Genomic DNA, 72,089 nt, shown 5'->3' on the forward strand with positions numbered 1-72,089 from the left:
AGATGAAAAGTAGTAGTATATTGAATAATTTATTATTCCAATATAACAATCATTATCATCATCATGGTTTAAGGGTGTTTAATGACCAGATTCCCAAGCATTTATGTTTTACAAATTGCTGAAAGGCTCTATCATCATCAAGGCTGCCACCAGAATTTGCAGTACAAACGTAACAGGCAGGAACCCTCCTTCCTTCATTTTCTCACCCCACTCTCATGTTTAAATTGTTCACTATCCAACATTTGCCTTCTACCCATTCTCTATAGTCACCCCTTCTCCATCCCTGTTTCCATCTCACCCCTGCAGTAGTTTACTTACCTCTCTGTGTCTTCTTGCTGTCTCCATTCGGCTCCTCTCTAATGACAGCTCTGTGACGCTATTAATTACATAACATCAGCGATGCTACAAGGAGCCTCTCTGCCTTGTCACGACACTCTGCAAATGAGCACCTGGGGGACTGGAGGTGGAGCAAATGACGGCAGCTGTGGGGCCCCGACATATTGAGAGCGGAGGCAGAGGTCTCTCCCCACACCACCTCTCAAATCTCAGGTGCAGCTGCTACCAAAAAATGGTGCCCACTACCTCCCTTAATTCACTGCGGAGACTCCCTCCCCTAAAAAATATGTTTGGGCCAAGAGCTGGTGGGACCCCACTATGCTGTTGGGCCCCATACTGCTGTACTCCCTGTACCCCCCTGAAGACAGCCCTGATCATCATTATCTATGTGTAAAGTTTTGCCCTATATAAAGCCCACCTACTTTCAGCTTTTTCTTGTATAAGCATTCTCTCTATTTTTATACTTTAGTTAACTTGCTTAAACTCTTTCATTGCTATTCTTTTCCTGTTCTCGTGCATACTGTTCTGTCACTACATTTACCTCCCTAAATCTATCATGTTGCTATTTGGTCTCTATTTATTCCTACTATAACTTACAACCTGAAGTAGATACAGCTTATTTTCAAGATAAGTGTACAACAGGTATCCTAGTAATGACATAGCTATTGGTATTCGGATACTGATAAAGCTGGATACTGTGTAGTGATAGTGTGTGTGGTAGAGAATTGCCTAATATTGTGGTATCTCTTGAGTTTCATTTAGTTTTCCATATTATTTGTCCTAATTATTTGTTACCTAAGAGTACAAAAACCAGAGGGTTCTGCAAGGCCACACTCTTTTTCAGCACAAGTAAAGGCTGCAACAAGAAAATGGGGTCACATTAATCAGCCTAGGTTGCTTAGCACTGAATTGCAAGGACAGACATACAAGTAATTTTTTGCTGTTTTAACTGCAACGGTAAATTGCAGCAAGTACTTTCCATTATTTTATATGTTCTGTTATTCACTGTCTTATTGATTTAATGATTGTGTGATATAGAACAAAGAACCAAGGTAGTAATGTCAAAGAACGGGAAAACTAGCTATAACTAACAATCACTAAATAGCCCAATAGTGATTACTGTAAGCAAGCAGAGTTTCCTGTATACCTCATAATATTTTCATCTATGGAATCACTCTCAGGTAGGGTAGTGGTCATGTCAAAATGGAGGTCATGGCGCAGCGGAGATGGGGTGTGCCACATCCCCTGGGGAATGACCAGCATTTCTGAAGCTCTAGTCCACCCCTAAACACCCCTAACTACCTGTCCCTAAAAGGCCTGGAAATTCCACATACAGTAGCGGCTGGTGTGTGTGTGGCATCCATTCGTCAACACTTTGCAGCACAAATCTGTGTAAGCAGCACATACCTCCCAGCAATCAGAATCAAATTTCTGACTGTCGCCTAAAATCTGATCTGTCCCATCTAAATCTAGGGGTATGTCTTAAATCCCCCATAATTTGCCTCTGTTCTCTCTCCTTGCCCCTGCAAGCAATTGGATCTGATATGTCTAAATTTGCTGAATCAATTTGCTCATCTCTAAAATCATACAAATAAGGAACCTTTATTTAGCAACATTGCTAGTCACTTGTGTTAGTGATGTGTCAGAGATGAGACTTGTTATAACAGACAATTTAGGTTTCTGTTTGTTTTTTATGTGGTTATTCACAACAGGGTTTCTCTAAATCAATTACATAATAAGCATATTGTTAGGTTTTCACACAATTGAATAATGTCATGTCAGTGTTTTTACAGATGCCATCTTAACAATGTATCAACTAAACAGATTGTTTAATAAATGCTCCTGTCTGTGGAAAACAAAACTAATAAAAAGAAATATAATGTAACCAGGGCCACATCATATACATAGGGCTGGTGTTGTTGAGGGCTTTGAATTGGATTGTGAAGGACATGGAGAACCAGTGTAGAGCTTTGCAAAGTGGTGCTGCAGATGTGGAGTGCAAGAGAGGAAGTTCCGTCTTGCTGCAGCATTTAAGAAGGATTAAAGTGAGGATATATGGTTGAGGTGATTGCAAGATAGAAAGAGGTTGCAGTAGTCAAGGAGGGAGATGATGAGAGAGTGAATAAGAATTTTAGTAGCATCTTTGGAATGAAAAGGCATGGTGTTATTGACAATGAGGGAAAGTTCAGGGCAGGTATTGATATTGGGAGGAGGAATATGATAAGCTCTGTTATGGACATATTTGGCAGATGATTAGTTTCATGATATAGTACAGAGGCGTTCATGGGAGTAGAGTTAGATTTAGGTGTCATCAAAATAGAGATAGTAATGTATGCCAAATGAGCAAATTGAAAAAGACATAGAGTGAGAAAAGCAGAGGGACAGGAATAGAGCCTTGTGGGACCCCAATAGATAGTATTAGTTTCACTTAAGAAGAAGTTCGATAAGTAGGAAGTGAACCAGAAAATAATTGTGCCCTAAAGGCCAATGGAATGAAGGGTGTGCAAGAAAAGAAGGTCATCATCAGTGTTGAAAGCAGCATAGAGGTCAAGCAGGATGGGTATGGAGAAGTGATCCTTAGACTTTGCTGTAAGTATATCATTGATTTGATTTGTGAGTACAGTCTCAGTGGAATGCTGGAGGCAGAGTCTAAATGCAAATAGTCAAGAATGGAATGAAAGTAGAGAAAGTGAGATATGCGTTTGTACGCAAGTCACTCATGTAGTTTGGAGTCACAGGGGAGAATGAGATAGGGCAGTAATGGATAGAGAGGCTGGGTTGAGAGATTGTTTCTTTAGGATTGGTGAGATGAGTTTGGGCTTAAGTGGAAATTTGCCAGTGGAGCGAGACAAGTTAAAGAGGTAAGCTAGAGGTGGGCATACAATTGGGAGCAGAGAAGTTGGGAGGGAATAGGGTTAGATGATGATGATTTCCGAGACTGTCTTTGATTACTGGAGAGAATGTACTGAGGTTGGATAGGGGAGTGCAGAAGAATGTAGGTGGGGTGTGGGGGATTTGGCATGAGGAAATATCTTGTTAAATGGTGTCAATATTGTCTTTGAATTAGGTGGCAAAATCATGGACTGTGAGAGAAGGGGTGAAGGAACTGATGGACAGGAAATTGAGCTGAAGGCTGGCTGGATATTAGAGATGTGCAGTATGTTTGCTTTGCAAGTAAAAGGACATCGTGTAAGATGAAATAATGAATTTATAGTGGAGGAAGTTGGCATTTGGGTAAAGATTTGACATTGGCGCTCAGATGCCAGAGCATTTTTGTAGGTAGTGGGTCTGTTTGTTGCTCCATGGTTGAGGTTTGGGTGGACAGAGCTGAATTTCCTTGGGCTGAAGTGAGTGTTTTAATTCCGAAAATAGAGATTCAGGGAAGGTTTTAAATGCGACACCATGAATATAACTTTGTTTTACTGGCTAGGGTCTCAGATACAGGAGATGCCTTGATGCGGCAGGTGAGCTTATACCCCAATATAGCTTTATTGTGTACAAAGTTCATGTATGTGCTGACACACAGGGATTTATATATTGTTTGTTTCTGAGCACCAGACATTTTTCTTTTGGATGCACATTGGTCTCAGGTGTCCTTGGCTGCTGTCTCAAATGACTGTATTCACTTGTACACATTTTATTATTTTAAAGATGTGCGACTTTCCTCTTTCACTATAATTTAGTTTGTTTGGGAGTTGACCACTTCCTCCAGGTGCAGCATTCTTTACAAAATGGAGATTCAGGGAAGGTTGTAAATGGGACACTCTGAATATAAATTTGTATCACTAGCTTAGGGACTACAGGAGATGCCTTGACGCTGGCAGGTGAGCTATATTTCAATATAGCTATATTGTGCACAAAATTCTCCTTTATGTATATGCTGACACATAGTGATTTACAAATGGTGTGTTTTTGAGCACCAGACAATATTTTTCTTTCATTTAGAAAGAGGCAGCCTTATCAAGGCAAGACAGTTTAGTCATTGGAGAGAGTAGTGTATTTAGTGAAAATGAGAAGTGGATCGGGATGAGAGTATTTATGTGTTGATGTGTGCATATGGAATATAGTGCAGGGAGGAAGCATGAGGTAAGATGAGGCTAAAGGAAAGGAGGTTGTGGTTAGAAGGTCAGAGAGAGAGAGAGGGAAGGCCAAGTTGGAGAAACTAGAGATGGAGCAAAATCAGGAGAAGACAAGGTACTGTCCATCACAATGGGAGGGTGAAGAAGTCCATTGGGAGAGACCAAAGGTGGATGCAAGTGAAAGAAGTTTTGTGACAGAGACAGGGGTTTTGTCAATGGAAATAACCAAAGAAAGTGATAAACACCTGAGCGCTCTTTAATGCTGCTGCCTGGGAGAAGTATCTGGATTGTCACTCACTTACAATCCTTCAAATAACAAATATGCAATACAATATGATACCTATTACCCTTGGCACTGCAAATAATTCTCAAATCATACACATTATGGCACTATGAGTCCCAAAAAAGTCCACATTAAAAAGGTAAAATTTTCTTGCAAATGTCCTTTTTTTCACTTTCCACACAAATAGAGGTATATTCAATGTGTTATTTCTCATTCATATGAGTTGAACCACCTGTGGTTCAACCAGTACCATGCCAAATAAGAGAGAAAAAAAATCCATAGTGTATTACCATGGATAACAGGATTTATTACACCACATCAAAAAGTAAAAACATAGATATATTGTAATATAAAATCTGCATATATTATAATAAAAAAATCCTCCATAAAGAAAGTAATGGCCGCCTACCAGAATGAACTGTTGTTCTGAGTGTATCAAGATATTATGCTGTGGATTCCTCCAGATTACTGCGGGCTCCCAGCGTTGATATCACACATCGAATCTCAGTGGGGGACAGCAAATCAGGCTGATTTGCTACCCCCACTGTGAATCGATGTCCCATCATTTTACGTTCCCCCTAACCTTCTTTCCCAATCAGCATACACACCTTTTCAATGCATTTATAAGACTACCCCTCCCAGTAATCTGTGGCAGAGCATTATTGTCTTGCCTGCTGCTGCTGATTCCTCGACTTCGCTGCTTATCTTCTGACCCAGACCCAGGCTCTGTGCTTGACTACACTCAAGCTTATTCCCTGGTACCTTTGTTGCTCTCCTAGCTTTTGACCCTTTGGCTTGTTTGACCCTCCTCTATTCAGACACCCATGGATCGATCCAGTGCCTCATGCCTCCCAGCAAAAACCTTGAGTCCTGTCTACTGTGCCTCATGCCTCCTGAGTAAACCAGCTATCCTGCCACCTGTGGTTCAACCAGTACCTCTTGCCTTGTGCTTCCTGAGTAAACCAGGTATCCCAACACAGTGGTTCATCCCGTATCTTCAGCCTTCTCTGCTTCTCCAGCCTCTAAGCTAGGTCTAGTAAAGGGCTACTTCGTTCTGGCCCTATGAACTTCTCCACCATTTGTGACTTCCTGAGTTATTCAAGCTATATCATCAGTACTGCTGTTTGTCTCTGCTGCCTTGAACTATGCTGCCATTTATAGCACCATTTTTGTCCTTGTGAATCTTGCCACTGTTGATTTTTACATTACCAATCTCAGATTCTTGACGACTAGCTATTATAGCTAATAAGAGAGTGGGGAGGAACAATTGATCCAATTTGTGCAGGGCAATGGAAGAGGTAGAGGCTCCTTTACCGAGCCATGACGGTAAAATATATTGCTTAGTATTAACCTGAGATTCCACAACAGCTATTTAAAAAGTAAAGTAGAACCTTAAAAAGCCATTCTGAAAGATAAAACTCCTACCACATCTTTAGGACAGTGTCCTAATCTGGGCCTTAACAATTGGGCTACAGGGCCCATAGATAAGGGGATCCAGCAGGTCCCACCCTTTCCAAAGCCCCACAGCCCATCAGGAGGCACCTATAACACCCTCTGATTTCCCTTCACTACTCTGAAAACGAGTCAATGGGGTATATTTACTAAACTGCGGGTTTGAAAAAGTGGAGATGTTGCCTACAGCAACCAGATTCTAGCTTTTATTTTGTAGAATGTGCTAAATAAATGACAACTAGAATCTGATTGGTTGCTAAAGGCAACATCTCCACTTTTTCAAACCCGCAGTTTAGTAAATATACCCCAATGTCTGGTTCTTACCCAAGTTTTTCTATGGGGCCCAGCAATGCACTGTTTCACCTCTGGTCCTAATGGATTCTGATACAGGTTAAAAAAAACTGAGACTATAGTCATTTGAGGTATTGCAAAACGCTATGGAATTTACTGGCGCTATATAAATAAATGTTGATTGTAACACCAATGGCCTTGCTCCTGTGTATGAATACATTAACCCACACAGTGCATTTCTGCAAAGCAACTCATTCACTCATTGTCAGGCATGTTCGAGAAATACCTACTACAAGTGAGAGAAAGATTGTGATGGAAATATTTAGTTGTAGCTTAGTATATTAATCCGTTCATTGCTAGATAACTTTTGATATATAATAAATTATTGAAATGGTGACTTTTCCTTTACATTAACCACTTAAAAAGATTTAGGGGTATATTTACTGAAGTGCGAGTTTGAAAATGGAGACGTTGCCGATAGAAACTAATCAGATCTTAGCTGTCATTTTGTAGAATGTACTAAATAAATGATAACTAGAATCTGATTGAATGCTATAAACATCTCCGCTTTTTCAAACTCAGTTTAGTAAATATACCCCTATGTTTTTATTGTATGTTCCATGGAGTTGAATCTACAGATATTGTCCTGAGACAGATCCTTAGCTGTTTCTCACATTTTTATCTTAATATTGGATAATTGTGAAATAGAAGTAACCACTTTTCCTCACAAGCTATTTTTCTGTTCTTTCTATCCTGAACAAAACTGGTATTTTTAACACAGAGTTTTAAGATAGCCTTGGGCTCTAACATGCTTAGAATCTTATTTACCCATGTTAGTATGTTATTTTTTTTGTATATAGTGTAATTGTGACCCTCCTATGTCTCATTTTTATTTTTGTTACCTTTTTCCATTTCTCTTCATAAACTCATTGCACTATTTAAATATTTTTATTTGCTTTTACAAAACAATAAAATATAACATAATAATTGACAATGTGAGACAATGGAACACAGTAATTTACAGACAACACTGATCAAATTTAGAAAAATAATATGCAGCTGCAGTGTGAATATAGCATCTGTATATTAATCTCCTCTCCTAAAACTTTCAAGACTAGTAAACATAAATCAAAATAAAACATAAGAAAGTAAAGCAGAACAAAACAAAATAATTTGCTAAAACTTCATAAATAGGTCAAATTAGATAGATCCAATTCAACAATACATGGTAAGGCATACAGTATATACACATGAATATGTGTGTGCCACGCAGCTAGATATGGTGAGAAGATCATTTATGGCCACAAAATAAGGTAGTAACATGAACATACTCAGCATTTCTTTGCAGTGTTTGTCGGGAAACGGGCACAATTTAACATACTTCACAAAGACAGAGAATGCCATTTGTTTTTCTTCACTGAGTTTTTGTATATAATCCAATTAGTGGATTTGAATACCTTTATAATACTGTCCTGTGTTTTACTGTACCCCATCAAAATTGGGCAATGCCACTATTCTTTCAAAGAAAAGTATTTCTAAGTAATCTAGCCTCACTTCGCTTGGAAAGAGAGGCGAAGATGTTCATTTCTGTAAGAATGGTTTTTTTGATAACCGTTAGTAAATGTAGACTTAACCTCATGTGTCAAACTCCCATTGTCCAATAGATTGTAAGCTTGCGAGCAGGGCCTTCTCACCTCTTTGTCTGTTTTACCCAGTTTGTTTACTAGTTTACTATGTTTGTCCCCAATTGTAAAGCGCTACGGAATATGTTGGCACTATATAAATAAATGATGAACTGTCAAGACTAGTTTTATATTATGAGAAGGCAGCCTATCGTTCCATGATTGCAGGCGAGCATCAGGATTGGATCCTTACATAATGTAGTCTTAAACGTTATGCTCAAAAAAGCCAACACTTTTTACCAAAATCAAGATGCATTCCCAGAAATTGTGCTAAAAGTTGGAGGTTTCTTTCTGACACTTTGGACAGATACCTGGTTCATCATCTACAAAATGCTTCCTCTGAGCTTGTGATTTGTACGCTCTATTAAGCGTTTTTATATGTACCTCTTGGAAGTTTGCTGAGGCAATTGTTTTAATACCCGATCCTAATATGTTAACAAAATATTTCAAACTGTCAATAGTAGGGATATCAGTTCAGCAGTTTTAAAAGCTGCCTCAGCCGATTGTCTGTTTGTATCAAATATTTATATTTGAATCAAATTCTAAATGTCTAGGTTTTCAAGAAATGCAACACATTGTCTAAAGCATCCAGTGATGCCCATTTTGCTTTATTTTGTGTAGCTTCATTATAATCTGGAAATGAAGTTAGGGGTTTTATTATATGATGAACAATGGTGAGTTATAATATACTGATTTCTTATGGAGATTTTTTATATGCAAGGCAATTGAAAGGTGTTTTTTATATGGTGGATGGTTGAGAGTACTTGTAAATGATGGCAATGGATGGAGAGTTGCAAGCTTTGGAATATGCCTGACATGGTTTTATTTCACTACTATTACTATACTGCTTACTCTACTATTGACTTTATTTTTTGATGGACAATGTTTTTAACACGTTGGAAGATTGTTGAAATTACTACATCTAGAAAAATTGGATGGATTTATCATGTATTGGACACTTGAGGGTTTCCATGTATATAAACAAAAAAGTATGGGTGTGTAATATATATATATATATATATATATAGTGGCAAGAGCCCGCTACTGCTGAAGCACACGCGTACAACTTCTTTTTATGCAGCTTTATTGTCAGGATGGTTAAAAATGTATTTGACACCTTATGACTTTCACAGCAATTATGGAGACCCTAAACGCTAGCTAGACATTGACCAGCTCTCAAGACCAGCCACCTTCCCCAGCGTTGGTCTCAGTGAACAAATGACACAAGCAAGCTTTTATACATGATACTCCTCCCCCAGCCTTAGCTTGATGGGCAGGTGACACACCCACCTTCCCTTTAAGAGGAAACGCCCATCACTGGCTCTGTTTGCACTAACAGACACCCTGTCTGTTTGCTGAGAGGAAGGAGCTTTCAAATCATGTAAGTTAACCAAACTTTAAACTACACATAAGTCTTTACCTGGTTTAACCTCAATCTAGGTGCATAACTGCGCCAATGTCTTACTCTGCTTGTATGCTCTCTCTGCATCTTGTCAGATAAATGCCTCCCTTTGTATATATATATATATATATATATATAATCTGCTAGACTACTGGGAGTTATATTTTCTGCTAGACAATTATGGATGCTGTTATTAGATGTTAGTTAGATGTATTGGGACTGGAGATTGATACAGAAGCCTATGTCAGGGCCTATGTATTGAGTAAGCTCTTACATTTTTTCGTGTGCTCTGTCTCTGTTATGTTCTACCCGCTTTCTGCTGCTTGCTTTGTCATCTCAGCCACACAAAATTGATTTGATCAGCTTGACACATTTGAAATAAAATTAATTGAAAACAATAGCTTTCTTTAACAATGACATGTTGCTAAACTACTGCTTTATTTTATTTTTCCTAATGGTAGTGTGAGATACCTTAGAACTTTGTGCATAATTTAAAAAAATATATTTACATTTTTGCATTATGAAAACATATTGTGACAGAAATGCTGGCAAATTCATTGATGGGCTGTATGTAAGTCCCAGGTTTCTGACCTATGTGATTAGAGACCTATTTTGTTGTTTAATTTTGTTTTTCCTCTTCAATAAAACTAGCTGAGGCTAGTTATACCATAACATTAGAATGCTGTCATATTTTTATGGCTGCTGTGTGGAAAAGTACTTTGTGTACCCCAGGAAACAGCATCTGTACACTGATCTCTTGACATATCATCATCACCATTTATTTATATAGCACCACTAATTCCGCAGCGCTGTACAGAAAACACACTCACATCAATCCTTGCCCATTGGGGCTTACAGTCTAAATTCCCTAACACACACACACACAGACTAGGGTCTTTATTAGCAGCTAATTAACCTACCAGTATGTTTTTGGAGGGTGGGAGAAAACCAGAGCACCTGGAGGAAACCCATGCAAACACAGGGAGAACATACAAACTCCTCACAGATAAAGCCATGGTAGGGAATTGAACTCATGACCCCAGTGCTGTAATGCAGAAGTGTTAACCACTATGCCACCATGCTGCCCATTGAAGAATGTGAACAGTGCACTAAAAATTGCGGCCATAATAGTTACATGAAAAATTTAAAGGACCGGATACCCATTCATTTGTATTGGTAAAATACTGTGTTACAGTACCCTAATATGGAGGAAGTAGTTAAGGCCTTACTACAGACTACAACTGCACAGCTAGAGGCCACCAGGATGCAGCAAATGGCCATCAACCACTATCCAAGAACAAGACAGAGACCTTGACAGAGGTTATGCAGTAGCTGACAACGGTGGCTGGAAATGTTTTAACTGGCACCATGAGTAGCTCATACTCTGTCCGGGCTAGTGAATTTTTGCAAAAGATGGGCCTGAGTCATTAAGGAGAGTAAAGCATAAAAAAGGAGTAACTTTGTATCTGGGCAAAACCATGTTGCATTGGAGGGGGAGATAAATGTAAAATGTGGGGACAGATTTATAGTTGGGGTAGGTCATGTCATAGATCAACTTTAAATTTCAGTGTACAAATAAAGCCATTAAGTATTTATGTGCTAGATGAAAAAACAGTCAGTATTTAACTTATGTGCAAAATAATAAACTAATTTGCACCCCTTGTTTTGTAACATGGTTTGTCCCAGAGAATATTTACTCCTTTTGTTGCCTTACTTTCCTTAATGTCTCAGGCCCGACGTCTTTAACGGATAATGTTGAGGCTCAACTTACTACCTTGAAGAGAACAGCCAAGCGAAAGTGCTGGCCTAAAGAACAGTGGGCAAGCCTGTTGGTACCTTCCCTTACTACAGGATCCCCATAAATCTTATTTGGATTTTTGGGGATGCTCAGGACAATAACAAAATAAAAACAGATCCTGGTGTAACCCTATCCTTTAAAGCACAAAATGTTACACTGCTTGGTGTATCTGCTGGACAAGCCTCCCTCTTCCCAGATACATGACCTCATCTACCTCACCAAGAAGTGGAATGGACTTAAAAACAGAAAGAATATAGGCACCGGATCTGGAGACTTGTCAGTTATGACAGGAAGGTCCCCACCTCATAAACAGCTTGGTAAACACATGATAAAAGGTTTCAGGTGTTGTGTGTTAGGACATGTTGATAATTGTCCAGTCACTGATGAACCCCTACAATGTGATGCTGCTTATGTAAATTGCAGAGTGTCTATTTTTGCCTGGCTAGCCTGTACTGCAGTGTAAAAGTCCAAGCAAGACAAACATATCTGGGCAGTTACTGTGTAGGACAAATGTGTAGAGGCCTCGTTAGACTCAGCCAGCCTGGTGAAAACAGGGTGGTGAACCCCTGAAAATACCAGGGGAAAACTATTGTTGTAACTTGTATACAAGGGTACACCCAGCAATATGTTACAGGTAAAGTGGATATAGAAACCCCCTGTAGTTCAACTGTTATTATGGGACTTTTCCCTTTCTTAATGCATGATGCTTTCGTAGAGACATATTTTCCCACTTCTGGAAGTTGTGGGAAACCAATATAGACACAGGGTTGAATAGCACAGATCCATTGAGAGTACTGTTGACACAGTGGCAGTGGGTGTGTCCTCTGAATCCCTTGAACCATTTCGTTTTGCATTTATGGATGGAGAAACAGAAAACAGTGAGGCCACAAGCGTAGCTAACATTGATGTACTCCCTCCTAAACAAATAGATGTTGGTGAACAGGTTGAGTGTATGTCTGAGCTTTTTTCCACAGAACAGTTAAAAGTCCCTACTTTAGTAAAACATGATGAAAATGTAAAAAAAATTAATGGGGAGCCAGTAGAACCAGACAATATTTCATACCCTCACATGGCAATATGCTATGCTTTGCCAGGTTAAAAAAGAGGGGAAGATCTTGTGGAACAACTGTTCCTGTTCCTCAACCATAAAGGGGAATGGTGCTAGACCTGTCTCATGGTCATATAGCCGCAGGGGCAGAGAAAACCACTGGGAGAAATTTGCAGCAGTTTTTGCGGCCAGGGGTCCATAAAGACATATCTGAGTGTTGTGTTTCCTGTCCAGGCGCCACAAGAGTTCCGCAGGGAGGAAGGTCGTTACAGTGAAGGGGGGCTGCACGGGAGAAGTCTTGGATTCTGGAGTGGGATGATGTGACGGTCATTGGCCGAGTGCAGGGAGCGGGCAGGAGTGTGAATGGAGAAGAGGTTGGAGATATAGGGGGGAGTAGACTGAGAGAGTGCCTTGTACATGGTGGTTAGAAGTTTGAAAAAGATTCTGTTGGGGATGGGGAGCCAGTGAAGGGCAAGGCAGAGATGGGATGCAGAGTAGGAGCGGCGAGAGAGGAAGATGAGTCTTGCAGCCACATTGAGAATGGAGCGGAGGGGGACAAGTTATGAAAAGGGGGAGACTGGTAAGCAGGAGGTTGCAGTAGTCGAGGCGGAAGTTAATGAGTGTGTGGATGATAGTTTTGGTGGCATCCTGAGAGAAGAAGGGCCGGATGCGGGCAATGTTGCGAAGTTGGAAGCAACAGGCTTGGGCAAGGGATTGAATGTGGGGGGCAAAAGAGAAAGAGGAGTCGAAGGTAACACCCAGGCAGCGAAGTTGGGCGACAGAAGAGATGGTGGTGTTGTTAACAGTGATGGAGAGGTCATGGTGGGAGGGGAGCCTTGGGGGAGGAAAGACAATGAGTTCAGTTTCAGCGATGTTAATTTTGAGAAAGCGCAGGGACATCCAGGAGGAGATGGAAGAGAGGCAGTCGGATACATGAGAGGAGGGTGGTGGAAAGATCGGGCGAGGAGATGTAGAGTTGGATGTCGTCAGCATAAAGGTGATACTGCAGGCCGACGGAGGAGATGAGAGCACCAAGGGCGGAGGTATAGAGTGAAAAGAGTAGAGGGCCGACAACAGAGCCCTGAGGGAAGGGGGTGGAGGAAGAGCCAGACGTGGATACAGAAAAGGAGCAGTTAGCGAGGTATGAGGTGAACTAGGCGAGGACAGAAACAGATAGGCCAAGAGAGGGAAGAGTTTGTAGCAGGAGTGGGTGGTCAACGGTGTCGAAGGCCGCAGAGAGGTCAAGGAGGATGAGTAGGGAGAAGTGACCCTTGGATTTGACTAATAGGAGATCAATGGTAACTTTGGCCAGGGCAGTTTCGGCGGAGTGGAGGGGGCGGAAGCCTGATTGGAGAGGGTCGAGGAGGGAGCAGTCTGAGAGGTGTCTGGTGAGGCGGCTGCAGACAATCCTCAAGTAATTTGGAGGCATAGGGGAGAAGTGAGATAGGGCGATAGTTAGCAGGAGAGGTGTGGTCAAGATTAGGTATTTTTGAGGATGGGAGAGATAAGAGCGTGTTTAAATGAGGAGGGGACAATGTCAGAGGAGAGTGGAAGGTTGAAGAGGTGAGCGAGGTAAGAGCAGGCAGTGGAAGAGAGAGCGAAGGAGGCTAGAGGGGATAGGATCGAGAGGACAGGTAGAGGGTGGAGAGGATAGAATAAGTGAGCGAATTTCTTTGCCTTAGGTGGGGCAGAAGGAGCACCAGAGTTTGTTGTTGGGGGGAGGTGAAGGGAAAGTGGAGAAGGAGGGGGATGGATGGAGGAGATGTTCAGTCTGATTGCCTCAATTTTGGAAGAGAAAAAGGTGGTGAAGTCAGAGGCAGAGAGGGAAGGTGGGACGTGAGGGGGGGTGGAGAGAGGAGGGAGTTGAAGTTGGCAAAGAGGTGGCAGGGATTGGAGGACTGAGAAGAAATGAGGGACTTAAAGAAGGATTGTTTAGCAAGGGAGAGGGCAGAGCAGAATGAGGTGAGGATAAATTTAAAGTGAAGGATGTCGGCCAGGGAGCGAGATTTCCTCCAGAGGCTTTCAGCAGTGCGAGAGCACTTTTGGAGGAAGTGGGTGAGTTTGGAGTGCCAAGGTTGGAGAATGAGGCAGCGCTGGCGGCCAGGGCTACAGCATCCAGGGCAGTAGTGAGGGAGAGGTTGTAGAGAGGACGCCTTGTCAGGGCAGGCCAGGGAGGGAAGAGGTGAGAGGAGAGTTTCGAGAGAGGAGGAGAAAGTGGTAGGGTCAATAGCCTCAAGGTTATGCCTAGTGAAGGTTTGGGCAAGGTGGGAGCCTGGGAGGTTGACAGAGTGAAGGAGAGGAGATTGTGGTCAGATAGTGGGAAGGTTGAATTGGAGAAGTCAGAGAGGTTGCAGAGATGAGGGAAGATGAGGTCCAAGGCGTGACCAAGACAGTGGGTGGGTGGGGGGGGGGGGAAGAGGTCCACTGGGTGAGGCCTAGGGAGGTGGAAAGGGCGAGAAGTTGGTGGCAGGGTCAGAGCAGTTGTAAATGGGGATGTTAAAGTAGCCAAGTATGATGGAGGGAAGGTCGAAGGAAAGGCAGTGAGGGAGCTAGGCAGCAAAGTTGGAAGAGGAAGGAAGAGGAAGGTGGGGCCAAGGGGACGATAGATGACAGAGACGTGGAGGTGGATGGGGAGAAGAGATGGATGGAGTGTACTTCAAAGGAGGAGAAAGAGAGGGAAGGTATAGTGGGAATGACCCAAAAGGTGCAGCTAGGGGATAGGAGGAGGCCCACTCCACCTCCTGGAGGCCCATCAGGTCTGGTGGAGTGGGTGAAAGAGAGACCCCCATAAAAGAAAGCAGCAGATGAGACGGTGTCAGAAGAGGAAAGCCAGGTTTCAGTGATGGCTAGGAGGTTAAGAGAGTTGGAGATGAAGAGGTCATGGATGGAGGGGAGTTTGTTACGGATGGACCTGGAGTTCCAGAGGGCACATGAGAAGGGGAGGGAGGGAAGAGGGGAGATTCGGATAAGATTGTCAGGGTTGATGGAGCGAGGGGGAGGGTGAGAGATGGGCCAGTGAGAGTTAGGGCAAGAAGGTGGTGAGGGGAGAGGATGGATATAGGAGCCAAGCGGGGCAGCATTGTGAGAGACAGGAGAACAGGGAGCAACACAGGACAGGGTGTAGAGACAGAACCAAGGAACAACAGAAGCACCCAGAAAGAATGCAAGTGTACAGGTTACTACAAAACAAGGATAAAACAGTAGATGGGGACAATAATAACTAGTTAAAGTAATAAGATACAGCAATAGTGAGTGTTGAGCAAGGCACAGCAAATAGGATAATCAGAAAATAAAATGGTAAATGCAGAAGAAAAAAAAAAAAAAAACAGTCAGGTAAAGCTAGATATAATACAAAACAGTCAGTGTAGATATCAATCAGGAAAAGCAGAGTGATCACAAATACATCTGGAGCATGAGCGTTCACGTGGGCATGATGTCCAGGAAGGGTGTCCACGGGAGCAGGAGGACTGGGATGAGACTCTACAGGAGTAGAGGAGGCCAGCGGTGGGTGGATGGACGGATCTCAGGGGTGCACCGGGCAGGAACAGAGATCAAAAGCAGGAGAACGTGGAACCAGGCAGGACCGGAGGAGCGGGAAAGGTTAACAGAGATGTTTAAAGGTTTACACTGCCAGGTACTCAGCAGAAATCTCATTTCGCAATAATTTATCCAATAATATAACTACGAAGCTAGTCCATGTCTTTGGCAGAGTAGGGATACCTAAATAAATCCTAACTGAACAAGGTGTCCCCTTTATATCAAGAAAGAATTGTACAGATTATTTAAGGTTACTCACATAGGAACCTTAGTTTACCATCCTCAGACTAAGGTTTTGTTGAACCTCTACTAAACCATCAAACAGCATGCTAAAAAGGTTGTAGAATAAGATTGGAAAAATCAGTATTATCTGTTACCATATTTGCTGGTGACCTTTAGACATCCTAGAAGTTTTACTGCATATTACAAAGGAGACATGGGAGGGACAACCAAAATCCAAATAGAAGTGTTATAGTGCAAGTTTCTCAGATGCAGGAAAGAATTGCTGTCATAGTACCAATAGTGAGGGAGCATGTGCAGCAGGTCCAACAAGCTTAACAGAGAGTTTACAACCATAATACCCAAGTACACACTTTTCCCCTTTTTCTAGTTCCTACTGTGAAGAGTGGCAGATACCAATTGAGAAGGTAAGTGAGTGTGTACCAGCCAAGGAAAAGGAAAAGTGTACGAATCTATCATGTAAATCTGATAAAACCCTGGAACCCTGCTAGCTACTGCCTTCCCTCCACAAACCTCACTACCTTTAGTCCCTGAAGTTTAAAACTTTAAAAACCCTGTCATCTAAGCAAAAAATAGAAAGGTGTTTTCACAACTACCTAACTGAACATTAATAATTAAACATGACTTTGTCACTGAACCAGGGGTTACAATTAATATAAAGCCGTACAGAATACCAGAAACCAGAGAAGAGGCCATCTCTGAGGAAATTAAAAAATGTTGGAGTTAGACATAAGCGAGGAATCACACAGTGGATGGTAAAGCCCCATTGTACTAATTCTGAAACCAGATTAGAGCTTACACTTCTGTAATGACTTCCATAAACTGGACACAGATTCCAAGTATGATATTTGCCCTATGCCCTGTGTGGATGAGCTTATTGAAAGGCTGGGAACAGCTCAATATCTCACCACATTAGACTTAACAAAAGGGTTCTGGCACCTGTCATTAACTAACAGGGTGAAAGAAAAAACAGCCTTGTCTGTTTCAGAAGGACTGTTTTAATACAATGTTTTATCTTGTGGGTTATATGGGGGTCCCAGCTACATTTCAACAGATGATGGATAGAATATTAAGACCTCACAGGCATTATGCTGCTGCCTGTGTAGAATATAAAGTCCCAGGGCAGAAAAAGCTTTTCAGGCTTTAAAAGTGGTGTTGCACTCAGCCAATCTTGGTGACAACAGACTTTAAAGAAGACTTTATGGTAAAAACAGATGCCTCAGATGTAGGAAAATGTTTTCCCGGAATGAAGATGGGGAAGAACAGTATCTGAGTAGGAACCTTAAAGTACTTGAAAGAAACTATGCCATAGTCGAAAAGGAAGCATTGACAATTAAATGGGCAATAGACACACACAGGAATTACCCTTTAGAGAGACGATTTAAACTGCTTACTGACCATGACTCATTAAAATAATGGATGTGTGAGAATAAAGATAAGAATGGGCGATTTATCAGATGGTTCTTAGACTTACACAATTTTACACATTTTCAGTTGAAAAAAGGCCAAGAAGCTAGCGGGCAAATTCCAATGCTCTGCCCCATATCTTCTGTATAGGGCTACAAGTGTTCCATTCCCTAGGTCAAAACAGGTGGAGGGGATATGTGACAGAAGCAATGACGAAATCACTGATGGACTGTATCTAGCTATCATTTTGTAGAATGTACTAATAAATAATAGCTAGAATCTGATTGGTTGCCATAGGCAACATCTCCACTTTTCAAACCCACTGGAAACTTGTGACTCAATACATTTACCCCAAGAAGTCAGTGGTGAAAAAATTAGGAAAATAGCAGAACCCATGCTAGTTATTCTCAAGCAAATATCTCCCAAATGCACTTGTTTTCCCTATCGATAAGAACTTTGTTTTCAAGGTATATCATAAAAAATATTGCTTAGATATACTATCTAGTATTGTTCCTAATGTTACCTGCATGGGAAGAATTATCTTTATTTACTGGGATGGGCAGCATGGTGGCTTAGTGGTTAGAACTTCTGCCTCACACCACTGAGGTCATTTCAATTCCTGCCCATGGCCTTATCTGTGCGGAGTTTGTATGTTTGCTCTGGGCCTGAGTCATTAAGGAAAGCAAAGCATGAAAAAGGAGTAACATTTGCACCTGGGCAAAACCATGTTGCATTGGAGGGGGAAGTAAATTTAAAGTGTGGGAACAGATTTATAGTTGGGGTAGGGCATGTCCTAGATCAACTTTAAATTTCAGTGTAATAATAAAGCTATCAAGTATTTGTGTGCTAGATGAAAAAACAGCCAGTATTTAACATATGTGCAAAATAATAAGCTAATATGCACCCCTTGCATTGTAACGTGGTTTGTTCCAGAGAATATTTACACCTTTTTTGCCTTAATGACTCAGGCCCTCTGTGTTTGTGTGGGTTTCCTCCCCCACTCCAAAAACATACTGGAGGGTTATTTGGCTGCTATCAAATTGACCCTAGTGTGTGTGTTAGAGAATTTAGACTATAAGCTCCAATACGGCAGCAGCTGATGTGAGTGATTTCTCTGTACAGCACTGCGGATTTAGTGGCGCTACATAAATAAATGATGATGCTGTCCCCTGTGCACACCAACTCCTATTACCCAATGGTAATAGGAGTTTTGAAAGCTGCAGAATAATAAGTTATTTGCCCTGGTGCTTTGAAAACCATTGAATGTTGTGGCAGTGTGATCTTAGAATATTCTGGGAACTGCATAAACTCTTTCCAGTAAATACAAGCAATTCTTTATATGCAGGTACCTTTAGGTACACCTTGTAGCCAGATACAGTTTTGCTAACTATTAGCAAAACAGATAGCACTGTTTTCTCTTTGTGCAAAGTTAACCTTTTGGTTTTAGAAGAGTCCTTTTTGGTTAACTGAAAGCTATTTAAATTTTGTATAGACAGGGTGATTAGTATATTATTCAAAATATTTTATATGCTAATTAGCCCAACTAGCATGCGGATTCAACTTCTCTATGTCACTGCTCTAGGCCAGAAAGGAGTGCTTATATAGAGCAGAGGTCCAGTGGGGCATTCTTTTTTTGCCCCTTATTCTTTGAAGAGATTATATTTAATAATAAGAGGACCAGTATCAAAAGTGTCAGGTCCACTCTACCTATAATGGAGGAATTTGTTTTAGGCAAAAAATTCTAAGCTTGCTAAATATTAACACAGATATCTTCACTGATGAAAATATTGTTTAAAAGAAAAGGAGAATAGTGACTTTGCAGATACATGTTACAAAATGCATCCCATTATATTTCTTTATGAATTTCATTATAAGTTATTTGAGTATGATCATAGCTTGCCCTACTTAGTGTTATGAATCCCAGTGCATTCACAAAGAGCAACGGAAGTGTAAAGCAAAGTGTCTTTATTCAGGTAAATACACAAAGATAACTCAGATCCTCTGATAAGAACAGGTTCCTAATGAGACTGTATAGTAAAAATGGCAGGAACAGGTATTATAAGTATTACCCCAGTCCAGAAGGTACAAGGCTGTCCAGGAAAGCAGAGTCCAGGGATCAAGCAGAGATCAGACACACAAATCCAAATAGCCAGGCAGAGATCAAGCAAATAGGCAAGGTCCAGAAGTCAGGCCAAAAGGTATGAGCAACAGGCAAAACAGCGTGGTCCAAGGCACAGGCAAACGAATCAGGGTCACAGGCAAGATCCAAGGTACAGGCAGGGGTCATACACAGAAGTTCAATCCAGAAGGTATATACCAAACAGCACAGGAGCATTTTCGCAGCAGCCAGGAACAAACAGGAATAACTGCACAGAGCACAACTTGAGGCAGGTATTTGAAGCAGTGCGACAGGTGCAGTTCTAATTAGCATCATACAAGGAATTTAACTCCTTCAGGTATGTTGCAGAGTTCCGGAGCAGGACAGCAGCACCTCTGATGGATTATAGGTACTGCTGCCAGATACAAAAAACAAAGGCAGACATAACACTTAGTCTGTCTTTACCAAGTTAATTTGTTGAAAAGCACCAAGTGTTAAGCATCGATATGCCACAGTCTTTTTGCATGCAAGTCAAGGGCAAAATTTTTGTTATGTGACAAAATCACCATGTCAAACTCTTGGGTATTAAACTCACTACAAACATTCAGTCTATACACCATCACCACACCAATTAATCCCTGCTTATGAGACAGGTGGTCTTGACTTGACTAGGTAAACACCTATAAAAGGGGTCATGCTGGCACTGTGGAAAAAAATGTGGTCTCCTAAACTTATCTTTATGGATCATCATCATCAGCTATTTATATAGCACCACTAATTCTGCAGCGCTGTGCAGAGAACTCACATCAGACCCTGCCCCATTGGATCTTACAGTATAAATGAACTAACATACACACAGATCTGGAGAGACTATAGACAATTTAATTGCAGCCAATTAGCCTACTAGCATGTTTTTGGAGTGTGGAAGGAAACCAACACAAACACAAGGAGTACACACAAACTCCACACAGATAAGGCCACAGCCGATAATCAAACTCATGACTCCAGTAATGTGAGGCAGAAGTGCTAACCACTAATTCACCGTGCTGCCCATTTATGGATGCAGAAAGATAACGAGACCTTGAAAATGTACAATCTAACAGCACAGGGAAAGTATATATAATCACTTTGAATGGGTCCTACTGCAGAACACAATATATTATTAGATGAGGAATACAAATTTAACTGTCTAGTGTCTCTTTATGAGCGATTGTTCTGCTCTGTTCACCCCTTATTTCATTTCATGATTTTTGTGTTGGTTCTGCATACTGAAAACAAGGTATCACGATTGTAATATAGTGGCTTGATGTATCTATCATTGCTCTCTCAACTTAAAGTACAAATTTGATTATGATATAAAGAATTGAAAAAAAATAAGATTGATAGGGGAGCCCTTGGAAAATAGATAATTGGATTATTGGACATAAATAAAACAATTACTGTATAGCCAAGCTATATTCTATAAGCCAATTTCTACCACTTTCACATTGCCGCCCCTGCAATATTCTCGGTTTTTCAAGCCAGGTTTTTACCGTGTGACAGAGCATCCCTGCTCAGATACTCCGTTCACACTGCACCTTGGACCCGGGATCTTCCCGGGTCGACCCCGTTCATAGTGAACCCAGGTCTTCCCTGGAAATAAGTGTCAGTCTTCACAAGAGGTAACAGACAATATCCCACCACAGGATTTAGGTTCGGCGCTAATAGGGATAAACAAATAATTAAATATAAATTAAAAATGGATAACATAAAATAAATGGTAATGCAATATTCAAATAATCATAAAAATACTAAACGATAGCCCTTATGTTAATACTTGGTGTTATCGACTCCCCTGCTGCTCATTAAGGGTCTATTGATACCCTAAAAGTACTGAAATAAATTGAAAAATAATGGTGCTGGAGAGTAATAACTTTCCAAGTATACTGATGTAAAAATAAATATAGATTTAATATATCACATATGACAAATGCAGAAGATAAAAAACATGTCAACACAAATCAAGTAATTAGAATGATACAGTTCCTCACTAATACTGGTGCCTTTGGAATAATGGATGAAATATAGCCATATAATTCGGATCCAGATAATAACAATGTAGAGACAGTCCAGAAAGACAAACATGCAAAACCAAATCCCAATCAAGGGAAATGAGGACAATAATCTTGAAGAGTTGAATATAGGCAATTCCTATTGAGCAGATAGCAAATATGAAGTGAAGCTTGTCCGCACAGTAGGTATAAATAATCAAAAGTTCCTCCGGCAGAAGAGAATAAATAATACGGCTCCTTACCAGGTGTGTTGAACGTCCTGGAATCCCTCTCAGGTGGGAGGATAAATATATCCACTGGGTGTGAGTAGATGGACGGAATATATCCGCTAAATAAACAAATTACACTCACTAATCCCCTCCGTAGAAACTTCACTTTAGCCGTATGTCCGCGCAGGTGCACTTGCTATTCCTGTCGGGTCGGAACAGTGTATGGCAAGAAAGGTTCCTACTATCAGCGGGTTCCCGGCTTCACTGTCAATTGAGATCCGGACACTAGTGCTACATCGTTAGATTGACACGTTTTGTCTTCTAGGCGGGACTTTTTCAAAGTCTTCACAAGAGGAGCTTTAATTGGCTGAAAAATGGTGAGGTCATTTGAAGGGAACTTTTTTTTTTTGCACACAAAGTTGAGGCCAAAGTAAGTGGTGACTGTTCACAGCATTGCTTGAAGAGTCACTATTGTGTAGCCAGGCGTTTCTGTTTTATTGCGTCTTTTGGCTGTTTTATAAAGCAAAAGAGAGCTTGACGCAGCTGCTAAAACTGTGCTACCTTGAAAAGTGTCATTTCAGGAGGAGAAATTAGCAATTTATAGCAGGGAGGGAGAATACTTGACGTCTTTAATTGCGCAAGAGGAGAGCTTTTGTCAGATCCAACATTTCCTCCATATTGAGATTCAGTGCGGTAACTAATCAAAAATGTGGGCCAGAGAACACGGTCATGGAGAAGCTTTATTGTTCTACTGTGGAAGTTTTTGAGGACGAGCAGTAGATAGAACACTTTCGTATGTCACGTGGGACATTTCAGTATGTACTGGACCTTATCAACCCAGCACTTTCTAGACAGACCATAAACTTCACAAAACCCATTGCACCAACTATGAGACTAGCAATTGTGTTGTGGTGGAATGCTACCCCTGGCGAATACCGCACAATCTCCTGCTTGTTTGGAGTAAGGATATACACAGTTTGCACTCTAGTTACCTCTCTGTCTGTATGTATTACCCAGTATTGTTTTATCAATGTTTGTTCCTAATTGTAAAGCGCTACGGAATTTGCTGGCGCTATATAAATAAATGTTGTTGATGATGATGCATAAAGTCACCAAGGCATTGCTGGAAGACCTATACCATAACTTCATCTCCTTGCCTCAAGGACAGTGACTAGATGACACCACCACTGGATTCCTGTGACGTGGATATCCACAGCGTGCAGGAACCATAGACGGGACACACATCCCTATCGTTGCCCCCACAGGGAACCCTGCAGATTACTACAACCGCAAAGGCTGACATTCCATCATTTTGCAGGCTGTAGTTGACCATAACTATCGGTAAGCATTATTTTTTAATTTAATGTGACTGTGTCTTATGATGTGTATTGTAAAACAAAGCTAAATATATTATAATTTAGTTTCACAGACGTGTTTATTGGTTGGCCTGGATGCTCCCATGACGCCAGAGTTCTGGCCAATTCGGATCTGTACCAGATTGCAGAGGAGCAGCAAGATGGCTGGTTGTTCCCTAAAGAGGTAAATATCTATATTTATTTTATGATGTTTTCTTTAGCTAGCAAATACATTCATGTATTTTTTGCTATTTGTTTACTGTCCCTGTCCATCTGTAGATGTTCCGCTTTCCAAATACAATTAAAACATACAGTATACCAGCAGGTGTATTGTCTTCTGTAATCAACATTTGGGTAGCGTGTATATGTTTGTTGATTTTTGGAAATAGACATTATAGATTGCAAGATCTATAGGTGTAGTGATTGCTGTCAAAGTTAGAATATTGTAAAGCACTACAAAAATTTAATCTGTTGTATTTCTTTACAGAAATCCAAGATCCCAGTACACATCATCAGAGATGCAGCTTACCCTTTGCGGTAATGGTTGATGAAGAGCTTCACACAGCAACATCAACTTACTGCACAACAAATTAGATTCATCCATACCCTCAGTTCTGCTCGGATGGTGGTAGAAAATGCCTTTGGACTACTGAAAGGACATTGGTGGTGTTTATTGAAGCGCAATGACATTGATACCAAATTTGTGCCCCATGTAGTTACTTCTTGCTGTATTTTACACAATATTTGGAAAATACAGAATGAGTACCAGAGTGGACCCTACAGGACTCTGAACTATATGTGCTGTCTGTGGATTCTACTACTTATAAGAGAGAATGTACAAATACCTCTGCAGAACTCATTCATAACCACCATCACCGCCAATCTGTCATCAATAATCGAGTAGAGCGGACAAAGGGATACCTGAACAAAATATTTTTATTCAAATTGTAAAATACTTTTGTAAAGGGTCCATATTACGTCATATGTACCAATAAAAATCAAAAAGTGTGTGTGTTTTCACTAGAGATGCTCACTGACTCCCGTGTTTTGGTTTTGGTTTTGGTTTTGGATCTGGATTACCGTCGTGCTTTGGTTTTGGTTTTGTTTGGTTTTGTTTTGCTATTTTGTTTAAAAATCAATGTTTTTGGGCCTAAAATAACCAAATTTAGTGCTCCACCTGTTTCTTGGATAATTGTAAAGTAATGTAATTGTAAAGCTAATAAATGATCCAAAAAACAGTTTAATTCCTGGTAGGCCTTCATTAATTCTACACACAAACCAGATTGTCTTCCTCTCCATCTATAAATATTGGCAATGCAGCCATTGTCTTTGGATGTATATTACACCCTACACTTATACTTAAATATGTAAAGAAATGGACAAAGGCAGTTTGGTTTCTGTCTCTCTAGGCCCCCCTCCAGTTGTAGAAAATACAAAAAAATTCAGCCATTATAGACTGTACAATATTAATAGAAATGGACAAAGGCAGTTTGGTTTCTGCCTCTATAGGCCCCCCTAAAGTTGTAGAAAATACAAAAAAATTCAGCCGTTATAGACTGTACAATATTAATAGAAATGGACAAAGGCAATTTGGTTTCTGTCTCTCTAGGCCCCCCTCAACTTGTCGAAAATACAAAAAAATCAGCCGTTATAGACTGTACATTATTAATTGAAATGGAGAAAGCCAGTTTGGTTTCTGTCTCTCTAGGCCCCCTTCCATTTGTATAAAATACCAAAAAATTCAGCCGTTATAGACTGTACAATATTAAGAGAAGTGGACAAAGACAGTTTGGGGTCACTCTGTGTATGACACCCTACCCTTAAGGAGAAATTGCCCAAACAGCAGCCTTTCAAGACGGTACGTGATATGGAATAGCCCTAAGTCCCTTTCCTCTTTTAGGGTAGATTGCACCCTACACTTACATAGAAAGTTTTAAAAAGATGTTATCATCATCATCTTCAGCTTCATCCTCACCCTCATCAGTGTGTACGTCATCATCACAGACTATCAATTCATCGTCGCTTGAATCCGCCATTAGAGAACAGTCAGTGCTTGGATGTCTTGGATGGTGAAGGCCTTAATCATGGAAGATGTAGTTCATTTTTATAAACATCATTTTCTCAACATTTTTGGGAAGTAACCTTCTATGGCGATCACTGACTAAGTTCCCTGCTGTGCTGAACACTCGTTCAGAGTACACACTAGAGGGTGGGCAGCTTAAGTATTGCAAAGCAAGTTTGTACATGGGTTTCCAAATCGCCTGCTTTTCTTCCCAGTAAGGAAAGGGACTGTCTGACATTTCCATATCAATCACCTCTTGAAAATAATCCTCCACCATCCTTTGCATGTTAATACTCTTATTGAATGGAGTTATGGGCAAGGTCCACATTTTTTTGAAAAATCCTTCAAACCATCCCAGACGTTAAACTGTTCTGGTCTGTCCTCTGCGTCCTCCCTGCTTCTTTTTTGAAAATTCCATTTTTTTACGAGCAGCAGCTGCTTGAGAAACTGAAGGAGGACACGTCGTCAAGCCAATGCCCAGTTCAGCGGACAACTTGCTGAGCAATAACTCCTTGCAAAAGTTCACATCTCGTTCATTTTGAAGCAAAGACTCAATGTAGGTCTTAAACCTTGGATCAAGCACAGAGCCAAAACGTACTGATCCGAGTTCAAGATCTTAATAACTCGAGGATCATTGTGAAGCGAATTAAGTACTTGATCGACAAGGCCAACATACTTTGCGGAATTGCTTGCTTTCATCTCCTCCTTCAGTTTCTCAAGCTGCTTTTCCAATAGTCTAATTAAAGGAATGTCTCAAAATAGCAGAATCTGCACTCACTTCACACGTCACAACTTCAAATGGTTTTAGCACCATGCACAGCACTGAAAGGATTGCCCACTGTACAAGAGTGAAATACATGCCCCCAGTGGCGCACGCAGGGGGGGTTTCTTGGTCTTCAGAAACCCCCCCCCTCCGCTAAGTAAGTGGCCACCATAGCGGCACTGTACTATACAGCATTGTATACAGCACAGCCGCGGATGCTTTTTTGACAGCGCCGCGGCTGCTGTATAGGACAGTGCTGCCGCAGCAGCTCTCTCGCGTTTTTGTTTTTTTTGTTTTTTTTCTGCAGCATGTACAGGGTGGAATTCCACCTAGTTGCCACCTCTTGCTTAAGTTGGTGGCAGGGCAAGTTAAACTGCTCTTGGAGCTGCTGCAATCTCCTACATGCTGTGGCTGAATGCCTGAAATGGCCTGAAATCTAATGGGCCACCGAAAGCATCTCCTGCACCTCACGGTTATTTCGTAGGAAGCTCTGCACCACCAAGTTGATGGTGTGAGCAAAACAGGGAATGTGCTGGAAATCACCCAGCTGTAATGCTCGCACTATATTGTCGGCGTTATCAGAAATGACATATCCTGGAGAGAGTCCAAGTGGTATAAGTCATGTATCAATAACATCTCTTAGTTTGCGTAACAATTGTCAGCTGTATGCCTGTTAGTGAAGCCGGTGATACAAAGAGTGGCCTGCCTGTGACAAATGTTACGTAGTGGTGTACATGCTGCTGCTGTTCCTGCTGGTGAAGGTGAATGACCAACCCAGTGGGCTGTCACAGTCATGTAGTCTTTGGCTTGGCCACTTCCACTTGTCCACATATCTGTGGTTAAGTGGAGAGTGGGCAGAATGTCATTTTTCAGCGCAACTCTACATTTGTACACACTTTTTGTGGAATAGATTTACGGGAAAAATGGTGTCGCGATGGAATTCTGTAACGCGGACACAAAACCTCAATTAACTGTGAAAAACCAGCTGCATTTATTGTGGATATTGGATGCAGATCTAACACTAACATGGCAGCCATGGCGTCTGTGATTCGCTTGGCGACTGTTGTCATATTTGCTTTCCCTAGCAAATGATTTTTTCACAGTTAATTGTTGAAATGTAGGACTGTTCTTTTTCTTGGCCTTCCTCTGGGCTGACGATTCACCCCCAGCAGCAGCAACAGCAGCAGCAGTGGGACTAGCGCTTTCTTCAGAGGAATCAATAATAGTGCAGGAGTCATCCAGCCTTAATAAGAGGGATGCTGGTGTGGAGATGGTGCCCGAGAAGCGGGCGAAGGTGCCCGCCATTGCTATGCCCCTGGAGGGGCTGAAGATGTGCCTGGTGCCCGGGAAGGGGGTGAAGAGTCCCCTGGTAGCTGAGCCCTGCAAGTGGGTGAAGAAAGAAGAGAAGAACTTACCCGTCCATCGATCCAGCGGCGGTGAGTATGACAGGTTCCTGCAGGTCCCGTGCGCGGGGGAAGGATGAGCCAATCAGGGCTCATCTTTCCCCGCTGGCCAATCAGCGGCCGGATGCACGAGCCAATCGCGGCTCGTGCCCGGCCATTCAAAAGATTGGCACCGACGCGAGCCAATCAGCGCTCGCGCCGGCTAATGACGTCACGCCGGCGACTATATAAGTCGCCGGGTGGCGCCATTTTGTCAGAAGTCCGTCGGCGGAGAAGAGGGAGGACGTCTCTTCAAGACGTCCAGCAACAGGATCAGCGGGAGCGGCGGCAGGGGGTCCTTGTAAGGGCCGTGAGCTACCCTGCCGCCCGAAGACTACAATCAAGCAGTGATCGCCGGCGGGGAGCCCTTGTCAGGGCTGAGAGCGCCCCTGCCCCAGCAGCAATAGGAGATCCAGCGCCGAAGAGGAGAAGAGGCGCCGCCGGCTGGAGGGTCTGGAAGACCCGGAAAAAGAAGCGGAAGACGGCGTGGCAAGTTGAGTATCCTGCGCAGAGCAGGTAAGTATACTCAGCGTTAATTCGGGCACAAGGCCCGTGGGCACAATAAATTAGGGGCACAAGGCCCAGGGACCTGGGCACTAGGCCCCTTACTATTTAGTGGGCTAGTAGGCCATAACTTTGGTAAAGGGGACAAGCCCCTGTTAGTTAGGCAGGGGGCGTGAGAGCCCCAGGTGTACAAGGGCACAAGGCCCTTAGGCAGTTAGTGGCTTAGAGGCCATAGGGAGGCCACAGGGCCTGGTTAGGGGCTGGTAGCCCATAGGCTATAAATGGCACAAGACCCCAGTATATAGCTAGGGAGGCCACAGGCCTCGGTAGGCAGGGGCTAGGACCCCTAGGTAGCAGGGCACAAGGCCCTAGTTAGTGGGCTCAGAGCCCTGAGGTAGAGAGGGGGCTGAAGCCCATTAATCAGAGCACAAGGCACTGTGTATCTGGGCAGAGGCCCATGGTGTGAAGGGCAGAAGGCCCTGGTGGTGATGAGGTAGAGGCGTGGGAGCCTCGTGAGTGTAGGCGCGGTCCTGTGTGAGGTGAGCACACGTGGTTAGGAGGTACAGTAGAGCGGAGGCTCCTGTGGTGCTGTAGCAACCGACTGGTTGGCTAACAGCGGTGTGCTCTGGTAAGTAGCTTACAAAGTACTGTATATTGTATTCTGTCTGTGCAGCGGGTATTGTTGAATTACAGTATTTTGGGTGTGCTACATAGTTGTGTCCAGGGGCAAGACGTCAGGCCCCCATTAAAGGTAGGCTCTTGTTCCTGTTGGTTTTCCTGTGCTAACCCGTGCTGTAGGGACAAGTGTAGTTACCAGCATACACATAGTCAGGGGAGAACACACGTAGTTTTCCTGTCCCTTAGGTCCCCGGGGTCACACTGGTACCCAGAGGGGGTGGCTGAGTGAGTTGGTGGCAGTGCAGCACACCTTGAGGCAGTTCCAGGGGCGGCTGTGGTTCTGATCAAGGGTCCTCAAGGCCGGTTCCGTGCAGGTGGACCTGTGGTTCCGGACGTAGGGACACGTGTGAGATACCCGAGTACAGGCAGTCGGGCGGTTCAGTTCGATCGGCTGTTCCGTGCGGCAGTCGGCCCGCGGGTTAGTGTGCTGTTCTAGTGAGCCTCAGCCGGGCTTAAAGAACCGGTCCTTAGGGTCTGTGGGTGACCCCATAGCAAGAAGGCAGCTTCTTGGTACGACCTGGGTGAGGGGGTTAGGAACCGCCCTCCGGTTTAGTCCGTGAACACCGGCTGGTGTTCCCCGTAGTGTGTAAGTGAGCAGTTCCGTTAGTGCACCACACCTAGTTAGTCATAGTGGTTTGACTTAGTTGCATTGCCGAACATTAGAACGTTGTTAGGGTCGGGTCGCTGTTGTAGTCAGTCCAGTTTTGTGGGTGCCATCTTAGTCTCACTGAGAGGGTAGAGGGAGGCTGTGTGTTCTTGTCATCCGCAGGAGTCGGGAAGGCGCAGAGGAACCGGATCGGAAGTGGGAGTGTCCCGGTGAGTATCACGCTCGATTCCCCCTTTCGGTTAGGCCCTCACCGGCAGGTGTGTGAGGTACTTGAGGCGGGATTAGTCCTCGGACTAGTCTTGGTCTTAAGTGCCTGTAGTCCCCCGCGTCTTGGCAAGAACAAAGTGAGAAGGCGGCAAGTGAGCTTGGACTGACCGTGTCCTTGTTCTTTGCCGTAGTCTCGGACAGCCCTTACCTGGTAGGCACGGCCGTAATCTCTGTCTCTTCCGTAGAGGGACGTGATTGGAGGTGACGGGTTGCGGCTGCAGATCTGCTGGGATTGGATCGCAGCTGGGATATCGGAGGCGGACTGGAGGTGACCATCGTTTACAAGATAAGTTCTTTTGTGTTGCGTCTGTCCCTGTCTTTCCCCGCAGGGGGCGTTACACTGGGTTAACTCCGAGCGCTACTGAGGATATTGATGAGGATTGTGTCGTTGGTGTATATTGTAGTCGTCGGGATGTCGGTGAGCGGAGGGTCTTAGCTGATGATGGAGTGCTTGTAATTTTTTGGGAAGAACTTTCAGCTTTTCCCAACACTTTGCCATGAACCTTTGTCAAATGGCGTAACATAGACGAGGTTCCAAGATGGTTAAGGTCCCTCCCTCGACTGACTGTGGCTTGACATACACTACAAATGGCTATACAGTTGTTGTCTGGATTGGGGTAGAAATAATTCCACACATAAGAAGTGGATTTTTTTGTTTTATGGCCTTGCATGACAATGGCCTTTTTCTTGTCACGTGCCAGAACTGCCACTGGTGCAGGACTTACACAAACAACCTCATCCTCATCAACATCCTCATTAGCATCCTCAATTTGTGTATCACCGGCTACACTCGGGCTGTTCAGGCACACATCAGCAGAACTGCTGAAAGGGTCAGTCTTTATGGGTACACTAACAGAATGCTCACGATTAGACATCCCACTGTTGGATGGACTCTCCACAGGGATTGGTGTCATTTGTGATTCAGAGCAAACATTATCCTCTATTGCCTTACTGTTATCTTGCAGCTCAGCTTTGACGCGTAACAGTAGTTGTGCACCACTTGTAGGCTCTGTACCATTTTTTGATCTGCCACTAATAGAGAAAGGTGAAGGCCTCATTCTCTCTTTGCCACTGCATGTGTAGAATGGCATGTTGGCAATTTTTTTTTATTGGCACTAAACTTTTCCTCAGTTACACTTCTTTTTTGCTTCAACACCGTAAAGTTTTTTTTGATGTGTGTTTTTTTGACTGATTTCAAAAGACTGTGTAGTTTGACATCGCCTTTCCCAGATGACGTACTAGGAACACTACCATCAGGACTGGTGACAGAACCTGGTTGCTCATTCTGCTCATATGTGGACTGCTTTGAATCCATTATGAGCCCAAAGCACTTGAAGTGCTACAAATTGTTTTAGATACTGCTGACAAATATGACTTTTCACAGCCAGAAAAATTTATGTAAAAGAATTGGGGACACCCCAAAAGCACTTGGAGTTCTAAATATTATTTTTTTAGACTGCTGAGAAACAGGACTTTTGACAGCCAGAAAAAGTAATGCAAAAGAATGGGGGACACCCCAAAAGCACTTGGAGTGCTAAAAATTATTTTTTTAGACTGCTGACAAACAGGACTTTTGACAGCCAGAAAAATTAAAGCAAAATAATGGGGAACACCCCAAAAGCACTTGGGAGTGCTAAATATATTTTTTTGACACTGCTGCCAAATAGGACTTTTGACAGACAGAAAAATTAATGCAAAAGAATGGGGGACACCCCAAAAGCACTTAGAGTGCCAAATATTATTTTTTTAGACTGCTGACAAATAGGACTTTTGACAGCGAGAAAAATTAAAGCACGATAATGGGGAACACCCCAAAATCACTTGGGAGTGCTAAATATATTTTTTTGACCCTGCTGCCAAATAGGACTTTTGACAGCCAGAAAAATTAATGCAAAAGAATGCGGAACACCCCAAAAGCACTTGGGAGTGCTAAATATAATTTTTTGACACTGCTGCCAAATAGGACTTTTGACAGCCAGAAAAATGAATGCAAAAGAATGGGGGACACTCCAAAAGCACTTGGAGTGCTAAATATTATTTTTTTGACACTGCTGCCAAATAGGATTTTTGACAGCCGAAAAAAATAATGCAAAAGAATGGGGGACACCCCAAAAGCACTTGGAGTGCTAAATATAATTTTTTTAGACTGCTGACAAATAGGACTTTTGACAGCCAGAAAAATTAAAGCAAAATAATGGGGAACACCCCAAAAGCACTTGGGAGTGCTAAATATATTTTTTTGACACTGCTGCCAAATAGGACTTTTGACAGACAGAAAAATTAATGCAAAAGAATGGGGGACACCCCAAAAGCACTTAGAGTGCCAAATATTATTTTTTTAGACTGCTGACAAATAGGACTTTTGACAGCCAGAAAAATTAAAGCAAAATAATGGGGAACACCCCAAAAGCACTTGGGAGTGCTAAATATATTTTTTTTGACCCTGCTGCCAAATAGGACTTTTGACAGCCAGAAAAATTAATGCAAAAGAATGGGGGACACCCCAAAAGCACTTGGAGTGCCAGAAACTGGCACTTGGAGTGCCAGAAACTGAACAAAAACCCTCCTCTATCCTCCTCTTATTGCTGTAACAACTGGTATTAAGATTAGAATGGTATTGAATAGAAACAATAATGTGTCCAATTACTGCTCTGTCCCTGCGCTGATATAGCCAGTGTGACCTAACCCTGCTTTCTCCCTCTGTCAAAAGGCGATGGATTGCTGTGGAGGCTGGTATTTATGCTTTTCAAATCTCGCGAGAACCGAGCTCAGAAATACGAATATGTCACGATGACGTTTTGCCACGATTTCGAATCCAAATGGGCGGGAGAGTACCAAGTGTGCTCAGCTCGGTACTCGGATAGGCTAAATTCGGTAGGATTCGCATCTCGGGGAACCGAGCCCGCCCTCTCTAGTTTTCACAAAGGTATTATTTACAAAAAAATATATACAAATATACAGTTTAGACACACATGTGCCAATACAGTAGTGCAAGATAAAACTTTTTCAAGTGCTTAAATTATAAACATTTTAGATATATAAAACATTTTAAATATTGTTGCCTTAAACACAGGCAAACATTATAACTGTACTATACATACTTTCATTACCTATAACTGTCAGTAATGTGGGTACTCAGGGTTATGTGGAGTAGATGCGTACTCAGGGTTATGTGGAGTAGACGGGTACTCAGGGTTATGGGGAAAAGTCGGGTACTTATGGTTATGTGGAGCCATTTGTGGAGGATGATGTGGGGTATTTAGTGGTGTACCTGAGTTAGGGAGAAATATTTGTTGTCCTCTGTTATATAAGGGGTAAGGGCCCTCAATGTGGTATGGAGGTTGTGGTTGAGGTTGTGCAGGTCCTTGCAGTCTTGGCATCAGGCGATCTAGGTAAGCCATCATAAAATTGCAGTTTTCCCACAGAATCAGCTCCTGCATACCCACTATTTGGGTAATGAAAGAGTCTTGCAGCTCACGCTGATTATCCATGAAGTGTTGGAGATGAGCATCTTCTTGGGCCGCCATAGCCATATCCATTTCCTTGGGCTGTTTTACCATTACTGTACTCTTGGCTTTGGTTGCTTATTCCATCTTATTTAGCTCCAGAGCAGAGCTGACAGCAGTGAAACTTTTCAAATATGTTAATGTACGCCAGCTTCAATTTATTTACCACCTGCTGCTGGCTGCAGATGGAAAACCCGGGTCACATCGTTCACACTGCAGACGACTCAGTAATAGCCCTGCAAAAGTCCTGGGTCTAAACCCAGGATTTTGCACTGACTCCCTTTCACATTGAGCCACAACCCGGGTTGTCGGAACTCTCCCCAGCAAAAACCCGGGTTTTATAGGCAGTGTGAATGGGGTATTAGTAACACCTTTACAGAAGCTATTTCAATTCCTGCAAAATGAATATGATCTCTTTTATAGTTTCTTAATGTTTGCATTAAATTATTATAAAAGGTAATAAAAAATATGGTTATGTATCTTTGCAATGTTTATTTTCTTTACTATTTTGTGATTTTGAGGTTTTAATGCTGTTTAGTCTCCAGACTTAGGTTCCTAGAATAGGAATCAAAGCCTGATTAAGGGTTCAGGCCACCCTAGGCAAATAGACTCGTAGTGTCCCCTCGTCTTCTACTTGATAGGTAGAAATAAACTCGTCCTTAATTTAAAATCCAGCTTCCGTCATGTTCCCATGTTTTCGAAATTCAGCTCCACTTGGCTTTTTGCAGGGGTCACAGCAATCTTTCTCACTTCTTTAATTTGCATTAAAATTTGAACTGTATAGCAGAACAGAGACATGAACAAATGCTACTGATGGTGACCATGTGAAAGGAGCTGCCTTGCCTGCACCTGTGATCGTCCTTGTTTCTCCTAAATGCTTATCCTCAAGAGCCCACCCAAGGATGACTTATTGTCTTCAGCTTTAACCATGGGAATACATCAAGATTAAAACCTTACTATATTTGTCTTTCATTTTTTCTTTTTACTTTGGAGAAGTACTATTCTTATATATTGTATAATGGATTTCAGTTTATACTTCTCCCTGACACAATTTTACACACCCAAAAATGTTGCACCCCCAAAAGCCTCACGCCCTAGGCTGCAGCCTAGTCAGCCCATGAATGCTTTGTTTCCACAGTTCCACTTCTGATTCACCTAAACTAACACAAGCCTTTATAATGCAAATACATTTGCAGCATTATGGCATTCAAAAGGAAGTATGACATGGCTTTTATGTGGCTTTTATAGACCGAGCATGTCATATGGGCATTCTGGTTTTCTGTTTAATTACTCTTGCCGACTGACAGGTTTCACAATATTCTACTTAGCCATATCATAACAGTAATTAATTGTACCTATAATCTTCCTTATTTATTTTTCTATATTAGTAATCTATTAAAAGTCTCTTTACCTACATAAATATAGGTCTACAGAATATTATGAGATCATATGTTTGCAGTTAACATAGTCCTGGAGGATCATAGCACAAAAGAAAATTAGCTGATATAGGTGTTTATAAGGTGTGACTCAAATAAGTATTGTGGTAGCAATACTTATTTACACAACATGAATATTTTGAGTCCTATGGTGATATTCCAGTGACGATCTATAACTTTTATGAAATGCTGGGCAGGTACTGAACATGCATCACAAAGTATCCACCCAAGCTATAAGACATTCCTATATATGTGTGATGGTCACTGTGTTATAGGGAGGCAAGAATTAGTCTCAGCATTCTGTAAGTAAATACTGTCAGGATGGCCCACCAGACTGTATTTTGCACCATGCGTACTTGGGCAATGGAGACAAAGGGGTCCAGACAATCAATGAAAATTAGTGCAATGGAAAAAGATAGTGTTCCTGATTCATCTGGGAATGCAAAGTGAATACAATTTGCATTTTTTTTTTTAAATTGGACGAACATTGCACGCACATCTACCCCTATTGAAGTATAAGCGGATCTCAAGAAATATTTCCATTTGAATCTTGATAAATGCACGCTCTGGCTATACGGTACTTGCCATATGCAGACAGGCAAAACACACTGCAGGATACATTAACAACTATTAATACTATAATCATTAATAAAAATATGTTTAAAAATGTTTTTTAATCATTTTTTTACATGAAATACATATATCAGGATGTTTTTAATGTGTACTGTACATAAAATGCATTCTTACAGTTTGTATTGCTTGCAAACACATGTTATTGCATGTATATATGTTCATCATCGCTATCAATCGACACTTACACCTGCCCTGTAGCTGGTGCAAGTGATACAGCTAAAAATCATGTAACACAGAGATGCCCAAGCTTGAAATGGATGAAGGTGCATGCGCAAACTCAGCACCCCCTTATTGTACATTCCCTACATGTGAACGCCCCTTCCCTTCCCCGCTCTGCCCTTCAAGTCGTGGACAGTTGACAGTGTCATTTCTGTTGACAGATGAATTGCATGCACTTGCGTTCACTAGCGTAAAGTCAGTATCTGAGCATGCCGAGAGCAATTTCACGCAAAATACAGCACGCAACGGGGCTTACGTCTGAAGAAGAATCAGGCTAGGTATGTCCACTGGCAGCCAATCAGATTCCGACATTTTGCTATGGGCAACGCCATTTTGTTCCTGTGCATAAATGGCCACCATAGTGTAAAAGGGGAAACATATTATAAAATTCCTCCACTATTCAAGTTAATTGCAGATACTTGGTTTACATTGCATTTAGACTTCATTCTGGGTGAAAAAGTCATATGTTATAGCATAATGTCTACCAAAATACATATTTTAATAGACAACCTAAATATTACAATGTCTGGAGTACAAACCCTGCTAATCTGGAAAATTTTATGCTTCAGACACATAGCAATCAGAACAATCCAGGCATGAAAAAACCTTTTGTGTCAAAAGCACATTGATAACCGGAGAATCAGCCATTAGAGTTGGGCTGAGAATATCCCCTGAACTGCAAGAACATTGAGGATCGCTCCCTTGCTGTGCTAACACGTGGAAGAGGGGGGTGGGACCACAAAATATATGTGTTGGATAGACACCTACATATGGCATGGTTGAGACAACATGAATAAAACTTAAATTATAACCCCTGACTGCTTTAATTGAAGATTTATTTGCTCAGTGTCTGTTCATAATCATACACATGTGTATATGCACAGCACAGAAAATACATACACATACATTTATAAAACAACTTATTAAATTTCTATCCCTTTGTCAGGCATATTTAAGGTCATTTTTCAAGATAATTTCAGACTCAACATCCCAGCCTTACTTCCCTTCTTATGTATATCGTTTCCCTTCTGTTTTTTAAATATATTTTTAAATTAGGTCCAATCTGCCTCCAAAATCTCCCATAAATATATTTATATACTAACATGTGGTTTAGAGTAATAAGTTGTGCTTTATATTATTATCTCTAGTGAGGTATATTCTTTTCTGTTGGGATAAAGCAAGCAATCCTGTTTACATCGATCATCTGTTTGGACAATTGAAACAGCATCTAGTACCAGTACTTGATGCGTTATATTAGGTAGTTGAACATAATAAAATGCTAATTATCTACAGAACTAAATAAATCTGTATGCTTAAGAGAACTTTTTCCCTGAAAATTGAAAATAACGCATTTTTATTTCATAAACATTGTCTTCAGTATGTGAAATGTGATTGTTCTGACACAAGAATAGACACAACTAAATCATATTGAAGAGGACGGGCTTGTTCATGGGCAAAGCATGTTTCCTTTATTAACCTCTTCATAAACTGTAATTGGTTTGAGCTGAAGCCCCCAACCAGCTGCTGCTGAAGTATCTGGATGTGTTTATAATGAAGACTTGGTGGCAGGTCCTGTGTATCAGCAGATGAAAAGCAGCCAGATTTCTTTTTTTGTCTTCTAGACAAGAGCTGTTCATCAACTGAAGAGCACATGGGGGACAAAGTATATGAGAGCACCCGGAGGTTTGTGAAAGAAAAAAGAAAGACTTCAATATTTACCCTTGCCTTGCCAGATTCATTTAAGAAGGCTTTGTATGACTTCCAAGAAAATAGATACCAGTCAACAAAACAAAGGCTCCCACAAGCAAAACATAAAAACATTCAATAATCTAAGAATTTACAAAAATAAAAATTGAGATAATAAGATAAAATTTTGTACTCGGCAGGTACAGAGGACCCTATACATTAAATTTGTAGTAATATTTGATGATTCATTAACAGGATTACAACTGTATTTTGTATCACTTTAGACACTGCTTATCATTTTAATAGCTTGGGGAAAAAACACAGTATTTTTATATATGTTTATAAAACATTGTAGCAAGTTTGGAAAACTGACTACCTATATTCATATCATATAAACATTGTATTTGTGAATAACGGCACAATAGACACATTTTCAAATCTGCAATGTAAGGAAATAGTGGTGTTTGCGTGTATCCAGCCTGTTTACACTTCCCAGAAGTGAGTCAAGTAGTATGGGGATTGCATCTTGTCATTGTAATAATAACCTCTACAGAAACAATCAAGCTGTAGATATGATGGAGACACCTAGTGTGTTAGAAGATCTTGTATTGTCCCCATCAGCTCAACAAAACTATTACTAAGACAAAACTGAGGATAAATAAGGAGACTTTGCTTATTATGCTGGTATTAATTTTCCCCTTAGGACCTAATTAAATTCCTTCTTGAAGCCAGAGGCTTGAAATAAAGCCACAGAATATTAACTCTGCAGTATCCACTCACACTCTGTGGTTTGTCTGGAAAAATGCAAGATTTCATAATAGCACAAATAAGGGAATTTGATACATTGTCTCGAGAAAAATGACTTTTATATCAATAGCTGTAATGAGAAAATAATAAGTCAGCTTTATTACACCTTTATTTCATTGGTAATTTAAGGTACAATCAAATTTCCTCCCAAATTCACGTTCATAAAAGTAGTCATCTCTGAGTGCTGCAAAATTATAGTATTTAATTATTTTTTGGGAAATAACAAAAATTATAAATTAGCCAAAAAAAAAATGACAATAGTATGAAATTATAAACAGTGACATATCAGACGGCCGCTTACAGATAACATCTGGATAAAGAAAAGAAAAAAAGTCTTTAAATATATTTTATATATAATGTTTATATACAGATAATATTTCTGTGCATTTATATACACACCATCAGGATAGTTTAGTGTGTGTTTTTTTTGTTTGTTTTTTTACGTACATGATTTTGCGACTGTACTTTTGGATATAATTATCATTTAACATGCAATGTTAAGAGTTTAAACATACAAATATCATGTTAAACGAACGTAATGCAGAAAAAATAAAATAGACAAATCCAAAATTCTATTGTGTAAAAAAAAAAAAAATATTTTACAATATTTTATCATAATTCAAAATATGCACAGAATCATTCATTTGGCATTTGACTGGAAAAGCTGGGTTTTACATTTACAAATTTTAATTTGATTACTAAGTAAAAATTAGACCCCTAAATAAGGATTAACATGAAGCAAACGACATTCCAGCATTCACACTTATATTACAGAGTATAATACTGAAAGTTGGATATACTTCTATCGCTTGTTATTGGGGCACATTTTACAATAGCAGAACAAGCATCAGACATGTAGCAGCCTTTAATTCCACAATCACTCAGAATTACAGAGAAATATTGAAATACACCCTTCTGCCACTGTGTCTCATTAGATAGTACTGGTGTTATGTGGAACACAAGCAGCCAATATGCATGATATCTTTATGGTATTCTCTACTGGTTGTCAAATCGAGAAAAACAAATTTACATATGGGTTTGATTGGATTTCAAAAGAACATACACCTATGTGACAATTAAATAAATCATTCTTATTCTCTGAAGGATGTGAACAAAAGACATTTTTTTCCCCTAAAAGTGCTGTGTAATGAAATGACAGCTGATCTCACCAGTTTCTTGTCACTTACAATAATAAAGTTTCCAAAGCAGGTGAACACACAATTAGGTATGCAGGGTCTTCTATATTTCAAAGTGAAAAATGTCTTGTCTGAGTCTCTAAGTGCAGCCATGTTGGAGCAATAGCAACTCATCTCCTCTCCTTGTTGCTTGCTGCTCTGGGATAAAGTCATTTTAAAGGGGGAATACCAGAAATCCAGAAAATGTGGAAAACTTCCATCCTCCCATCAAATTACCCTTGTCTAGTTTTAGGTAAGCTCTGTCCCCTTTCTCCATTTGAATAAGAACACCGTTGCTGGCTGCTTCTCTTGTCACGTCCTGATCACCCGCAAAAGCAGATATCACTGGCCATCCATTCAACATCAAACTCACCTGGAGACCAAAGAAGTATAAATTATTTTATATATATATATATATATATATATATATATATATATATATATATATATCAGTCATGCTTTATTTCTGTAATAAAATAGAAAATAATTCAAAGAATTTCAAGATGTTCTTGTAACCTAGTGTCAAATCACTGGGTAAGCTAGCAATCAATACCTATGAAATAAGAAATGGAGTGCAATCACAGTATTTAGGTGTAATCAAGGTGCGTGTTTATTTCGGTTTGGTCAACGTTTCGGCTTCCAGTTAAGTATTGACTGAGACCCTGACCGAGTTGGAATAAGCAACCGATTATTCATTGTAATTAAGAGTTTATAGAAATTGGAACAAGTTCACTATTGGAAACTTAATTTCCACCCTATACATTGATGTCTATATTCTACCACTTCCTCAGTTAAATAAGTGATAGGCTAAGATATAGGTTGGGATCTTATGCTTTGTGACTTTTTATTTTACTTTAAATTTATTTTTACATTTTTAGTTTGTTTCTATTACCCATACATAGAAGACTGCAAAACATTTTAATTTCAACTTGTACATCTTTATAGGACACAATTACAATGAGGAAACTAGTTTATCTTTTAAATGTCTGCGAACAATATATTTTGCTAAACTATATTTATTTAAATATTATTATTTTAGTTGCTTTTTTAAAAGCACATTTATCCGTGGTGTGTAATATGTCACTTTGACATTTTCAGTAGCCATATTGGACAAAGGAAAAAACTGCTTGCTGTTCATAAGACATTGTTACAAAAGCAGGAAGATGTGTTCACCTATATGTTAGTAAGAGTTAAATAATAACTGGCATAATATAATAGGAGCAGTTTACTCACACCTTCATGATGAAGCACTTGCTAATTCTAAATTCCTTGCTTCAAAAATTACACTATGCAGAAAGGGCAGATGTTTGCTTTCTACTCACAAATATTAAATGACCAGCACATCAGATTATGAAAGTGTCTGACTCTAGAGACTCTTCGCAAACACCTTGCAATATTTTATACCCGCTAGCAGGAGTAGATAACTGTCACGTATCCTTACACTCACAATATCGGGATGTCCAAGTCTTTTATCTACCAAACACATTCAATGTTGCTCACAATTTCTGTATTTTAACTAAGCATCACAATATTTATTTTTACATTTTAAGACCTGATATGTAGTTTGCATTTTAGAAAATACAAATTTTGTCCCATAAAATAATTTTGACCTGTTATCAGTCCCATTGCTAAAATGTGCTTCTGTTAAAGAACTATCTTATCTGTTAGACTCGATGACAGACTTCATGTAATAACATGCCCATGCCATCAGGAATGACGCTTCATGATTTATCACACCAAGAGCATAAATAGGACAAATTAGCATATTATGTCTCATGAAACCAAAATACTGCTTGTTAGTGAAAGCACAGAGATGACAGTAAAAAAAAAGCAGTACCATTAATATCTTCTGAACTCTCCCAATAGAGATGATGTTTCTAAAAATTACCACCCGCATTGGCATTTTCACAACACTGTCTGCAAATTATATATTCCATTATGGTAAAAGAATGGCAAACCGCCTTTTTGTGAAAGTTCGTAAGAACTGCAATAGCGGATATTATTTTTACTAACCATCTATAGCTGAAGAATGAATATGACATATATTTATATATTACGTCATATAACAATATGCCATGTTTGTATGACTAAAAGAATAACCTGGTTGCCAGAGCCATTCTAATGTACTTTATTATGTTGATGCTAACTCCGGCATCAAAAGGCATTATAGACTTACTAACAGAGAATATTTGAATTCAAACACCTGTTAATTTCGTGAAAAGGAAAGTGTGTAAATGAAGATAGGATCTGATAATTTAATAATCCAGGGTTGATTTCAATCAAACTTTTTACCGTTTTTAACAACATTGATCCATATTTTATATAACTATTAAATGATAAAGATATTGCAATAAAAACACAAATTCCTTTGAGATAAAATGCAACAGATCAATAGTTCTCAGTACAATAAAACCTTACATTTATTAAAGTGTTAGGCATATTTAAAAATGTTTAATTAGGGACACAATATGCCATTGGATCTAGGATGGGCCTAAGACAATTTGATACAGAAACAAATGAATATACCAGCCTGACCTGGATGGTTTGCCGGTTATACACTTTCACCACATGGAAATTGAAGCTGTAAATCCCTTTTCTGGGTGATATGAATGTACTTCGTTCTGAATCGAAATTGCTTCCAATATTGACCAATATCTAGATTAAAAGAAAAAAAAGCAATTCAGATATAATCAATCATTACATATGAGCATCTTCAGTATGATAAGAAATTAGTAGAACAATTTATTTTGATGATAATAAATGCTTCACCTTTAGCTCTTGGTTACAGGTAGAGGCCTTCAATTGTATTAGATGTGCTGCAGGCGGTTCTGATATGAAATAATTAGCACAGCACACCCATAATATTCTGCACCGTGTGTTTTTACTAACACTCTAATATGACTGTTTGGATGAACTGTGTATACTGGACATGTTTTGTGTATTTCTTTGAATAAAAATAAATACTTCATTAAAAAAATCAACTATATTTTAAACAAAAGTAACTTTATTTTTTAAATTAATGCTGATAAGCCAAAATATTTAATTCAAACAGGTATATTTGCTTGTGTTTTTTGTATAGAGGGGAAAGCAATCTGGAAGAAGTGAAATAAATTAACAATGTGATAATTACAACTGATAATTCTTTTTTGCAGTGCCTTAGGTTATGTTGGCACTGTAGAAAGATGATAATATAAACAATTGGTTTTAGTTCAGCTAGGACATAAAACAACCAGGCTGATCAAATATAGCACGACAGGTTTATTACTTTTATATATGGCCCACTGCGTTATACTGTGGAGTTTACAGCATATCAATCATTGGGTGACATTTAGTTGTGACTTTTGCACCAGTTAAATTAAGTGCCCTTTACATACTATAACTAAAGTCTATATACTGTACATTCTTCATATAGAACAAGCGTTTAGTCTCTCAATACAGAAGCGTCCCTTGAATTTAAATGCCACATGGAGCAAAAATAAATACAATTTGTCTTCTTGCGGGACTTATATTTCCAGTCTGAACCGTTGTTTCAGAATAACTATTTACAGTTTTACGGATTCTTAGAACGCTTAAGTGGACGCAATTATAGATCACGAAGCACTCTAGGGCTCGGTATTCAATTTTGATACACACATATTTTACATATTAAAGATACTTTACTAGGCATTTACTGTGACATGAACTGAGGTCATCTTCCTAAACACTAAAAAAAACAGTAATACATTATTACAATCTTTCACATACAGCAAGGGAATACTCATATTGATCCTCAATAAAACTTACTCCACACCAAATACCATGTTATGAGAGTCAAAATGCAAAACCACTGTCCGACCTGCCACTTGATACATTTATGGAGTCTAAGTCAAGGTGTATCCAGGGATATTTAATCCATGTGTCTTCTATTGGCATCGGCTAATACCTCTAAGGAAAATGTCAGACTCAGTTGGTATCATATCAACGATCTGAGGGGTCCACAGACCACATCATTATAACATTATTCGACCATTTAACCATTAAACTAAAGATGTGGTTTTCAAAAATATTAAAACGTATATTTTATTTAAAGATAATATTTAAAAAGTGCATTAATATGTTACCTCCATGGTCTGGAAATAATGAAATACCTTCAAAATTATGCAAGTTGTAAATATTAAATAGTAAGTAAAACGAGCTAACACTTTTTCCTGGTTGACTTGAGGCGCGTGTCTAGGTCTTACGACACCAGTGTTTTGACATAAACATGAAACAATAGGAATACACTGACAGTTGGCTTTCAAACAGCTTCTTTACGTTTCATTAGATTCTACTATACCGTATGCTCATTACGTTTGATTAATTGTACTCGGATCTGGTTGAGCTACTTAGAATTACAGATCATGCAGTCAGTGGGCATTGTCATATACTTCACTGCATCCACCCATCCATTTATTTGTTCCACAAACAGTACCTGCCAGGCACCTACTCAGTTACTAGCATCACACTCACACGCTAAACAGATACAATAGCACCTACACTTCTTTATCATTGCTTACCTGGTCAAAGTATATAGTCATTGATCTGTTACTCATCTCAGAGGGCTCGTGGTTTGTGCTCCTGATGGCAGAGAAAGCCACCTTGGCACTCCCAGAGCGCACGGAGATACCCAGAGCGGTTCCGGTTGGGTCAGCAGTCGGGTTGGAGTCACAAACCACCAAGCACTTTCCTTCTAGCAAAATAGGTTCCGTTTCGTTCTGACCGCTCGACAACCCTGCCAGCCATGCCAACCCTAGCACCAGCTCCAAAACCCACATCGCTAGAGCTTGGTGGGCAGTGGTAACAAGCTGAGCACTCTGAGATCCACGGGAGCACTCAAGCACCTAAACGTCCACTTTGCTTCCAAACCTCCTCCCTTCTGCTTCTCGTAGAGAATATAGATAGACCATCAACCTCTTAAGCAATGCCCAGTCTTGCTAGTTTGAGCGTAATCAGGAAGAGCGAAGCTACTCTTAACAGGCACTTTACTCACTTACAGAGTGCTCTCCACCTTGCGAGTCACCACCTGCTTTTCCCTGGTCTACAGCCTCTTGTTTTCCTCTCCTAGGACTCCCTGCACTTTTAAAGCGTCGTGTCTCAGTACTTCAATTCTTGCATCTCAGCTAAGCACCGTACTGCGCCCTTGGACTGGCAGATGAGCTCAAGACATAGCATAGCTCCTGCTAGAATATCGATGCATCCAATACTATGAGCAGAGCGCAAAAACGCGCAGGAAAGAAGGTGGGGGCACGTCCAAAACCACTCCCACCCCACGACCACCAATCTACATTCACAACCTTTTACGGGACAGCGAATCTTATTCAAGTCTACATCCCTCCATGTGACAGCTGTGGCTTTGTTATAGGAGTCAAAGGCAGGTGGTGACTGGCTCTTTTTCATTCTTGCTCAGGTCCGAATATGGCAAATGGATCATTACTGCTCTGTCGCTGCACTACTGGCTTTAGATTTGCTGTCAGGTAAGTGAGAGTGTGAGGTAAAACACGTGCTCTAAGTGACATAGGGGCTCTTCGTTTGATAGCATAGAAATCAATATTCTGAACATGTGAGTGCATTCATTTTACAGTACTTGCATTGAACGTATGTACATGTTTAAGCATATAGATGGCATCTTGGGTTAGTCAGGTATCCTTGGAAACTGTCAAATAGATAATATTTCTGAGAACACGCTGCAGTTCACTTACATTGAACTGCATCAGTTAAAATTGTTGGTCTTGGGTCTGAGGTGTATGCAGGAGTTACTTTTATTATTCCCTTATACCCTTATTTATTTATTTGCTATTTTACTCAGACAAGGGTTATGTAGTATACACTCACTTACTCAATTATATGTCCCCCTTGTAGTTAAACTGAGGTAGACAGTATCTCAAAATTCTTAATATATAACTATTCTTCAATGTAAGTTTCCATAAGTTTTATGTTTGAACAACTTTTGTATCTAATACACTTTAGCACTATAATGCAACATATAAAACTTATTGTGTTAAGTAAAAGGGACCCAGGGCATAGTTTGTACAGGCATTGTAAATAAATGGGATTGTGGTAGATTAATCTCTATTAATGTGAGGGCCAAATGGGTGGTTTCTAGGTAATTACAGTATTTTAAACCACTCTTTCTGAAGTTACAGCTGTTTTAAGTGTGAAACATGCCTAATCATATTAGATAATTAGTATATAACAGTAATAATTTACTTTATTTAGAAATTAAGTAACATTAAGTAACATTCTTTAATTCCTTGGTGAGCTATGGCATTGGCCAGCATGGATTAACCCTACAAATCAATAGGGCATAGCTGAGTTTAGTGAGAAGTTATGTATTGTTTTATACTCTTTATATAACGGAATTAGCAGGTTGTTTTATTCCTCTTGCAATAAATCCTGGGTTTATATGACAGATACCCTGCTTTTCAAGGACATAAACAAGTGTCCTGAGGCTAAACATTTTTTATTGTAGCAGTTGTTTTTTACCATCAGCTGAAAGATTTCCAATATCCACTGAGCTGCCTCCATTATGAGTAACATCACATACTAGAGACTCAGATTAGTTGTTCCTCTCCTCATTTTAAGAACTTCAACGATAAATGTCCGTTAAAAATGAAATACAGCATTTCTTAATTGTTTTGTAGGATTGCCCATCAGCATCTTTTAAGCCATTCGGCAATCTGAAACAAATACAGTCCAAATAAGATCAAAGTTACATTTATTGTAATTTTTATAAATCTGTACATATTTTTAGTAAACAATGAAAATACAACATTGGATCTATGGCAGTTTTATACATTGAAAGCTGCTGGAGTATGTAAATATGTACAATATAATTGCAAACATTATACTTAGTATATACATAGTGAACATTTGTTTAAACAATATACGAGTAGATACATTTGGAAATAGTTCCAATTTAAGATTTCTCACATTTTACTGAATTGGAATTTTACTAGTGTTAATGTGAGCTGTGTGATTAAAAAACTGTACAAGTTTTTTGGACTAACTCCGGAACAACCAAAACTATTCATTTTGAATGAATTTGTTTGACCAGACAGGCCTCAAATTGTTAGGGCTCCCATGTGTCCCCAATTTTTCAGGACATGCTGGAAGTGAACACCAAACTACCAGGCTGGGGTAAATCTTATGCCTTCAGTAGGACCACCTTTTTAAAATTCAATAACATGGATGTATTATTGGTGTGGTAAGCTGAGCATTAACCATATTTCTCTAATTTCACAGGTAGCTTGATATTAGTTGATACTGATATTTGAAGTGTTTGTTTTAGTAATGGAATGGCTGTCAGAAGATTTCTGCTTTTCAAGAAACAATTGATTGTTTCAGTGCTTGCTGCATGTTGTTATATTTCAGGCAATGTCTGTCACACTCAATTTAAACATACATTTGAGCTACTGACATCTTCACTGTATGACATACTACATGTATGCAAAGCAAAAAAAAGGAGTACATTTCCTCCTGGACAAACCATGTTATACTGCAAGGGGTGCAAATTAATTTATTTTTTGCATACAAGGAAATACTAGCTGCTTTTTCATGTAGCACACACATGTTTGATAGCTTTATATCTACACTGAACTGTAAGTTCATCTAGGACCTGCCCTATCTCAACTATAAATCTGTTTCTCCAATGCAACATGGTTTTGCTAAGGTGCAAATCTTCTCTTTTTTTTTTGCTTCAGCATCAGGCTCACAGTGTACGTCGGAAATGAGTTCCAAATGGGGAATACATTAGATGGTGTTAATAGTTATGGTATAAATATCAATTTGCTTTCTACATAAGGCTAACATAATCACTTTCAACTTTGTATGAAAAGTACATTTATATTATCATAATTATCACCTGTATTCTCCTCATGCTGATCCCTGAGTAAAAGGGATCTTCACTCATAAAGCAGCAATCCCACATAACATGTTTTTTTTCTTAGCGGTCAAATCATTATCTCCTTTTCAAAATCTCTCTGGAGGTTGCAACAAAAAAAAAAAATATGGCTGAGCGTTACACGGACTCACAGCTATGAGCATGTCATGTGAAGGCAGAGGTGGGAGGAGAAAGGAGCCAAATTACAGTACACAGAGAAGACAGAGTTGAGAGTTCACTACATCATGTGCAACATGGCACATGATGTATAAAGCATAGAGAAAATCCTCTACATCATGTGCCATGTGGCTGTAATTGCCATGGAAGTCAATGACACTGTGCATAATTCTAAATAATTAATAGCATCCCAAAGGAGCAAATCAAAGAAAAATTGTAAATACCAAGACTGTTCTTAATGGGATTGCTGCTTTAAAATTTGTTATAATTGCAGCTTTTTATGGTGTGTATCTACTGTCTAACTGTCCCTGGAGGCGAGGGTACGTGGCACCATAAACAGAGGATGATAATATTTCTGTAATGCAGTTTTGAGTGTCTAATGTGCTCTGAGTCATATCTGTGCCCTACTATGTGCAACAAACCATCTGTGGATGACAAGGTGTTGTCTCAACACAGACTCTGCGATAAAACATCTCTTTGCTCATGTCTAATATTTAAAAATCAATGTTAGGGAGGGAGACAGGGGCTCACAGCTAGTCACTGTACCCTAAATCTAGGCAACTGGGTTCCCATACTTTTTCCATCACTGTCCTAATTTTATTTATTCTGTTAACCCATTGTCGGCAGTGTTTTTATAGTGGACAAGAGTGGGCCTTATCCATATGCGTTATGTTTTTATCGTTATTAAAAGTTTTTAGCTACACAATTGCAGCTGTAGTTACACAATAACAGCTGTAGCTACACAATTACAGCTGTAGCGCTCAGTGTATAAAGTACAGTCATGGCCAAAAGTTTTGAGAATGACACAAGTATTGGCTTTCCCAAAGTTTGCTGTCCCCAGTTGTTTATGATGACAATTTGCATATACTCCAGAATGTCATGAAGAGTGATCAGATGAATTGCAATGAAGTCGCTCTTTGCCATGACAATGAAGTTTAATCCAAAAATAACATTTCCACTGCATTTCAGCCCTGCCACAAAAGGACCAGCTGACATCAGGTCAGTGATTCTTTCGTTAACACAGGTGTGAGTGTTGACTCCCAAGTTAAAGTGACTCTTCAGCTCCACCCCAAATGGATGGAGCCCCCATAAGGGTGTACACCCAAACCCCTAGTGACATGAGGACAAAAAACATACAATTAAAAATGTGGATAAGGTGCAAAAAGTGACAATAAATAGAAAATAAAAAAGGGCCTAATGGCAGGTGGGGTTAAAAAAAATTCTTGGGAAAGCTTGGGCCTACTTTGGAGAGAAAGGGCCCTTCCCAAGCTTTGCAGCAGAGGCGGGACTGAAGACCCGTGTCTCCTATGGGGTTTTTGGGCTCTTGAGGTCGAGAATGTCAAGGGGCCCTCCCTTCGATGAAGAGGGACCTGAAGACCCTTCTCTCTCTCTCTCTGGCCTTTTGGCTCATTTTATAGGGCCATTTCCCATTACTGAAGGGTCCAAAGTCCCAAACCCTCAGCGCAGTTTTGTACTGTACTGGGTAATTTTGTAATGTTGTAATTGGGATTTTTCTGGCAGCCCTCTGCATTTTACTATGTTATCTTACTTTAGCAAGTCCCCTGATAAACCAATTCTAGAAGCCCACAGGGCAGGCTGGACTGGGAGGCACCTGCCCGCCCTGGCTGGACAGATAGTGGGCTACCTTGGGCTGGGTCACTTGGCCGTCTGTATTTTGTTTCCATTAAATATTTCCTAATAGGCTGCTGTGTCGATTCTTACCCCTCGGACTAAAATTTGCCAGCCCTCCCCTGCCACAGTGGTACTTTGGATGGTAATAAAAACTGCATTGTGGTGAACAAATGCTTGGGGGTGGAGGGTATTGATCTCAATAAAAAACTTTGATCCGGTAAAAAATGAAACAAGTATACATGTAATGAGTTTAATCTTCCTAAGAAAAAGCTAAATTCTATGTTAACCCTTTCTCTCATTAAGATTATGTATGTTAAACATTTCTATTGTTTAGACTGAGACAGAGAAATGTAAATTACCGTAGAATCACAGTGTATACCTCTGAAAGAGAAAGTTAAATAACCAAAAACTACAGATAAACATACAGTAACAGAGCTCCAGTATACTAAAAAGAACAGTGAGAACATCACACTGCAACACTGATCACAAAGGATATAACAAGGGATATATATATGCCCACATGCCTTACAGGTAACATGGAGAAAATGCATAATGGTAGTCAAAGGCAACTACCAATAATGGCACATGCAGCCAGCTACCAGTAATGGCATTGGTACAAATTACAGGCATTACAGGCAGTACAATCACAGCAGAAACCCCACTATTGCACCTACTGTGACATCCCTGGACTTTGGCAAAAGATAAATACAAAAGATAAATATCACAAGAGTTAAATACATCTAACTACACGGCTGTTCCTGTAGTATAAACACATTATGTCACCTAGGATCCTCTAGGGAAAGGATTCTTCAAGCCAAAAGTTGTTTTTGTGTTTTCACTACTAAACATAACATATCAGTGATAACGGTAATTGCTTGATGATGATGTCAGCTTTCTTTTTCAGCATTCCACTATTAGTAATTTTCAGGACAGTTGGGTGGCTGGAGATGTGGTCAGAGACACAGGTGGTCCACTGTAACACAATAGATTTTAACCTTGGCTTAAGGGTTGGGTGGAATTGGGTGTGGGGTCGTGAATGTCACAAAGTATAGGGAAAATGTGCTAATTTCTAGCTGAGCTGGGTGCTGGGGAAATGGACCTCCAAGCCGCCAGTCCTCATTGCAGCCACCCCGGTTGTACCCACTATCAACTGCAATAATGGCATGGACACCGGAAGAGATGCAATGCATCATTTAACTAATGCACATTTATTAAAGAACACAGTGGTTTTGTAAGTATATGTTGTGTGTCATTACTGCTGCAGTATTATAGCTTGTCATTGTTGATGGTTTGAAATCTTACACTCTACTGTAAATGTCATATTTTGTGCTGTGTTATTATTGGGGGGATGTAGGTGGTGTGCAACAATATTCCAAAATATCGCAGTCATCACTATACAGTGAGCACACTGTAATTGTTACCTTGGCAATAAGTCACAGCTATTGAAATTCGCATGCAGTTCTGTCTTCATGAATAAGCACTTTACATGCAGCAGTTGAACATGTACTCACACCCTTTGTGTGAACAGATGTAACCTGGTTTTTCGAGCAGGGTTCTCTTACCTCTCTGTCTGTATGTATTACCCAGTATTGTCTTATTAATGTTTGTTCCCAATTGTAAAGCGCTACGGAATTTGCTGGCGCTATATAAATAAATGTTGATGATGATGATGATGATACTTAGTCACCTTTATTGTCATGGGAGGATTTCAGTACAGATATTCGTAAGATTAGGAATGTTAGAAGGTATCACGTTTTTTCATCTGTTATGTGAACTGCTGTTGACTGGATGCTCAGATACTGCTGTACAAATGGAGGAGAGGCTGTGTAATGAATAATATATACAGGTATAAAGAAACATGCAAACCATTATCAGCAACTATTAATATAGCGCCACTAATTCTGCAGCGCTGTACAGAGAACACATTCACATCAGTCCCTGACCCATTGGAGCATACAGTCGAAATCCCCTAACATACACACACACACACACACACACACACACACACACACACACCACATCATAGTAACATAACAACAACATTTAGCTGTGGAAGAAAGGATCATGACCTCATTTAAGTACAACAACTACAATTGATTTCAAGTAAAAAATACTGTAATGTTTTTGATTGCTATTGCAAGTCCAACTAAAATACATGAAACTAAATGAAAACTAACTTATCACAATGTCTCAGTTTGGTAATACAAAAGAATGTAATAACAGGTACTTAAAAATATTGCACAAGACAAAGAAAAAGAGAAAGTTCAAGTCAGTTGAAGTCCACCATGCTGTTCTTCCCATAGAAACAGATGGAAAAGTCCTAAAACATAATTGGCAAAGAAACAGTAATGTCAAGAAAAAAATCAAGGGGGAAACCTATTACGGTACAAGATACACTGTACAATTTGTTAATAACAGTAAAGCAAAAAGTTATGAACTAGATATGTACTGTATATGTACTGATCACAAAATGTCCATCAAAAGTACAAGACAAAAAGTCCAAAATATGGACTGTTGAACAAGCAGTACAGTACATAAGGACAGTGAAGTACAGTTAACATACAAGGTGCAGTTGTCCGTATAATATCAGAGGAAGTCCAAAACACAAAATGTCCAATATACTGCACACTAATGTCCAAGAATTGTACCAGAAAAGTCCAGCGTTCAAGGGCAATTATGTCCACTGTTGTGAAAGTTAAAGTGTTTAAGTGTATATGACTGTAAGTCACTAGGCTTGAATATTTTCCACTTTCGTTTTTTTATCAACTTGGATTTAATAGCAATTTTTATATTCTTGATGTCCATAGGGGCAATGGTGAACCTCAATCATGGCTGGCACAAGATTTCGACTATTTGGTTCTTTGAAGTCTGTTTTCTTCTCGGAGTCACCCAAGTTCATTTTTATACTCCACTCTTGAGACATGTATTGTAGTGTTACTCCAACACGAGTGGCATACTATTCCTGAGCTGTCTGCTGTCATGAGAATGTTGGGGACATTACTTCAGTAACCAGGATCAGTGTTGTTGTGTCCTTGATGGTGGCAACGAGATGCTTACTATCACCAGGATGCTTCCAATCATTGGATCCTAAGGAAAGAAATTCACCTCATGGCAGTGGAGAAGGTTTTCTATCATATGGTCCTGGAAAAAAAAATCAAACTCGTCATCATTAGGAATGTGCAGGAATTTCACTGTCATGATGTGGGAAATTTCCAATGGGCTGGTTTTCCTTGTTCTACTCTTGGTGGTCCATATTGTCTCTCATATGTTTTGTGAAATCCACAGTATTGCCCCTGCCTTCCCTGTTTGTATGTAGTTACTTGTTGGTGCACTGAACCTGATGGAATCAACATATAAAGTTGCAGGTTTTTCAGGTCTGTAATGCAGTTTGCTGCTCAAAGTGTTCAGGTGAACTAGAGATGGTCACTGACCCCCGTGTTTTGTTTTTGTTTTTGGCTTTGGATCTGAATTACCTTTGTGTTTTGGTTTTGGTTTTGCAAAACTGCCCTTGCGTGTTTTGGTTTTGGTTTTGTTTGGTTTTGTTTTGCAATTTTGTTTAAAAATCAATGCTGTTGTGCATAAAATAACCTAATTTAGTGCTCCACCTGTTTCTTGGATAAGTAAGGTAATTCTAAAGCTAATAAATTAGGAAGAAAACAGTTTAATCCCTGGTAGGCCATCCTTAATTCTCCACACAAACCTGGTTGTCTTCCTCTTCATCTTTGCCTATTGGCAATGCAGCCATCGTCTTTGGGTGTATATTACACCCTCCACTTGTAGTTGAATAGAAAAAAAGCAGCCTGCATAGACTGTGGAATTAGAAAGTAAAAATAAATGGACCATGGTAGTTTGGTGGCTATCTATGCCCCCCCCCCCCCCCCGCCCTCCACTTGTAGTTGAATATAAAAAAAAGCAGCCTGCTTAGACTGTGGAATTAGAAACTAAAAATAAATGGACCATTATAGTTGGGTGGCTATCTATGCCACCCCCCCCCCCCACCCTCCACTTGTAGTTGAATAGAAAAAAAGCAGCCTGCATAGACTGTGGAGTTAGGAAGTAAAAATAAATGGACCACGGTAGTTTGGTATCTGTCTGCATCAGACCCCCTCTCCACTAGGAGTAAAATAGTAAACTATTCAGCCGTTATAGAGTCTAGAATATAAATGGAAATTGATAAAGGCAATTTGGTATCTGTCTGCATCATAATCATCAACATCATCATTAGTGCCCTCGTCACCTACACAAATCTCCCCCTCATCCTCTTCTAATTCAAAAGTGGCATCCTCAATTGGTGTATCACTGACTACACTCGGGCTGTTCAGGCACACATCAGCAGAACTGCTGAAAGGGCCCTTCTTTATGGGTACATTATCAGAATGCTCACGGTTAGACATACCACTGGTGGATGGACTCTCCACAGGGATTGGTGTCATTTGTGAATCAGAGCAAACATTATCCTCTAATGCCTTACTGTTATCTTGCAGCTCGGCTTTGACGCGTAACAGTAGTTGTGCACCAATTGTAGGCTCGGTAACTTTTTTGGATCTGCTACTAATAGAGAAAGGTGAAGGCCTCATTCTCTCTTTGCCACTGCGTGTGTAGAATGGCATTTTGGCAATTTTTTCTTTATCGGCACTTAACTTTTCCTCAGTTACACTACTTTTTCGCTTCAACACAGTAAAAAAATTTTGGGTGTGTGTTTTTTGGACTGATTTCGAAACACTGTGTAGTTTGACATCGCCTTGCGCAGATGACGTACTGCGAACACTACCATCAGGACTGGTGACAGAACCTGGTTGCTCATTCTGCTCATATGTGGACTGCTTTGAATCCATTCTGAGCCCAAAGCACTTGTAGTGCTAAAAATTATTTGGTAGATACTGCTGACAAATATGACTTTTGACAGCCAGAAATATTTATGCACAATTATGGGGGACACCCCAAAAGCACTTGGGAGTGCTAAAAATTATTTGGTAGATACTGCTGACAAATATGACTTTTGACAGCCAGAAATATTTATGCACAATTATGGGGGACACCCCAAAAGCACTGTGAAGTGCTAAAAATTATTTGGTAGATACTGCTGACAGATAGTAATTTTGACAGCCAGAAATATTTAGGCAAAATAATGGGGGACACCCAAAAAGCACTTTGAGTGCCAAATATTGGAAAAAAAATTCTTCTATCCTCCTCTCTTCTCTAGCGATTTTTGTTAGCACAATTGGAATCAGAATATTGTATTCTCTGTCCCTGCTCTAATCAGCTTGTGACTACACCCTGCTCTCTCCCTCTGTCAAATGGCGATGGATTGCTGTGGAGGCAGGTATTTATAATCGTCAAGTATCGCGAGAACCGAGCCCCGAGATCCGACGACGTCACAATGACGTTCGGCCTCGATTTGGATTCCGAGCGGGCTCTCAACACTTGCTTGTGATCTGAAAGCTAGATATGTTTGTTGTGTTGTAAAGTCTTTTGCATTGTCGCAACACTTTGTTTTTGGCAGTTTCTTCATTACTAAAGGCCAAGGATGGCCACTATTTTGTGACTTTTGGATCACAGGGACCATGTAGCCCCTGCTCCAGTCAGCTTCTGTGTATTTGGCTCTAAAGAACATCATGTCGACAGTACTACTACTCGTTAAAATAAAGTGCATTATGCTCAGGTGTACAGTAGACCTGTAAGTGTTTGTCTGTGATGACTTTCCCTGTTAATTTATACATCTTTTTAGTTGTGTTTCCTGGTTCTGATTACGTGATGGAAGAAAGCATTATGATGTAAAAGAGCACTATTCTTTGCTGATGTATTACTGTTACATCGGCCATAGTATTAAACTAAATACATTAGGTATACTCCGGGGCACGCAGACAGCCGTTCGATATGACTGCTCTTTAGATTCACTCTGTGTCCCACCTCCCATTGAAACATCTTCTCACAAATTTAAAATATTTAAAAAGTTAAATTATAATTGCTGTTGCCATCTCTGTTCCTCCTTTGGTGATCTCTTCTGCCTCCTTGTTGGCAACAGCTACTGCCGAACATGCAAGACAAATATCCTGGTTTTGTTCCCCAACAGAGAGCATGGTTCTGAAGAAACACACCAGGCACACAGCTACACCAAGCTGGCAGATAACCTCAGGAGTACCTGTGCAGCATGAAAGCAAAGCACTTATTTAGATCCAGAAGAGGAAGAATGCTAAGTTAAAACACATGGTAAACGACACTGATAGTGGACAGCAACTGACTATTTTAAGATTTCAGTGACTAGTTCATGTCTCGTGTCTCAGCCTTCCACTGTCTCTTCTCTCCCCAACCATGCCTGTCTACCATTAGCTGCTCAGAAACACCAGTCACTAATGACGGCTTCATTGCTGGCAACTGATAATGCTGCTGCCTAACAATAGCCACACACACTTTTCTCATGAGCAGCTGCAATTGGTATTCATCTAGCTTATGCAGCAAATGCTCCCATGTCTCTTAGCTGTAAGACCATTTGGGAAGGGCCATGTTTACCTTCTGGGTCATATCATTGTATGTATTTTGTTGGTTTCCTCACTGTATAGCTCTGCATAGTATGTCAATGATTTATATATAAAAGATAATAATATGTGGAAACTGTACTTCTATAGATTACTGTACTCTGTTGCTGTCACATTGTCCAGACTCAGGAAAATGACTAAAGAAGTTGCTGCAAGGATTCATATACTTTATTAGCACATTAATGGACTAGCAAGAAAAGGAGCAGATATCCATGAGAGGCTTCATGGTACGTACGGTACATTGCACTTGTATATTGCTTGCATGGCTGTACTGTATGGTTGATAATGGAGATATCTATTCTCAGTACACATTATTGAGTTATTTCTTATTATCTTTATTATATCGCAGGGAATGCACTGAAAATAGTTGAAGCCTCACCAGGGACAATGACAAGATCACAACCATGAGACAAATCTGACAGGTCTGTGCTAATCAGTTTGATGAAAAAATGTCTTTATCACTAAGTCAAAATGAAGGGTAGGAGCCTTTGTGGGGAGTACGGAAAGTAAAGTATGTCTGTCTCTTATTTCTTTTTCTTATTATTTTTAAGTCAGTGCATGCCAAGCTTGTCGTTAACATTTGCAGTAACTGTCATTGCCAAAGCCTGGTGTGTGTATGCATCTCCATGACAATACAATTTATGCACCCAATCCTACATGCATTCTGCTTACTCATCTTGCTACACCTCTAAACGTCATGTTTCTCATTCCCATGCACGGTTCTCCTATAGGACAGTGCATTTGTTACTTTAATGTTAATGAAAAAATAGTTCTATGTAGACATCTCGCTACAGTGCAGTGTAAAACGCATGCAAGTGCAGGATGTTTTTTTTTATCTCATTTAACCCTAATGGGCAGTGCATGTGTTTACTTGTTTGTTTTCTGTACTGTGAGTGGAAAGTTGTGTCCTGTTTATTATTCTTATTACAGCGTAATGTAAAATTCATGCCAAGTGGGTTGATATTTCTCTGTATTGTACTGTATAGCTTTTTGAGCACTGATTTTGTCTGAAAGTTTGTTGTCCTGGGAGCGGAAGCTGAATGTACAGTATTTGTCCGTAAAAAATAAGTGGAAAATCTTTCTCACTCTTGCACAATATAGAAAATATAGATGCCCCCAGGACTTAACTCAACATAATAAAAGCTTATGAGCAGGAACCTGTAGCATGGAGTCAGGGGACTCAGTCAACAGATAAACAGGGTCATGCCAGAGGTTGGGGGTCAGCAGCATGCAGGGAGCGTCACAAACAGGCCAAAATATCTGGACTGGCAGTAAGCAAGGATAGTCCAGAAGAATGAGCCAAGAGGTCAGGGGTGCTCAGCAATCAAGCAGGGTCTAGAAAACAAGCCAAGGGTCACAACAGGGATCAATCAGAGGTATCCAGAGGTTTCACAGCACAGAGATCAAGTTAGCTATTGCAGGGCAATAGCACTATATCCAGCAGGGAGACTAAGTCCTCCCTGTCTTTTAAACTAATAGGGACGTATCAGAAATGGGGCCAAGAGCAGTCCCCCTCACGTCTACTCAGGAGGCAGCAATAATTTAATTAAAGCCACACGCCCCGGCTGCCTGTTATTAGCTGGAACCCAGAGGCAGTGTGGGAAGTGTCCCATTTCTCTTGGCAACGGCCGGGGTGAGAAGGACCGGAAGTGATGGCCCAACTGCCAAAGCAACGGCTGGGATGCATCCGAAATCTGGATACACTTACGCCATTGTGGATAGCGCGGCGGCTCTTGACATATAATTGGCAAGTGCAAAATCTGACATGAGAGTGACTACACCCCTTCTTGGATGCCACCTCTGCTGCAAGTCTCAGGCAGTCCCCTTTTCCCTGGGGTGGACAAAACTTCCCCCTGGGAAATGATTTTTCAGCCCTTCCTCTCCATAAAAATATATATGCATCTCCTGGTTTTATTCAGCAGGGCAGCATTACGATACAGAGAAAATAAGTAAAACAAGGTTAGGAAAGCCCTGCTCTTGGCTACCAAAAAATGCTCTGGCAATACATTCAGTATGGGTGCAGGCTACCTTCGCCTATCAACATCATCATTTATTTATATGGCGACAGCAAATTACGTAGTTTTCTACAATTGAGTATCTACTTGTCTAAATACCTACTGATGCCTCTGTCCATCTAATGACATCTGATTGTTACTGCCTCTTCTCTCTCTCCATCATGCATGCCGTGTAATGTTCCAAATTTAGTGTGTTTCTAGTGTTTTAACATTTTTATCTCTTGCATCTTACACTAAATTTTTGTTGTTATTTAATTTATCTAATGGGCTTGCTTCAATTGGTGGCATGGCAGATGGCATTGTTTTTGCAGCCGCTGGAATGTTCTACATGCGGTCGCTGAATGTCAAAAATGCCCAGAACAAACCCTCACACTCAAACACCTTTTTTAATGTGGATGTCACTGAAAGACCCTTTAAGAACTGACAAGTTTTGAAAAATAGAAAAGATTACAATATATAGCCTTTTTTTTGGGGTGTGCAGCTGCGTTGACCCTCACACTCAAACACCCTTTTTCAAATATAGATTTCACTGAATGACCCTTTTAAAATTGGCATGTAATGAAAAATAGAAAAGTTTAGACTATATAGCATTTTTCTGGGGTGTGCCGCTGCTGCAGAACCTCACACGTAAACAACCAGTTTTTCTCAAAATTATTTAAAATAAATCTATTTGCAAACTATTCTAGCTAACTATTCTCAGAACTGCTTTACAGTATTGATACAATTCTATGGCTTTCTATGTCCCTCTTTCACCCTTAACACTATTTTATCAGCAGAGCACCGCAACTAACCTCCTCCTTACATTCTGTCGGTTCTAAAATGGCACTTGAGAAAACGAGGGAGGATTATATATATAGAAGATATTGATCCAAAACTCACGAGAGTTTTGCAAAAAAAAATTCATGAAAATTGTGTTTTGCCTCACTTTGAGATCTGAATTTGGCGCACGAAACTGAGCTATGATTTATCCCCGGTGTCGGATCTTGTTGGATTTTTGGATTTCACAAAATACGAACTGCTCATATATATATATATATATATATATAATATATGTGTATGTATGTATATATATATGTGTGTGTGTATATATATATATATATATATATATATATATATATGTGTGTGTATATGTGTATGCATATGAATATGCATGTATATATATATATATATATATATATATATATATATATATATATATATATATATACATATATATATATATATATATATATATATATATATATATATATATATATATATATATATATATATATATATATATATATATTTAAAATGTATATATATGTATATGTATGTGTATATGTATATATATATATATATATATATATATATATATATATATATATATATATGTATATGTATGAACATAAATGTGTATATATATATATATATATATATATATATATATATATGTATATATATATTAGCAGAATCATCCACTGATAATGGACTATAAAGATATAAAGAAGTAGTTTTTTTAGTACTCAATGGGTGAAATCTCCAAGATATCGTGGACAGTGTACTAATGTCATACGTCACAGCATTTTGGCTGTTTGGGAACAGACTTTTGCAGTACGGTGATCCCAAGCATTCAGCAGATGCTGCCTACGTGGAGCCATACATTAGCAAATGACATCACCAGAATCTTCTACTTTAAATACCATTGAACTAATATGAAAAAAATTATCAGAAGGAGCAAAGCAAAGCCCAAAAATAAGGAACATGTTTGTTGTAAGCAAGACTATGTATATTGATTATATCCTACATGTATTATTTATGGTGGAAAGAACAGAGAGTAATATTCATTTGAACTATTCTTTTACTATATTTTTTATTAAATTATACAACATTTTATACTGTGCATTGTGTTTTTTGTGCTTGTGTTTATTAGTTCCCCCACTGCTTCCTTCGCCTACTACAGCTTACATAATATTACTGTTCGCATAATGCTATTGCCACAGTATAACTTCACTACTCCCAGTATGATTTCACTACTCTCAGTAATCCATATCACACTGCTCCCAGCAATCTATATCAAACTTATCTCAGTAATCATTATTAATCACTGCTCCTTGTAATTCCATAAACACCCATAGTCCCATAAATATCCATATTCATCCATATTCCCATAAGCATCCACACATTACAACAATCGCAGCATTCTCTATCAATATCAATTATTATTTGTATGTATTCTCCATTAATCACCTTGTTTCCATTGTTTGCTCTGCACTTGAGGGCTGGGATGGGAGAGGGAATTACTGATCTCTTCAAAAATCCATGTAGAAAAAACAAGGTATTGTGAATTGTGTCCTCTTCCCTGGTGTGGTAGTCCTGAAAATTTATTGTGCACCTGCTAAGGAAAAACATAAAAAACATAGTGACATCATATAACCTGGGAAATTTCCTGGTTATAAATATTTCTGCACTGCTGCTAGGAGCTCAATCAGGGCGGAAACCTGGATTGTTACAATAAGATGCTAGTGGTGCCAGCCTTCATAATTAGGTGAGGAAATAAAGTGTAAAGAGGGTAGTGCAAGGGTGTGCTTATTAAACGTATTTTTAAATTGATGCGTGTGTTTTTTAGTACATTTTTCCCGGTGCACTATAAGTCCTGCCCCCTAGATTCCAGGGCATGTTGGCACTTGTGGTTTCTCAAGTTTCACAATGCCTTGGCAGACATGGTATGCAAGAGTTTGTAGGACTACAAGTGCCAGCATGTCCAACCACTTAATGGCATCCAGGATATGCTGGGACCAGTACTGCACCATTTACAAAATGCTATAGCCACTCAATTTATTAACACACACCCACGCCTAGAGTGGGAATAGTCCTTCTTGGGCTAGACTTACTAAGCTGCGGGTTTGAAAAAGTGGGGATGTTGCCTATAGCAACCAATCAGATTCTAGCTTTCATTTATTTAGTGCCTTCTACAAAATGACAGCTAGAATCTGATTGGTTGCTATAGGCAACATCTCCACTTTTTCAAACCCGCAGCTTAGTAAATCTAGCCCCTAGTGTTATCAGCATGGGGCTGGTTATTCCCGGGGGGATGAAGGGGGGTGGGGTGGGGGCACATTTTTTGCAGGCCCAATATCCTAGGTTATTCAGACCCATGCTGACAGGCCAAGGGTTGGTTGGTACTGTGAGGGGACACCACGCTGCAGATTTACCTGCTATAGTGCCATCAGCTCTGGCTGACATGCCTAGTGATGGTATTAGCAATTTCAGGGAGAATGTACGCTTTTTGTCCCTCCTGATTTTGCCAATACCAGCCTATACTGGCCGGTATTGGCAATATTGATTCAAATTTCGCTGCATAGTAAGCCATTTTACAAAGGTGCAAAGGTCTGACAATACAATCTTCGAACTCTGTCGTTGCCTTGAATATTAAGGAATGACATTTCACACTGTATTTGTAATTTTGGTGGATGAATTCACAGGAAAATGGTTTACACAACAAATTAATAAATCTATTTAATATTTTTTGGTAACCCAGGTGCTCAGCTCCTTTGCTTTCACTTCAAATGTACTGTTTTGTTAATTTTGCTATGTATCTTCTATGCGAAAATCATGAGTACACTTTTTATGGAGACCTTTCCTACGTTATAATGGGCTAGAATTCATTTGTATCTCTTTGTTTTATTATTGAAAAATCTAATAAAACAAACTTAATGGGAATAAAATTGCTTTTCTGGAATTTTTAGTCTATGAATTGAACTTGGACGACACATTCAGCTTTGCAACTAATGCTATTTGTAGATGTTGGAGGGGAACATCAGGGTCAAACTATACAATATTCCGTTTTTCGTACTTGACCTTCCTGAACCATTCTATATGCATGTCAGAACTAGCGGTAGATCTTGTTATCATGGCAATAAATACATACATTGTATCTGACTGTTTTGAAAATATAATTTAATGGGAATTATTAGTTAAAAAATAATAAATAAAATGGTCTAGCTCTGTTGTGTTTAAGAACTTTATGAATTAATCTACATTAATGCTGACACTGAGCTGCATACATTACAGAATTTTCTGTGTCTAAATAGGTTTAAGACTAGTGTAAGAAGCAGCAGATATGCTTGTGTATCAACTATCTATATGATAATGACTTTATGCTCTGTAGACATTGCTCTGGAGACATCCTTATTGAAAACGCATATTATACAAAGCTGCAAAACCTAGGACTGAATATATACCTTTATTAGAGCAATTTAACCTGCCGCTCCCCTTTCCCACCTCCACATGTTACCTGAAGCCGAGAGCCGCCTTATACAAAGAGGACTTAGGGCCTGATGTAGAGTTGCGTGCAATTTACATTGAAATCGTAAGTGTAAATTACATTCCGTATTTTACACAGTATTCCAAGTAGCAGGGAGGGAGGTTCAATTTCAACGCGGGGTGCGCATCATTACCGTTACTACGGTAATTTTAACACGGATTTCTGCTCATGGCTCAGGGAACTGCAAGCAAAAATCAACGTTGAAATGACCGTACTAATGGTAATAATGGGTATCACTTACCGTAGTAACGGTAATGATGCGCACCCTACATTCTAAAGAATAATGCAGGACATTGAATCCCCCCCCTTAGAATCATACCACTCAGAATACTATGCATATTACGCAAACACACCTCTTTATCTGCCTTATGGGCTGGTGTGCATGATACACTTAAGTGTATTTGTCAGAGTGGCCCTGTAAAGCAGATAAATGAATAAATAAATGTTGACAAAAAACATTTTTGCTTCTCTTCCCTAAACAGCTCAAGGGTTGGTTATGCTGGTTGGGAGGGAGTGCACGCCTTTTATTTTAAATTTTATTATTATTTTACTTCTTTTTTTTGTACAGCAATGTCTGTTGCACCAGGAGAAAGCACCCGCAAGAGATACATCTCCTAGAGACCTATCTGTAACATGAATATTCCGTTACATTGCTAGGTTCGTCCAGTACCTCCACCTCTGTAAGCGCAGAGAGTTGCAGAGGGGAGATCCGTCTCAGTCGGAGTGCAAACTAAACGACTAGACACTAAGGGCCTGAGTCATTAAGGAAAGTAAGGGAAAAAAAATGAAGTAAGTGTTCTCCGGGACAAACCATGTTACAATGCAAGGGGTGCAAATTAGTTTATTGTTTTGCACATAAGTTAAATACTGACTGTTTTTTCTTGTAGCACACAAATACTTGATAGCTTTATTTTTACACTGATATTTAAAGTTAATCTAAGACATGCGCTACCCAAACTATAAATCTGTCCCCACATTTTAAATTTACCTCCCCCTCCAATGCAATATGGTTTTGCCCAGATGCCAAGTTACTCCTTTTTTATGCTTTGCTCTCCTTAATGACTCAGGCCCTAAAAGTGATTTTTGCACTCATGAGTTGGACTCTCATCTGACTTCAGGCAGGGGAGGGCTGGCAAATTTTAGCCCAGAGGGCAAGACTCGATTCAACATTTTAAAGGCAAAAAGTGCAGGTAGCCCCGTGACCCAGCCAAGGTAGCCCACTATGGAACTAGCCCAGGGGGCAGATGCCCTCTGCTCCCCAGCCCAGCCTGCCCCATGACATTAAGACCTTAATTTGTACATACATCTTTAATGAAGTATTTGCATTTTCCGTACAGCAAGAATATTCTGTTCAGTGCAGCCAAGTAACAGACTTTTCATAACATGTTTTGTTTTTAAAACAATAATTTCCAGAGAGCTCGGGGAGTCAACCGTTTTGAGGAATGACTGCATTCTTTAAGTTGCAAAACTAATTAAACTGCACCATGAAGTATAGTGCTTAAAAACACAATCACAGTAATATGATAAAAAAAAGCAGTAGCTGTGAGTCATTATTAACAGTATCAGCAATTTTCAAATTCACTTAAAAATATGTAAAAAATAAATTTAAGGCCTGAGTCATTAAGGAACGTATCTGCTGATTCAACCTGGGCATGCTCAGAACCAGACTATATGCAACAGAACACAGCCACGTCTAAGTCATCATCGAGCCCAATGACACTTCCTGCAGCCTACGATTTCGGGAAAGGAACAGGGTGGGCAATGGGCGTGTGCATGTAGGCAATGTACAGTAAAGACGTGTCCATGCAGTTATGTCCAGGTCAAACTCAGGCACACACAGAAGTACGCTGGTATTCTGCCATCTCTCTTGCTCCAACTAGAGGTCTAGTCTAAGTGCCAATTACTAGCGCTGACTGCTGAGTATGCATGCTACTGTAAAAATGTCTGTTATGTACAGTAGACATTATGAACACTCTAATAAATGCTTTTAAAGAAAAAACAAAACAAGCAAAACATTTTTAAAAAATTTCCATGTATAACTGTATGACTATAAATAAATGTTGATGATGATGACTATAATATTGACAGATAACATTAATTGAATATATATATATATATATATATATATATATATATATATATATATATGTATATATATATATATATATATATATATATATATATATATATATATATATTATATATATATATTTTCTGTGCATTCTTTTGATATTTTATATTCCACTTAGGTATTGTACGTATCCTGCAGTATCTGGTCTAGTAGATCAGAGCAGTAGAGCAGAGTAAACCTGCATCCGTAGTCATCACCACGGAACCAGATCCATTTCTTGTTGACTTTGGGAGTATGCAGAGCCGTTTTCCGGGCAGTTTAAAACAAGCACACATTGCGCTCAGTATGTGTGCCTTTATGACTCAGGCCCATACTGTATGTATAAACCAAAAGAAGATCACATATAGATCCTTATAGGCAATATAAAGGCATATACAGTCTATAGTTACAGTATCCTGAAATATAATCATCAAAAATGTCAAAATTCTCAATTGGTTAATAAGGAACAATTGTCCCAGATTAAGTCAATAAAACTCTATAGGCTCAATATTATTATTCAGTTAGTCACAGAAAGATTCATCATTCAACACTGATATTTAGTAAGGAACAACTTCCCAGCCTAAAGCTGTTAGCCTTAACAATTTCAATTTGACAAATCTATTTGTCAAATGGCAAGTATGGTTTCTGGGTTGTAGTACCCAGGGCCTGATTAAGGATTCCAGCCGCCCCAGGCTAACACACCGGTTGCCGCCCCCCCACGCGCGCGCCACCCGCCCCATGCAGTACCTATATTTCTATATTTATACCACAGTCTGCCAGCCCACTTCACCACTGTGTGTGTGCGTGTATATACGTGTGTGTGTGTGTATATATATGCATGAAATTGTAAAATATTAATTAATACATAAAAACACACAGGCCCTGATTCATTAAGGAAAGGAAATCCCCAAAAATTGTAACTTTGGGCAAAACCATGTTGCATTGGAAGGGGATGTGAATTAAAATGTGGGGACAGGTTTGTAGTTGGGGTAGGGCATGTCCTAGATCAACTTTAAATTGCAGTGTAAACATAAGCTAACAAGTATTTGTGTGCTACATGAAAAAACAGACAGTATTTAACTTATGTGCAAAATAATAAACTAATATGTACCCCTTGCATTATTAACATGGTTTTGTCCAGGTGAAAACTTACTTATTTTTTTTGATTACTTACCTTCATGAATCAGGTCCACATTAGTTTGAAAACACACTAAAATGTCACTAAAGTAAAAATCCACATTCAAAGTTAGACAGATTGCGCTGTTCTCTCTTACCTGATCTTGCAGTGCAGACTACCTGACGTTCTCTCTTGCTTGTTCTTGAAGCGTTGTTGTCAGTTGGCTTCTGGAACATTGGGGTCCTGTATTGAAAATGTGCAAAAATGCAAAATGTTAACAAACCCTGAATGATTCAAACACAACACTCCATTATGACCAAATAAAACAACCCCTTACTACAGGCATATATAGACAATAAAAGATTTGAAAATTATTTATAATAATATACTAACAGCTACCAACCCCTGACAGTCAGTTAATTAACCCCCCAGCTCTTAGCCAATTTATAATTTTTATGAACCCTGCAGCTTATTCCCCCCCCCCCCTCCAAGTCATGATATCACCTCTGGCCCCCATATAGAGAAAATAAGTAAATAGAGAATAATAAGTAAAGCCACTCAGCCTATTATCCCACCCCCAGCCATGATCTGTGCCACTGCCCCCCCCCATTAATTAATTATTTCTGCCTGAAAACGCCAGGTTCTCCCCACTTATTGTGTCTGAAAATGCCAGGTTCTCCCCCCATATTGTGCCTGAAAATGCCAGGTTCTCCCCCCCCCCCATATTGTGCCTGAAAATGCCAGGTTCTCCCCCTTCGTCCCATACTGTGCTTGAAAATGCCATGGTTCTCCCCCCCATATTGTGCCTGAAAATGCCAGGTTCCCCCCCCCCCCATATTGTGCCTGAAAATGCCATGGTTTCCCCCCCCATATTGTGCCTGAAAATGCCAGGTTCTCCCCCCCCCCCATATTGTGCCTCAAAATGCCATGGTTCTCCCCCCCATATTGTGTCTGAAAATGCCAGGTTCTCCCCCCTCCCCCATATTGTGCCTGAAAATGCCATGGTTCTCCCCCCCATATTGTGCCTGAAAATGCCAGGTTCTCCCACCCCCATATTGTGCCTGAAAATGCCAGGTTCTCTCCCCCCCCATTATTGTACCTGAAAACACTCCCCCTCCCCATATTGTGCCTGAAAATGCCCCCCCCCCCATATTGTGCCTGAAAATGCCAGGTTCTCCCCCCCCCCATATTGTGCCTGAAAATGCCAGGTTCTCTCCCCCCCCCATTATTGTGCCTGAAAACGCCCCCCCCCATATTGTGCCTGAAAATGCCAGGTTCTCCCCCCCCATATTGTGCCTGAAAATGCCAGGTTCTCTCCCCCCCCCATTATTGTGCCTGAAAATGCCCCCCCCCCCATATTGTGCCTGAAAATGCTCTCCCCCCGTTTTTAGTGCTCCCTGTTTTTAGTGCTCCCTGTTTTTAGTGTTCCCAGTGTTTAGTGCTCCCTGTTTTTAGTGCTCCCAGTTTTTAGTGCTCACTCAAAGTTTTACTTACCTGCCGCTGCCTGTGAACTCCTCTTCTGGTCTTCTCCGGCGTCCGGCGGTGCTTGTGGTTTCGCGCGGTCTGTGTGATCAGTGTGGTTTCGTGAGATGTTAACATCTCACGTGACCCACTGAACAGCGCACATCGCCCGCACTGACGGCAGCTGACAGCTTGTGATTAGCTGTCATCTGCCGTCTTCTGCCTACACTAGCTGAGCCTGTGTATGGAGTCATAGGTGGACTCCATACACACGGGCAGACCCTATAAGGTAAGAATTTCAGGGGGCGGGGCTTGGCAGGCGGGGGGGAATTGTTTGAATGGGGCAAAAAAAATATTTTTTTTTTCTTCCCCAGCGCTGCTGCGCCCCCAACGACCCAGCGCCCCAGGCTGCAGCCTGGTCAGCCTGTTGGCTGATCAGGCCCTGGTAGTACCCAGCATAAAGATTTTAAATATATAAAGTGGTAATCATTAGAGATTTTCAGGCTCGGTTTTATGAAAACCGAACCCACCAGAATTTAGGGGGTTTAAATAGGTGCGCAAGCTGGCTCGGTACTTTTGCGCGTCCTTGATTCTGAATCGAGGCAAAACGTCATTGTTGCGTTGTCTGATCTCATGGGTTTTGGATTCCATAAGTACCACCCTCCCCAGGAGATCCAGCTCCATTGCTCACACAGAAACAGGGGAAGCAGTGGTCTTGTCACTCTCCATTCTCCAGTGACATTGCTCAGTGACATTGCTCAGTGCCATTGCTCACACAGAAACAGGTGTAACAGTGATTTTAAAATAGGGATTTTTAGAAAAAAATTGGGATCCAAAACCAAACCACAGGGGTCAGTGAACATCTCTAGTTATCATGATGTTTAGAGTTATAAAATCTGCAGCAGAATTTCTCCCACGAACCTGACCCTTTTGTTGAAACACATGGCTGGAATACTTACTGTAACATATTGGCTTTACTTCTAAAATTCAAAGAAATAATATGTTGTTTTGTTCAAAAGTTTAAACTAATAACTGTTGAAGTATTTTCAGTCTACAATATTCACATTAATCCATTATTCCCTTATTTCTCTTCAAGGCTTATAGATAGGGAAACTGTTGTGCAAAAGAAAAAGAACTTCTTCACATTTGTAACATCTTTCATTCTAATAAGTTACTTAAACATTTTCCCTTATAACTGCGAAAATGCCTGTAGCATTTTAAATAAAGCAATTTGCCTTTTAGGTTTTGCCTTCAAAACATGCAAATATCAGTTCATGACTGGTTTGCTAATTTGATCGCGATATATTTAGTTTAAAACAGCGTTTTCTATAGGAAGTCCTGTTCAGCTTGGTTCCTTCAGCCCAGAGAGACTATCTTTGGTGTGACTAATGTGATTGGAAGTAAGGCAGGTGTTTGCCAGCAATGTTTTCAACTTTTGTTGTTTAAATGTCCATTCATTTTGCTTTTACATGTAATACCCCAGGATGCATGAGAAAGTGAGTATGACACTCCGAGAGGAGGGGATTTTCTTTTCCACTGGAAAAAAAAATCTCTACAAAACTGGCGTACATCCCACTATGCACCAGTCTCTGAGTGTTTATTTTGATTAAAGAATTGATTGATCGATTGATTGATATGAGTGAGTTCTCTGTACAGCGCTGCGGAATTAGTGGCGCCATATTAATAAATGATGATGATGATTGATCCTTATAGCTTACATGTTGCATGTTCATGTATAAATCCATTCTCAGTGATGTTTGCTTATATCAATATGATGCATTGGAATTCGGAAGCAGTGTGCTTGTGTACGGGAGAGATGCTCTCAGACAAAGAAATGGAAACAGGTGCAGTTGGAGTAATTGAGAAGGTGAGCGATAAGGCTGAACAGGATGCCACAAGCTTGTCAAGTGTTTAGTTTGTGGATTCTTGCTCTTAGAGAACCTGGGATATTTTGATACTGCATTTAAATGAACCCTAAGTACAGTTGAGAACAAGTTAAGAGAGTCCAAGGGGTAAATGTATCAAAGTCCGGTTTTTACAACTCGTAGGAGATCAGTAAGTTGACAGCTAAAATTTAAAGCGGCGCTGGCTTGTAAAGGCAAACTTGCCTTTACAAGTCAGCGCCGCTTTAAATTTTAGCTGTCAACTCGCCGATGTCCCGCGAGTTGAAAAAACCAGACTTTGATACATTTACCCCCAAATCCGAGACCGTGTGAAAACACCAGAGTGATGTCTGAATTGTGAAAAAAAGTGTCAGACTTGTTTTTTTCTACAGGGTACCGAGGTGATGATAATATTATTACTGCCAGGTGATGAAATTATTATAAACAGCAAAATAACTTGATGCAACTAGAGATTTGTACTGTGACGTTAAAGACAAGAGGCTGTAAATAAGACTCTATAAATAAATCGTTATATTTAAATTCTCCAATACATACACTTCATCGTATCTTTCTTACTTAGATATCTAGTTTATATGTCAAAAAGGATTATATTAATTATATTGAATTATATTAAAAGAAATGTAATGACACCTACTGTGATGTTAATTTAAGTAAAAAAAAAAAAAGGCACTTATAGGATGAACAATTTAGTGTTGCAGATAGTAACATTATAATAAAAGAATTTCAATCACAGTGTTTATGTGAGTGAAAAATAAGTTTGTACAAGATAATTCATAATTGCCAACTCTCCCGGAATGTCCGGGAGACTCCCGCATTTTGCGAGAGTCTCCCGGACTCATGGGAGAGTGTGGCAATCTCCCGAATTCTGCCCACTTCCTAGTGAAGTGGGCAGAATTAGGTCCCAAACGCCGCGATTCTCGGTGAATCGCAGCGTTTTGGCACCAAAATGACGCAATTTGTGGCGCCCCACCACCTCACGCCCACCTCCACTGGCAGGCTCCCCGAAGAAAGCTGAAGAAAGTTGGTAAGTATGAGATCATTTATTGTTGTTAATAGATTCAAAATCCATTCAAAAAAGATGTTTGAAGCCACAAAATTTTCTAGTTATGCAATAATAAAATGTATTACAGAAATCTATGAACATACTTACTACAGTAATTATTTACGTGAATAACAGGTACTTATAACTTAAGACAAGCAGTTTTCTGGATCTTTTACAGACAATGTGTATCCTGATAATCTCTTACCAAACATGGTGTGCCACCTGTGCTACTTATTTCAGTGAAAAACAGGCACTTACACACCAAACCGGATGCATCCCTAAGAGGCGAGGTTGATTTCTGTCTTAATACTGTATACCGTACTGAACTAAAGTATATACATCCCTGGACCGTTCTCCAAGTTTAAGTGGGCGCAAGTATAAGATAAGCTGAACTACAAGTATGGGTGTAAATTGTGTATATGCTGAATGCACTAATTCTTAGGCAAGACACATTTCTACATAGCACAAATGCACTTACGTCCAGCTCTGAATAAGTCCCAAAGTGTATTCTGATAATCTGTAGCCACAACTACTGTGGTAAATATTTCAGCGAAAAAACGGGGTTTATGTATTTTCTGACTCTAAAAGGAATTAGAATGTTTTCTGATCATTTGTGACTACTATTTTCAGTGGAAAACAGACAATTGAGAGACCTGTGCGAAATTGAACGCAATTTGCACTTTTGGCGTACAATACACTTTTTTAGTTTCGTGCAGGCGCACAAAGCACTAATTCCAAAACGAGTTGTTTCTGGGCATGCTCAGATGTAAAAAAAAGAATATTATACGCCAAGAACACAATTTGCTTTGAACATAACATGAGCCACATGTGAATGTCTGAGCTGCAGTGCCGTAACTAGACATTTTAGTGCCCTGGGCGAGACAGGGCACCGACGCCCCCCATCTAAGTGGGAGTGGCATTTGACAAGTGGGTGTGGCCAACCTAATGTGTGGGTGTGGCTAGCACTTTACTGAAAGAATATAATGCCTAATGACCATTTAAATTATACAAAAAATATATAGCGATAGGTATTCTAATATTTTATGCACTTACTACTCAAATAAAAACAGCAAAACTGTCTCTGTCTGTATGTTAAGGAATTTAGACTGTAAGCCCCAATGGGGCAGGGAGTGATGTAAAAGAGTTCTCTGTACAGCAGTGCGGAAGAAATTCATAAGTTTAGTTGTGATCAAGCCGACCAAATACACAAGATATTGATTGTATCACTGTCAAACAACATTATAGTAACATTTTCAGCCAATGCTCTTTATGTACTATAGTAGAAGGGACAGTTACATAAATACTTAGGTTCAAGTGAGGCACTACCCACCCCCAAAGTGGCACCGATGGGAGAGGTGACTTCTGCGTGTTGTTGATTTTATTTCACAATTCAGGAATGACGTTTACTCAGCTTAGGAGGTCACTCAATATTGGAAACCCAGCATGTTTTTGCAAAATGCCTTTTTTCAACATTCCGGTATCTTTTATATTAAACAATTGATCTATAAGTTATCTGAAATGTATCCATATTAAAGTGTTTGTTTATTAATTTCAGAAATCCGGAAAGTTGATGGATTTAATCGGACAAATGTATTTTTGATAATTGTTTAAGCTAGCTTTTTTTTTTATATAGAAAGGAGAAACCCTATGACATACATTGCTATTTTAATATATTACACTAAAAAGAGGCAAGATGGGAATATTAGGTCAAGTAACAGAACAGATCTTATAGGTCAGAGGGTAGTAAAGAAAATAAATGTACACCATTGTGCCTCCTTTAGCACTCACAAGCGCCCACAAGCAAAAGGGAGATTTAATTTTGCAGATTTAATTTTTTATATTTTAGTTTTTTCTAAAATACATTTGACCTACTAACTTGCTGGATAAGTTAATAAATAAGCACTTTGGGTACATTCCAGATCGCTTATAGATCAATTGTTTAGTAAAACAGTTACTGGATTGTTGCAAAAGGCATTTTGCAAAAAAATGCTGGGTTTTGAATAGAGTGACCTCCTAAGCTGAGTAAAAATACATAGCCTGCCCACACACACATAATATAAATACAATTTTACTTACCTTTCCATCGCCTTTATCTCTTCTCTTCTGTACTGTACTGTTCTTCTTTGCTGCGCTGCCGCTGCCCCTATCTGCCCCAGCAGTGCTCCTCGCTGAATATGACGTCGGGCGTGACGTCCGACATTCAGTGGGAGCGAGGAGACTGCCGGGAGCCGCCGGGAGATCAGGTGACCTTTTTTTTTTTCCCTTCCTTTTTTATTAACTTTATTAACAATGCTGCAATTTTTTTTTTTTACTATGCCGGCGGGGAGGGGAAGGTAGCGGGCGGCTGCTGCGCCCTCTTGGGCTTGCGCACGGGGCGACGGCACCGCCCGCACCACCCTAGTTACGGCTCTGCTGAGCTGAAAGACATATCCAAGTTACTAAGATTTCCTAATTACATAATATTAATTAAATTACACTTATTACACTCTATTGCATCAAATTAAGTTATTCGCCCATTATAAGATATTATAATATGTGTGCAAGCTCTCTGTATAACTGACAAATCTGAGCGACGAAGGCAGCAATATATGATTATGTAGTTGTATATCTATTTGATAGGCTGAGCTGAATAGAAGTTAAAATTCACCTAAGAGTGTAATGTGGAGACATTTATCCTTTCATATCCTTGGAAAAAAAGACTTTGAATAGACTGAATAGACTGTGAAACTGGCTTTGTGCTACATTTATATGTAAATGGTCATGTGATGCTTTCATGGCTGCATACTCATTGCTTCCTTTCCATTTACTTGTGAGTGCTTGGTCTGATTCAGTCTCGTTT

At 40.0% G+C, this 72,089-nt stretch overlaps 1 protein-coding gene and 1 long non-coding RNA gene across 2 annotated transcripts; one reads left to right on the forward strand and one right to left on the reverse strand.

The window, feature by feature from the left end:
- Positions 1-37,969: 37,969 nt before the first annotated feature.
- CBLN1 (cerebellin 1 precursor) lies at positions 37,970-43,899 on the reverse strand. Its single transcript, XM_075188843.1, has 3 exons — positions 43,589-43,899; positions 41,589-41,708; positions 37,970-39,426 (listed from the first exon to the last, which is right to left on the reverse strand). The coding sequence occupies exons 1-3, from the start codon at positions 43,844-43,846 to the stop codon at positions 39,229-39,231; spliced, it is 576 nt and encodes a 191-aa protein (XP_075044944.1). The 5' UTR covers positions 43,847-43,899; the 3' UTR covers positions 37,970-39,228.
- A 358-nt stretch (positions 43,900-44,257) lies between these two features.
- LOC142104266 (uncharacterized) lies at positions 44,258-56,948 on the forward strand. Its single transcript, XR_012679548.1, has 3 exons — positions 44,258-44,545; positions 55,386-55,522; positions 55,645-56,948. It is a non-coding gene; the product is annotated as an uncharacterized LOC142104266 (long non-coding RNA).
- Positions 56,949-72,089: the final 15,141 nt, after the last annotated feature.

This window comes from Mixophyes fleayi, chromosome 10 (genome assembly GCF_038048845.1).
Source record: "Mixophyes fleayi isolate aMixFle1 chromosome 10, aMixFle1.hap1, whole genome shotgun sequence".
In the NCBI taxonomy this organism is placed as follows: domain Eukaryota; kingdom Metazoa; phylum Chordata; class Amphibia; order Anura; family Limnodynastidae; genus Mixophyes; species Mixophyes fleayi.

Coding starts and splice junctions, on each gene's coding strand:
- CBLN1 (XM_075188843.1), bottom strand. CDS start 43,846: ATGTGGGTTTTGGAGCTGGTGCTAGGGTTGGCATGGCTGGCAGGGTTG. Junction 41,709..43,588: donor TGACTATATACTTTGACCAG/GTAAGCAATGAT, acceptor CTTTTAATCTAG/ATATTGGTCAATATTGGAAG. Junction 39,427..41,588: donor ATAACCGGCAAACCATCCAG/GTCAGGCTGGTA, acceptor TTTGGTCTCCAG/GTGAGTTTGATGTTGAATGG.